Here is a 72089-nt window from a genome sequence, read left to right on the forward strand (position 1 = left end):
AGTGCCTGATTTCTCTTTAAACCTAAAATGTCTCCCTCTATTATGGTATCTCTTATCTTGCTCTCCTCTATTCTTCCCCTGACTCAACCTTCCTGCTTCCTTATGTCCTCCTCACCCCTTCTCTTCTCCCCTTCTCATTCTCCTAGCTCCCTCTCCCCTCTGTCCATGCTCCCAATTTGCTAGGGAGATCTTGTCCCTTTCCCCTTCTCCCGTGAACCATGTATGTTTCTCTTAGAGTCCTCCTTGTTACCTAGCTTCTCTGGCACACACACACTTTTTAAAAGAAGTAACTCTAGATAATGTTTTCTTTTATTTTTGAGATTGTATTTTAATTACAACATTTCTCCCTTCTGTTTCCTCCCTCCTAATCCTCTTATATAACCCTTCCTCCCTCTCTTTCAAATTCATGGCCTCCTTTTTTATTTATTATTATTACATGCATATATATATATATATATATATATATATGAAAATACACAAATATTCCTAAATATAGCAAACTCAGTCTGCATAATGTTATTTGTATGTATATTTTCAGGACTGACCATTTGGTATTGGACAATCAACAGGTGTGCTCTCCCCTGGGGAAGACTATTTCTTCCACACTCAGCATCTCTTAGCTGGCTGTAGTTCTTTGTGTAGGTTGAGACCTCTTGGGTGTTTCCCCATCCACTCTGGTGTATGGTTGTTGTTGTCCTTCTTCCAGCTCCTGATTAGACTTGCTATTTTTGATGGCATAGAGAAATCTAGAGGCATTTATTTTGAGTGAAGTAAGTCAGAGATAGACAAACACTGTATTATCTCATATAAGTGCAGGATCTAAGAGTACTGGGCTCATAAAGCAGAGTAAGTGCATTGAGTTTAGGAGAGCTGGGTTAAATTACACACAATTCCAATTGAGTAGGAAGAATGAACTACAGAGGTCTGTTTTAAAGCATGGCAACTCAAGCTAAGAACAACATTTTAAATTCCCACAAGCTCTGAAAGTGACTATTAGTCTTAGAGAGATGGCTCAGATAAGCTAAGCTCTTGCTGTGCAATCTTGAGGGCTGGAGATTGTCAGATACCAACACTCATTTAGCAAGCTGTGCATCCTGCAACTGTCCACAACGAAAGCTCCAAGGGATCAGACATCCTCTTCTGGCCTCTGTAAGCGCACAGGCATGTACACACACACACACACACACACACACACACACACACACACACACACTAGAGAGAGAGAGAGAGAGAGAGAGAGAGAGAGAGAGAGAGAGAGAGAGAGGCACATACATAGCTTTAATAAGTATTTAAAAATAAAGTGGATATTAAATGTTATCACATTAAAAATAGCATGCAGGATAATAGACATTTTAGTTTGCTCAGGTGAACAGGTGAATTACCATAGTGTGTGTGTGTGTGTGTGTGTGTGTGTGTGTGTGTGTGTGTGTGTGTATTTAAGCATCAGTTGTACGCAATAATTGTACAGAATCTTTATTTATCAATTAAAAATTAAAATAACCTCAAGCCTATACTCATGATTTTCCAGTGTAGAATTGGTAACTAATTTTCCACAAAACTGTAAAAGTAAACTTTGTTTTTCTGGACTACAAAAGAACTTACCTCACTAATTCTTTTTTCTTTTTTCTTTCTTTCTCTGTGGCTTTGGAGGCTGTCCTGGAACTAGCTCTTGTAGACCAGGCTGGTCTCGAACTCACAGAGATCTGCCTGCCTCTGCCTCCCGAGTGCTGGGATTAAAGGCCTGCGCCACCACTGCCTGGCCTCACTAATTCTTAAAAACAAAGGAGGAAACAAAAACAGATGGCCCTACCCTCAACTTCCAAGAGTTCACACCCTAAACAGGTATCGAATACATTTCCTCACAAAGTCCTATATCAGAAGCAATCAGAGGAAAGACAAAATGAGCAGCCATTTTTCATTTGTTCAGAATAATTTTAATAGGATAGTTTTATCTCAGTATCCTCCAGTACTATTTGGTATTCCCACAGGCTAAAACCACAATGGAAGCAAGAACTTGCAAGAATATAGAAGCCCCCCAAACAACAATGGCAGGAATATTCCCAGCTGTCCATGCAGCATCTATTGTTTCAGAGAGAGTCACACTATCAAGTCCGTTTTTGAGAAGAGGCAGAACTGTAAATGAGATGTGGTTTTAAGATTCAACATAGAGAAGGGAGGAGTGTTTAAAGAAGGCCATTGCCTTTGCATTCACCTGGGCAGGAAGCTGGGAAGGAGACAGGCAGACCAAAGACAAGCTGGAACAGACAGGCATAAGCTGCAACCCCCAAATACAACCTGAGCCCTACACTTGTCTCTCATATAATTAAAGTGCAAGAGTGACTTGGCAAAGCTGACATCCTCTGCCACAGGAGAATGTTCTGCTGAGAGGGAAAACACATCTGTGATAGCGTGTCTGGACTGCCACAGCACTCGGAGACACACCAGTTCCAATCTTAGGAACATGAAATCAGCTGCTGGGGCTGGACACTGTGACTCATGCCTGGAATCCCAGAAGCTGAAAGGCTAAGGCCGAATGACCATCATGAGTCTGAGGTCAGTCATCTCTACATGATAAGAGCCTGTACCCGTTCACTAACTGCCTTACTTCCACCTTCCAAATCTTATGGGAATCTTTCCTGTGGACAGATTTAACTTGAGACAAAATTTGATGAGATCCTGGGAGGTATGGAAGTGAAATATAGGGAGTACAAAGCAACCGCAGAACAGCGAGGAACTGAACGCAGTGATGAAAATGCCCCTCACCAGGCACTGGCCCGCAGACACCAAGCCAACATTTTCATTTCTCTCCGCCTATGCTCTCAAAGTTTCTAACAGCTGATGGGTGACATTAAATGTGCAGGCCCCTTAAACCTGCCTCCTGTTGGCCTCCTTCCGGCCTGTACCAGCAGGGTAACTTGGGTGTGTTCCTTCTTTCTACAATCAAAAAAAAATTATTTGAAAAAGTGACCACAGGTGATGATGGCCCCCCCTTCGCCCGGCTCTTCCATTTATGAATTATGAAGGGAAGGGTATCTTAACAGAGAGGTAATTTAATCTGAATGTCTTTTCATCCCTGAGCATCTGTAGACTGCCTGGCTGTCAGAAGAAAGTGTGTTCTTCCAGATGTATGTATGGTCTACAGGGTTTTCATTCATCCACCATGTTTTAATACCTGTTAGTAAATATTAATCTAAAAGGATGGATTTGGGGCACAGATCCCAGTCCTCTTGTCTTTTCTAATTTCCTATCTCTGGGAATTTATTTTTTTCCCTTATAAAGCTCCAAAATAGATCAAAGAAGCCAAGGGGTCCATCTATCTGTTTGCATTGAGAGAAGGCTGTGTGCCTCCCCAGCAGGGTATGTGGTTTCTTCTTGGATCCTTCTTGCAAAGCCCATAATGTGAATTGACCCTCTCCTCCCATAGGCCATGAATTCCAACCTTCACTTGTAACCACCACCTGAATCTTGGTGGAGGACACATCTCCTCTGTGTTCTTTGTTCATAGTAAAACAAAGCTACCCTTTCTTGTGTGTTAACAATGTCTCACAGCTCACATTTTCTCTCAGCACCACAGGGGTGGACCATGACAGAGTCCAGCAAACATTCGCATCTGAATGTCATCCAAATTCAAAGTAATATCTGAGACTAGACTGGTTCCAGGAAAACAAAAAGGGAAAACACATTGCTCAGTAGATTCTAACCAGTGAGCTCAAATCTCATTTGTGTCTTCATCAAGAAGCTCAGAACCCTTGCAGCCTCTGAGAAACCTTGGGCCTTTCTTTCAGGTGGGAAATTTAACTTCAGGGCTGGAAACACATTTGGAAACAGCCTGTCCTATGACTTGGGGGTAGAAACCTGCCATCCACTGTTTCAAAGCTTCCCTGGCCCACCTATTTAGTCTTGAATCTGCATCTGAGAATTCAAAAGCCTTCTTTGCACTACAGCAGACTCTCCTCTCATAGTCACAGTCTTCAGAGGTGATTTTATTTGACCTTTAAGAAGCACCAGCCCAGAGTGCTCCAAACCCCTTACTTGATATGAATTGCAAATGTATGAATTGCATCAAGTCACATTTTACTACCCAAAGATGCACCTCAGAAAGAGGTTCTGGATAAAGAAGTCTAATTTATCCTTTTAAACTTTGAGACCCAAAATTCAATGCTGACTGAACAAATGGACAAAGCACAGATCTTGGCCTGTGAAGGCAGGTATTCCATACCTCTGGATGACTGTGCCAAACCGAACAGGGTAATAGAATTCAGGAACTCAAATACACTGAATTTTAAACAACCCACACATCTACAATTTTACAAGAAATATTCCAAATCCAAGGTAAGTTTAAATCACGTTAAATGCTATGCAAGTTGGCCCGGAGACCCCCTTTGTCATAGTCTTCCTCCAAATACCATGGCAGAAAGTCTGACCCCATACAAGTGACTTACTGTCTGATACGTAGGTTCACTCATTTTTCATATTTTTAATTTTTTTAAATTTATGTGGGTAGGTGTTTTGCCTGCAAGTACATTTGTGCAAGTGTGTGCAGTGCCCAGAGAGGCCAGAGAATAGCAACAGATCCTCTAGAACTGAGTTACAGATGGTAGTGAGCCACCTTGTGGATGCTGGGGACCAAACCCTGGTGCCTCTGCAAGAGCTGCAAGTGCTCCTAACCACTAACCCATCTCTTTAGATCTCACTTTTCCATTTTCATCCACATTTTAAGTCTATTTGAGGAACCAGAAAAGCAGGTAAAGGCTTTAGCCACATTGGATAGAATCCCTCTGTATTCAAAATGAGAAGTAAGTATGACTAAAATTCCTAAAACAGGTCTGATAATCTGAGAAGGTAAGAAAGGGAAAACAGATGTACAAGTGAAAAACCAACAGCAAAGTGGCAGGCTGAATCCAACCATATCAAATAGCATGTTAAATGTAAGTATACTGACAGCTCCTGTTGAGACATAGAGACAGATTAAATAAAAATAAAGCACACCCCTTTAGTCCCAGCAGTCGGAAGGGAGAGGCAGGCAGATCTCTGTGAGTTCCAGACCAGCCTGGTCTACAGAGCAAGTTCCAGGACAGCTAGGGCTGTTACACAGAGAAACCTTGTCTCAAAACAAACAAACAAACAAACAAACAAGCAAAGCTTAAAAATTTAGACCATCCTATGTGCCATCTTCAAGAGAAAAACCTGAAATGTTAATATAGAGGCACATATAGGTTTAAAATAAGAGAACAAAAATGGGCACATCAGACAAACTCAGCCTAGAAAAGTAGACATGGCTTTATCAGGAGGATAGCATTGATTTCAAGATAACCAGAAGGAGGGGAGATGGCTCAATCAGTAAAGTGCTTACCATGTAAGCTTGAGTACCTGGGTAATCTCCAACAGCTCCACTAAATAAAAGCCAGGTTTAGTAACACGAATTTGTAATCCCAGTGCTGAGGGGCAGAGACAGGTGGGTCCCTGGGGTTTCCTAGCCAGCTAGCTTAACCTATGTGGACAGCTCCAGACCAATGAGAAACCTTATCTCAAAACAGGGAAGGGGGTGAATAAAGGTAGACAACACTTGGTGAATGGCACAAAAGACTGTCCTCTCAATTGCACACACACAGGAGCACACACACACACACACACACAGCACCCATACACACAAATATAACACACAACCACACATACAGGTGAGCATACTTCTGTACAAAAAATAATAAAGCGGGACAATTCCTAATGCAAGGTTAATCCATTCATAAGGATGATATCATAACTGTAAATAACTGAGCAGCTAATAACAGAATCTCAAAACACGTGAAACAAAAGCTGAGGAACCAAAGGAAGAAAGAAACAAATTGATGGTCTTAGCTAGAGAGTGTATCATGAAGATAACTCTATTAGTCATGGTTCTCCAGAGGAAAAGAATCAATAATAGAGGGATGGGGTGTTGGCTCACAAAACTGTGGGAGCAGGGACTTCCCACGATCTGTCATTGGTAAGCTAGAGACCCAAGAAAGATGTTGGTATGACTCTAGTATGAACTAGAAGTGTGACAGTTTAAGTCCCTGTCAACATCCAAAGATCCAAGGACCAGATCACCTACATCTGCAAGCAAGATAAATGGATGCCCCAGCTCAAACAGAAATCCTTTGCATTTTTCTTCTGTAAAACTCTCAGTAGATTGGGTCCTGTCCTTCCACAACACTGAGGATGGATCGTTTGTTTTACTTAGTTTATTCATTAAAATGCTTACTTCTTCCAGAAATGCTTACAAAGACACACAGAAACGTTTAACAAGCTCTCTAGTCATCCCTTAGCTCAGCCAAGTTGACATATAAAATTAAGCATCAGAAGTAGAGATTATCAGAACAAAATAGGCGTAGCATCATTTCATTCAGGAATGGCATCCCAAGTATCTAACAGCTGATGAAGCGTAGGTTTTCAAAGTACTCAGATCAGACACTGGACATAATGCTACTGGATTCCCTCACCTTGAGAAATAGTATTGCTTTAGGGACTGGACCATAGCAGAAGGAAGAAGTGAGCTAGTTGTGGGAGTATTAGAGGAATGAACATTTACTGACAAACATGGATGCAGTTCACATCATCAGTCAATGCAGTTCCACAGATACAACTACATGAGACTGTCACTGGCTCTTAGTAAGAAAATCCACCTTTTCAAGACAAGTCTTGTATTATATTGGAAACCTAGAAACAGGGTCTAGGTTTCATGTATCTGTTCTATCCTGGTAGAGGGCCCTTCCCCACAATAGAAGTGTCATAAAGTTAGTTTAAAGCAAGAAAGATTAAGCACCTCCTTTTGTTTTGTTTTTCCTTTTTTCTTGGTTCAGGAGACACATGTTGGCAACATCTTCATTTACATTCAGAAAGACAACACCCGCCATTACACTGGGATTCTTTCATCACAATGGCGAACGCCAAAACTAAGCAAAACATATTGAGATGCCAGCACCTTCTGTTGAACAAGTTGTCTATAAAACGCTGCTGAAAAGCAGCATATGTTTCTGATAACTGGAAAACACATTATATTTAAGGAGCAGGAAGAGATGTAAATGCTGAATATTAATGCGTTTGAAGTCTCATTTACATTGAAAATTGATCATTCAGCTGAGCAAGGTAGTGCATGCCTACAAGCCCAGCTCTTGGCAGGTGGAGGAAGACTTCAAGGTTATTTTCTACCTATAGAGTTCAAGGTCAGCTTGGGCTATATAAGATCCTTACCCAAAAGAGAGAGAGAGAGAGAGAGAGAGAGAGAGAGAGAGAGAAAAGATATATACATACTGATCTTTGATGTGATTCAATTCCTCCCAAAACAAGACAAGCCCTTTAAGAATTTCTTTTAAAGAGGCTATAATAGCAAAAAACTGTCTTTTCTCTTAGTGTCCCTGTAGAAAGATTAAGACACCAACGTTTCCTTTTGAAAGCAATGTGAGGTAGCTATTGCTGGCTGGTCACTCACTCACTGGAAGCCTGGTCTCTCAGTCTGATGCAAAGCAGATGTGTTCAATTGGTTTGTGCATGGAGAATGAGGAAGGGCAACTCCTCAGTGAAATCCATGAATGCAAAAACAAACCAAGGGGGTCTTTATCCACTTGGCTGCCTGTTATCTCCATTTCCCTAGGGGTTGAAGTTGTTCCCATGCAAAGCCAACTATCCAGCAACATTCTGAGATACAGCCACCAGCCTTTCATAGCCACTTGGGAATGTAGAGCCCATGCCCTTCAAGGACAGGTGTCAGACATAGGAGGGAGGTTAATAAAGAATGAGAAAAGATACCACTGGGTCAGTCTTGGACCACGCTCAGTATTCCCCGAGGCCTGCCTGTCCATAGTCTAGCAGAGACAAAACTGCAACAAACAACATCATAGACCTCTGCAACTCCAACCCACAACTCTGATTTACAGAGTGCTGACCTGGAGTCCTAGTAGAGCTAAGATTTGTTTTTAATTTTTTTTATTCATTTTACACACCAACCACAGTTCCCCCTCCTTCCCTTCCCCCCTCCACCCAACCTGCCCTCCCTCACCGCCCCCACATCCACTCCACAGAGAGGGTAAGGCCTCACATGGGGAGTCAACTAATCCTGGCAGGTAAGGCAGAGCCAAGTCCCTCCTCACTACATCAGGGCTGAACAAGGTATCTCTCCATAGGGAATGAGCTCCAAAAAGCCAGTTCATGCACCAGGGATAAATCCTGGTCCCACTGCCAGGTGTCCCACAAACAGACTGAACTCAGACCTTATCATCAGATGAACCTCATTTCTACAACCTATCAGTCATGCAATTTTAGGTAGGCCACTTCATGTCTCTGAGTTAAGTTTTCCCATCTAAACTGGGGTAGCAATTGGTCTAAAGATGCAGCATGCTTATAGAGCATTTGGCCCTAGTCACCCAATCAAACATTAGCACATCCGTGCATCAAAAAAGGCACAGCCAACTCCAGAGGGCTTCACATTACTTAATAAATGATACTTATTAGCAGGTCTCTTCTTAGAAAGCTAAAATCATGAAAACAAAGTCACCACACTCAAAAACAGTACGCCATTACCTATGCACACTCCGAAACATATACATAAGGGGATCTATAGATATGCTCACAAAAGCCTTGTGGCAGCTAGCTGACTGCCTTTTCCTCCAGTGTCACACCTCGGCCTCTAAAGGGCTCCAAAACTCAGCTCGAGGACAAGTTGCCTTCCTTCTTCCACTTTGCAAGGACAAACCTGACAGTCACTTAAGACCCAGGTAGATATTTGAACAGTCTGCATGACACAGAGAGCCTTCAGCCCAGCCATGAAGGATAGACTCTGCCACAACATCCACTATACAGATGAGCCCTCAATTAGTACAGGAGCCATGAGTGCTGGGCTCGGAGGAGAGGCGCGTCCCGGGCTCTGCCTCTGCCACCAGCCACACTATGGGGCATCCATCACAATAAGTAGCTCAAGGAACACCACCTCTGATACCTCTTCATCGGGCGGCCAGCAAATGAGGCACTAGATTAGCTCTGACATGGGCAGAACGAGAGCCGAGTTTGGCCTGGTGTAATTAATTGGAACTCCGCCAGTTTGACAAATTGGAATGATGAATCTATCTTGTATGAATAGGGAAAAAATGCATAATCAGTCAAAGATTTCGTTAAGACAGCTTTTCTCTGACTCCCTGCCACCGTTAAATCCATTAAGGCAAGGAAACATCGCTTGAAAAGAGGCGATGTCCTTCATATGCTCAATTTATGACTTTCTATTCTTGAATTTATGGGCGAAGTCAACTCAGATTTGCTTGACTTTAAGAGGAGAGAAGAGGTTTGTCTTGTAAGTTTAAAATGTAATTTGTCTTCCGTGTGCTTTAGCTCAGTTGGAAATATGAGTAGGCTTGTGGGGGGTTGTATTATTAATTCTTGAAGGTATTTCAATACTAGTCAAACCAAAGGGCCTGCCTAGTCTCTATGGAGATGATAGTCTGCTAAGGGGGAAAAACAAGACCCACAAAAATTTTCTCAGCAGTCTCATCCTTCGCCCTCCTTTCTAGACCCCCCATTTATGGAACATAGTCAATTCTACAGTAAATGGGAAAGGACTTCCTCTTTTAATTGGCAGGGGATAGATACAGTTTCAATCTGTTCTGCATCCAACTTGGATCAACTTGTGACATGAAAACATCAATTAGGTGATTATCTGGCTAATTTGACAAATAATAAAAAAACAAACAAACAAAATAAATCAGCTTTCCTGTTACATTTTTTTTTTGAATTATTGACTAGATTAACAAGCTAGTTAAACCCCCCACGGGGGGGGGGGGGTTTCAAGGAGAAAAAAAGAGAGACGCCTCCCAACCTCTCACTTGCATCCTGCAGGTATCAGTCAGTTCAGCAGCCTTACATTGGTGGGAATTTTGTTGCTGTTGTTGTTGTTGTTTAAATTTCTGGGTCAATAATATTACCTACCCTTTCCACTAATAATGAAGCAATCTGGTTGTGGCTTTGTTAGTTCTTCATGGGAAAACACCAAATCTTTCACAAGCAAGGCTCTGCAGTAATTGATCACACCAATCTATGTTTCAATCGCTGCCTGGATCCTTCTCATTTAATATGGATCCGGGTGCTTGGATTACTCTGCTTAACTTAAAATGGCATTAATGAACCCATGGGCAGATAGTCACAGATACACTGGCTCATTTGAGGCAGACTCCTCAGGTTACCCACTGAGCTCCATGGCCTGTATGTATGAGAAGGTACTGATGGAGATTATTGGGACTGCATTCTTGGGGAAGCACGAAGAGGTTCATCCAGGCACACAGAAAGGGGAATGGAAGGAAAGAGCAAACACCCCAGCTGCGGCACAGCAACATTGTGGCAAGAGGACAGATACAGAGACTCGCTTTTGCTGTGTCTCTGCATCAGTAGGAACATCCTATAAAAGAAGATTTCTGTGAAACTTGTTAAATACCACTTTAGAAATGGACTCTGCCATCCTCTAATTTGAATCACACCTTAACTTCAAGTGGCAAGATGCCTTTCTTCCATACTCGTAAAAACTTTTAATGTTCAGTGGAACTTAGAAAGGAGAAAGGGGAGGAGGGAAATGTCAAAGAGGGCCTTTTATACGGCTTTTTCAAAGGCAGTAGAGACAGCCACAGGCATGCACACTTTTTTTATGAGGGTGCAGGAGAGGAGGGACCCCCAGGGAGGCCACTGAAGTTGCAATTAACAAAGGGGACCATGTTTTGCTGGAGGCATCAGAATTTACGCTTAGGAAGGCAATCACTAAGCAAATTGGAGCCATTTTAAACTGAGATTCTACTTGTTTGTCTGTAGTAGAGTTACTGAAGAATTGCGACCTTCTTATTCTCCCATCATCTCTTCTCTTAAATGTTCGTCTAGACTAGTTTCTTCTTTCCAAATGTGGTGAGATAGGAAAACCTGTCTGTGGAGCAGTGTTTTATATTTTTAATCAGTGTATTATCATGCATTATCTAACCATTCCAGTGGCAAGAAATGAGAATTTAAACAGACTTCATAGAAGTTAAAAGATATACCTCATTTTTGTACTGTAGATATGTAGCTAATGTCCAGAATAAAGGACATTTCCAGATTTCATCTGTAGCGTTCCATAAATGCCATCAGTACAATAATAGAATAATAGAATTTGTACTGGACTCCACAAGCAGATTAATCAGAACCAGCTCTCAATGCCTTGTTAAGTCCTGGCTGTAGATGTGGGACCTTAGACAGACAGTGTCCAGTTGGCATGTCTGTTCATCTTAACTAGGGGTGAGAATGAGTGAGGGCAGCTCCCTCAAAAAGGGTGAATGAACATCTCTCCTTCCACTCTCTACCCAGCTAGCCCATGCTATCATTCAAAGGCAACTGTAACTGTGAGCAAGGTTTACAGGGTGGAGAGGCATCATAAATGGGCCACCAAAGTAGAGTATATTGGGGACACAGGCAGGGCATCAGAGGGGATCCAGAAGTACAAGGCATACTGGATCTGTGACATCAATACTGGTGTACTGGTGAATATATATATATATATATATATATATATATATATATATATATAATATGGTGAAGCTAGACTAGACATCTCAAGTACCATTCATTGACTGTTTGATCTTGGACAAGTTGCATGGCCCCACTAATTTAGAGGATTTACAATCTATTTCTCAGATTATAAACCCTCAAAGGATTCTGCCCAGACACCAAATAAATTCGCCTATTAAATAGATGCTGCAGGCTCTTTCGGTCACCACCATCTCCAACAGTGGTGGAGGCAAGTTCCAAAGCACAAGGAAAGCTAATTTAAAATTAGACAGCTTTCATCTTCTGGAAACCTGATTTTCAGTAAATCAGAAGCAACTACCTGCCCCAGGGGGTTGGACATAGTTTAAATTTTCTATTATAGATTTCACAGAGTGACAATAAGAATCGGTATACTTATTTTCTTATTCTTTCATGCATTCGACCACTCCTCCTTTCACTTTTGCCACCCTACTTCTACAGGAAACAGAATCAGATGGGAAGCTCCACATCTTCTGGCACAGATGAAAATGGGCCAAATTTTGGATTGATGCTGACTTTTGGGGCCACATTATTTAGCTCCTTTTCAAGCGTTTGATGTGGGCCAGTAGGCATTAAGGGCATCCCAGCCTCCCACACCGAGGCCAGTCCTCCCCCCACATCATAGGGACACCAGACTACCACCCTGTGCCACCCAGAGATTTGCAGCTTCCCAAGCCAGGACTCTTAACTCACACAGAAAGGTGGTCATGCGTTGGATCTCAGGTGTGTTCTACATGCTACAACCCCGCCCCCCTAAAAAAGGTTTGACTTATGGTGAATTTAAAGTAAGGAGAGGGCCGGGCGATAGTGGTGCACACCGTTAGTGCCAGCACTCAGGAAGCAGGGGCAGGCAGATCTCTGTGAGTTTGAGGCCAGCCTGGTCTACAGAGAGAGTTCCAGGACAGCCTCCAAAGCTACACAGAGAAATCCTGTCTCAAAAACAAAACAAAACAAATAAAGTAAGTAGAGGGCTCACAATTTTATTTGGTGGGTAAATAGTCTTGCCACCAAGCCTGAAACCTGAGTTCATTTCCAGGGACCCAACTTGGAAGGAAGAAAGAATCAACCCCCACCAAGTTGTCCTTTGGCTTTTATGTGCATGCCGTGGAAGGACATGAATGTGCACAGGTTCATTTATCAATCATTTAAGGTCATTGTTATTCATTAACCGTACCTTGTGCTGTTAGTAGCCACAAGGAAGCCTCCTGGAAATGGAACAAGCACCACAAACTCACCACCCTTAGACACTGGGTGTGGACCAGTAACTGGATAACCACAGCAAGTAGGCTGCGGTGTTATCCAAACAGAAGAACCAGACACTGGAGGGAGGCCCAGAATGGTGGTGTGGGGAAGCACAGACATTGGGGGAGACTGAAGCAGATTTGACTCCTGACCCCACTGAAGTATGATTAGAGTGAGAAACAATTGGCCCTCCAGGTCTGTGGGTTCTACACCCATCAATTTTACCAAATACATACTGAAAATAACCCAGGCACACTGTTGTGAATGTACAGAATGAATGAAGGCCATTTCTGTGTCGTTCTATGTTTAAGTATTCACATAAGTGTTGTACCATATCAGACATTATATTTCATCTAGCGAGGAGTTAGAGTGTGCAGGAAGATGCACATAAGTTATAAGAAAATAAAGTGACTTTATATGAGACTTGACCATCTTTGGATTTGGGTGACCGAGATCCCAAAAACAGTCCCCTAAAGATGATGACTATATTGAATTTCTCTAAAATGCATTTACCTTCAGGATCCATCTTGGTGATGTGCTAGTCGCCTCCTACTCCTGTGTCTTGTCTAGGAAATCCTTTTACGTTCTTCACCTCATATTGTCTCCTGGAAGCGTGTGTGCCAGCAGCCAGATCAAAATGTGCTATCAGGATACAATGGGCTCCTCAGTGAGTACTTTTTGGCTTTTCTATCTTCACTATGTTGAATGAGGTCGAGTGTAATTTCATGTTTCAATATGTTGCTTTGAAATAAAGTGTTGATAAAAGCTTTTACAGGAAATCAATAACCATAAATCAGCAATATTTGTTTAATTGTTAGTCCAATGTTGACTCAATAGGAGCAAATGGAGCTTGCCTGTGCTTCAAAGTCTGCTTCAGTCTTTACCACTCATTTTCAAATAATTATTTTCTTAAACTAATATGGAAAGCAATTGAGAAGAGCAACCCAAAGTCCTTCTCTGGTGCCCACACACATGTGCTCAGTGCTCACTGGGAAGTATCTTCCATGCTAGCTAGCTTTCATAGTACCTTACGTTTATACAGGTTGCTGAGGAAAGAAAATTCACCAATAGCATTTCTTAGGTCTGAACCCTACAAGCTACAATAATGCCCATGGATGCAACAGTGGTGCAACAGTTATAACAGTGGTGCAACTGCTTTCTGATTGTATCACTCCACAAGAAGAAATATAGGCCTGGTACTGTAAATCTGGCTAATAACCCACTTCGAGGAGCTCATAGATCACCCCGCCCCCCGCAGGGTGAGCCTAACTACTGTCATTCTATTGAATGGACATGGTATCAATTGTCCTCTAAATGTGTATCTTCATGCCTATAGATTAATTCAGCTCTCAGACCTCATCAGAAAAGTTTCTTTGTGGAGTGGGTAGCAGTTAACTTAGAAACTCCCACCTATATGAAATGCAGAGAATAAATGTCTGCAGAGTGTTGGGCTTTACACAGGACATATATGTCATATATGCAAACCTGCACAAACACACACACACACACACACACACACACACACACACACACACACACACACACACCACAAAAGCTCAGGGGCCATCATGTAAGACAGTATAGAAAGATTGTAAGATCCAGAGGTCAGGAAGGGTCAGAGCTCTGTGGTCCAGACCACTACACTCATGAACTCATGACAGCTGTGGTTGTCTCTGTAAGAGCTGTACAAAATCAAACCAGTCAGCATTCTAGCATGAAAGGAGGAAGGGTTCAGGAACTGCCCCCCAACTGAGGAGCAACTGACAGTTGGTGGTTTCTGTAAGAGGAAGGGACAGTTTTCTAAAGGGTATGGCCCCTAGTGGGTTAAAAATGCTCAAATGGACTGGCTTACACCCTTGAGAATATGAGCAGCACAAATTGGACTTGGTATATTTTTTTAAAGGGCATAGGACATGAAGTTGGGATGGAGAGTTGATGGTTTGGGGTTGGGGTGGGTGGCAGACCTGGAAGAGTTAGGGGAGGAGTAGTCAGTAAATATGATCAAAATTGTTTTTTGAAGTGCAATAATCACTTTAATAAATAAAATATGAAACAAAAAATAGAATGGCCTAAAGACACTGATATACAACCACACAGAAAATGTGAGGTATTCAAAGTTCACCAAAAAGACTAGAATACAAATAATATATTAGATCAAGTCAAATAATAAATCATGCAAAAATAAAAAACAATTATATTAATGAGTTAGAGATAATTTTTATTAAAATAGATTTTTTTCAAACAATATACTCTGATTATGGTTTACCCTCCCCCAACATCCACATTCTTTCTTTCTCTCTCTAATTAGAAAACAAATAGGCACATGATAATAATAAGAAGAAGATAGAATAAAAACATACATATTTTTTGAAAACAGAAGAACCCTTTCTGATTGTTTATAAAATTGTTCCTTGCAATTTGAACCAGAAGACTGAATTGAAAAGTCTGGGACCTTATGACTATGCAAAGTTGAAAAGGAAACAAATGCACTTTCTCCCTATCTTAGTGAAGGGTCACTGGCCACCAGAAACCGGAAACAGATCCCTTCCCCACCCCGGACTCCAGCTTAAGTCAATGGGAATTCATTGCAAAATGCAGTATGAAGTCATGAGAACCATCCTGGACTCAGCATGGGGCTGAAGCGGCCACTGGCTCATCATGGCTTCACCAGCACCAGGTCCACACAAACAAAACATCAAGTTCTCAACGCAAAGCACATGTGTCCCTGAGGCCCCTGAGATGGAGAACCTCCCTCTCCACACCCAATCATGGCCCATCGTCTTGATACCTGACTTTCACTCATCATAGTTTCTTACAATTAAATTTTACTTTTTATGGAGTGTTTCTTTTACTTAACCCTCACCCATATCATGATAGTCCCTGCCTGGCCTGAAGTGGCATTCCTTATCTAAGCATCCCCTTCTTGCAGCTGCTATCTTCCACTGGCTGGGTTAAGGGTCAGCCCATTCATTCCCTGATAATAACAGGTGGGTTCATTGGTGGCATTCTCTTGCCACAGTAGCTGTGTTCATCAGATAAACAAAATAGAGAAACAAGATGAATAGTCTTTATTGGTGACAGGGTGGAGATATGAAAGTTTAGTAGGAAGCGCTGATAAACTGTAGGGGGAAAGGAATAGAGAAAGCGGATATAATTGTTATCATCTTAGGTAAGTCAAGACTCTGCCTTTCTGTATACCTACCTACTCTGTATTAGTTTGAATATAATTGTCCCCCGTAAGCTCATAGGGAGTGAGACTATTAGGAGGTGTGGCCTTGTTGGAGGAAGTGTGTCACTGTGGAGGCAGGCTTTGAGGTCTTCTATGCTCAAGCTACTTCTAGTACAGCTAACTTCCTGTTGCGTGTGAATCAAAATGTAGAACTCTCAGCTCCTTCTTTAGTACCATGCCTGCCCACACTGCCATATCCCACCAAGATAATAATGAACTAAACCTCTGAACTGTAAGCCAGACCCAATTAAATATTTTCCTTTATAAGAGTTGCCTTGGTCATAGTGTCTCTTCACAGCAATAGAAATTATAACTAAGACATACTCCCTCTCTGGGTCAGCAATGATCATGCCCTTCACGGAAATGGCTTTTCTTTCAGGCATGATCCATCATGTAAACCTGTGGTGGTAGATTACAGCGCTGGCTTCCCTACCCTTCCACCACACCCCAAGTGCCCCTCACTCAGCTCCTAGAGTCCAGAGGAGCCCTTCCTCTGTATTTAATTAACCCTCATCGGCAATCCCTTTGTGAGTCACCAACGCCCGATTGTGGGGCCTAGGCATGTCAAGAGGAAAGATGATAAACAAATTTGATTTTATTCAAAATATACCCCCTGTTTAAAAACAAATGCCACTTGTGCCTCAAGCCATCCGAAGAGCATTTGCTTTCATAGTAATAGGAATCTGTGTGTCAGTTTCTGGGCTTTTAAGTCTTCCCTTCCATTCTTCCCTCCCTGTTCATTCTCCACATCTCCTGCTCCTTGCCCTGCCCCCAGTATTTCCTTCTGAAATATGGCTGAATGGTTAAGGAAATTTTGGAATGCTCTTGCAACAAGTGGAGCTAGGATGCTTGTAGAAGACAGTTCTCCTCCATGAGACAAGAATCGCTCCACAGTAACCCAAGAAGATTCTTTGTCTTTCTTCCCTGCATGCTTCTGAGTCTTTCCTGGAGTTATTGGATTAATCACATCTCCAGGAAGCAATTGGGGCTGCTCACACATTCCACATTCCATGGCAGATGCAGGCATTTATTGACATAGGTCAGTGCTCCTCAGCCCTAGATGCCAAGGTAAACATGCACTGAGATTTAAGTGCTATATCCAGAGAGCCTTGGGAGTGTCCAAACTCTGTGCCATCTTTACCCTGTCTCCTTGACTTGGTGGCTTGATTGGCATGTCTCAAGAACAGTTTTCAAGCCATGGCTTTGCCGTTCTTTGTGATAGTGGCTATTCTTTAAATGTCTGAAGTCTGAAGCCAAGACAATGGTGTCCACCTTCCAATTTTCATCCTTTATTTCATCTGCTACTCATTTGCCTTTGAAAAAAATGACCTAGTGATTCAAACTACCTAATGCATCCATCACTCTCAGCCTTATAGAGCCCCATTGGACTGCCTTTACAAATTGTACCCCCCCAACACGTTCACATGCAAACATGCATACATGCACACACCTGTATATGAACAGGCACACATGTGCACATACACACACACAGAAAGAGAGAGAGAGAGAGAGAGAGAGAGAGAGAGAGAGAGAGACAGAGACAGAGAGAAAGAGAGACAGAGAGAAAGAGAGACAGAGACAGAGACAGAGACAGAGACAGAGGCACAGAGGACCTTGCCTACCTTACGAAGTAATTCCAGAACCTAAAAAAAACGACTGCTGTTGTTACTGTAGGAGCTTCTCCTTTCTATGTCATTAGCTTAGGCTGCACGGGCTACTTCATTCATGGTGGGAAAGTTAATTGTTATCATTGGGGAAATACTGCAAATTCTATCTTTTGTTTCCAGGCATTTATACTTTGCTCAGATCAATAAAGCAGAAAAAGAGGGGAAAAAATGACTATGGAAACAAAAGAAAGTGTTCAAATATACAGAAGGCTCCCAAATTTAATTTTTCTCCATGGCAATGCAAAATCAGACATTCAAGCATCAGACAAAGGACACTTAAATGATTTGGTTGAGATGTTAAGCCCACAAGTTCATATCTTGGTTTGGTTTTAACTGCAAACAACTCCATTGTGACTCTAGAGGTGATGGCTCTTTGGCTAAATAATACATCAGGACAATGCTTAAAGGATAATAGAAAAAATTAAAACAAATGCCCACCAATGCCACTTCCCTCTCTCTGTTCACCTTCACTCAACCTCCAAATAGCAAACTCTGTCTTCTATATGTTCTCTCAGTCTTCCTGTGTGCCAGGGCCATCTCCTACCTATGACAGAAATGGTTTCATACAATTTAGTAACCATGCTTCTACCACCCTGAATACACAGATCTCCAATGTCCCACAAGTTCAAAACTAATCATAAGCATTTTACCTTCATTATTATACAACTTGATGTGGTACCAAATGAAATCAGAAGTAAATATGTCTCAATTGTTCACTTGAGTGAAGTCAAACATGGCTTCAGTGAACTCTAAGCCTCAGTTTTCCCATCCCTAACCTTAGGTGGACAATGACTACTTCAGTGGCCTCTAGTGGGTTCAAATCTAGCATTACTTTTCCTGCAACATTTTAAGGACATTTTAATAAACATCAATACATTCAGGCCACAGACCTCCCCCTTCCTTTGCAAATACTTCATTCTTTGCAAAGGTAGCCAAGTATATGACACAGTCAAGCCATGACCTTGTTGTAAATGAAACATTGAATACGACTGATTACAGTTATATGGGGCTCCCATGAGTCCACCATGTCCTTTTCCACTTGGGAGGACTCCCTAGCTTGATTACTTTAAGTAAAAGAACACTCAGAACATCTTGCTTTAGCTCAATACAAAACAAACAGCAAAGATTTCAATGTCTGCACATCCCAAGAGAAAACCCAGCCAACCTAAGGTAACTGCTTGAGTCCTTTCTACATGATTTAGCATCTGATGGCTTGCAATGTCTAGCCAGGCATGGTGCTGTGTTTTATTACTGGCCATTGAAAATAATTAGTTGGTGACCCAGAAAACTGATATATAAAATCCTTTTAATCACTAATATGGCTTTCAATTACACAGCATAAACTTATTAACCTTTTTACTGCAGAGATTTGATTTATGGAATTTATCTACATTATCATTATGAGAAGAGATAAAAAGTATATTATCCAAGGTGTTGGCACTAACAATAAAGAATCGCTTTTTCCTCTCATGGACACTTAAGTAGCCACGGCAGCCTCTTGCTAAGTCTCTATAGAATGGTTTGATTCTGGCAACCATTCATTAATGGTTAGCTGAAGACCTACTGTGTGTGTGTGTGTGCAAGTTTGTACCAGGTGAAGGTCAAATCCTGCAGTGTGGACAATTTGAATTCAACCCTTACCCGGTGCTTTCAGTTTCCTCGCCTGAACTCAGCTTGCAGGTGACTGAAATGAATGTCAAAGTCATATGCTCTTTAAAAGGCAATACGGGGAGAGCACAGGCCTGATAAGGGTGTGGGTGGGGATGGGCACTGTGGAAGCGCTTTCTCTGAGGAAGTCATTTGGAGGCTGCAAGCTACAAAGTTTATGCAGGTGAATGGTGAATCTGTATAGCTGGAATTGGAAAAAATTAGGGGATTTTGTTTGTTTTTTGTAATTTTGGTTGTGTTTGTGTGTGTGTGTGTGTGTGTGTGTGTGTGTGAGAGAGAGAGAGAGAGAGAGAGAGAGAGAGAGAGAGAGAGAATCAAACCTAGCAAGTGCTCTAATACTGAGCTATGCCACCAGGGAACTTTTCATTGGTTTATCAGTTGAATAATAATTTCTTTATTCCACTTTACCACTTTAGTCCACTTTACCAAACCAATAAAGAAGTGACTCACAGAAGTATGTTAAACAATAATTCTATGCTTTGGAAATAAGAGAGACATGAGACTGAAAAAATGACTCAGCAGTAAGAGCACTTGCTGCTCTTACAATGGATACAGGTTTGGTCTCCAGTATCTTCTACACAGAAGCTTACAATTGTCCTTACCTCCAGTTTCAGATCTAGTATCTTCTTCAGGCCTGTATAGGCTTGAGGGTATTGCACTTACATATATACAGCCAAAACATTCATATACATAACATAAAAATAATAAATATTTAAGAAGAAAAGAAAGAAAGGGGAAGGAAGGAAAGAAGGAAGGAAGCAGGGTGTTCATGGTGCACGCCTTCAATCTTAGCACTTGGTAGGCAGAGGCAGGTGGATCTCTGTGAGTTCAAGGCCAGCCTGGTCTCCAGAGCGAGTTCCAGGACAGACTCCAAAACAATACAGAGAAAACCTGTCTCGAAAAGCCAAAAAAAAAAAAAGAAAAAAGAAAGAAAGAAAGAAGAGGAGGAAGAAGGGAGAGAGGGAGGGGAGGGAGGGAGGGAGGGAGGGAGGGAGGGAGGGAAGGAGAAATAGAAAGAGGAATGAAATGGTGGGAAGACAAAATGAGGTTTATCCTAAACACAAGCCTTGCCTTTGACTTGGGTAAGCCATCCATCTGCAGTCTTATAGCAAAAGGAAACTGATCAATGACTCAGTTCCCAGTGCTCAAGGAATCCTGATCACCAATGGCTCTGGGTAGGCTCTATGTTCAGAAACAGTGCTGCGTTGTACACTTTCAGTCACTATTACAAACAACTGCCATCATCAACTTGCTGAAGACAAGGTTTTTCTGGCTCACAGTTTTGGAGTTTTAGCTCATGGATACTTGACCATCCATGTTGGCCTGTGTCAAGAAATCTGGGGTGGAGCAATCTACTTACCTCGAGGTCAGAACTCAAGAAATGTGATAGAGATGGAAGGAGAGAGGAGGGTACACAATCTACCTAGAAGGCATCCTCCCAATGAGTTGAAACTTCCCATGAAAGCTTTAAGCTCTACCCCTTAAAGTCTCATCCATTCAAGATAGAGACTGATTTATGATGAGCACATATGGCAAATATGTAGCCATGGTGACCTGAGGAGGGAGATCCATAGGTTTTCTAGCCTTTTAATGAGCCATCTAACAAGGCTTCAGGAAATCTGGGCCAGACCTCTGAGAACTTTCCACATAACAAAGGGGAGAGTCAGCACCTACTTTCAAGCAGAGATTATGTTTTCATCTGTTGTGTATATAAGATCCTGCAACCTGTTTCTTTTGAGGAAAGACTTACCATGCAAATCTAAATGGACTTCATTAATCTCAGTCCATTGAGTTTGCAGATGAGACAAGCCAAGGCCATGGGTTGGTGAGTGCCTGCTCTTAAGCATCTCTTCCTGTGTAAATGCACAAAACTTTGGAATGAGGGGTGTGGACTGATGAGTTCAGCCTCAGCTCTGTTGGCCTTGTGGGCAACACAAGTGTTGACTACCCACTGATGGCTAGTGAAACTGCTTCTGTACATATACAGTGCAAGCACCTGATTTAGTTCCCCATGACTCACTTCACACATTCACTGTGTGTCTCTGTTCCATACTTTGCCCTTAGATACCAGCTGTTGCCCATCTTCCTTAAGCTAAAGAGAGTTAAGCTCTCTCTTTGTTTTCCTTCATCTCTTTTTAGTTCTTTGAGAACATCTTATGAATGTGATCAGATGCAACCCCTTCCACCAACTCTTTCAAAATAGAGAGTTGCCTCCTTTATTTTAAAAATCCATCAGATACCATTGGTGCTGCCAATATACTCTTGGATGCATGGTCATCCTCTGGAGTGTGGTTGACATAACAGGGGCCACAGCTTTAAGAGGGGTGACTGTTCCTCTTCCAGCGGCTATCAGTTGCCAAGAGCCCCTTAACTAGAGGTAGTGCTTTGTGTCCACCTCCCACCCTCTGGGACTTTGTCTGGCGTGAGCTTGTACAGGTCTTTGTGACTGCTGTCACATCTGTTGTTCATGTTTGCGATTGTCCTGAGTTTGGAAAGCACTTTGTCCTTGTAACCATCCACTGCTGCTGGATCTTACACTCTTTCCATCCCCCTTCTTCTGAATGATCCCTGCAGCTTTGGGAGGGGGACGTGGGATATATAGACTGAACACCTCTCAGTCTCTTATTCTCTGTACATTTACCAGTTGTTGATTAATTATTATCTACGGCAAAACAGTTACCTATGTTATTTGTCTTCTACCGCAAAACCAAGATTTTATGAAGGTTGCCATAAGCATTCATCTGTGACTATAACCATTAATCATTAGGAGTCTGCTTGAGCTGGGTGGTGGTGGTGAACACCTTTATCCCAGCACTGAGGAGGCAGAGGACAGTAGAACTCTGAGTTCGAGGACAGCCTGATCTACAGAATGAGTTCCAGGGAAGCCAGCGATACACAGACAGACCCTGACTCAGAAAAAAAGTCAGCTTAATACTGTGCCCATTTAGGAAAGTAATAGTAGTATATTCTCCCCTGAGGGCCATGACCTATTCAGCCACATATTTTTGGCCATAATAATGTTGTCAGTTGTAGACTTCAATTTGTGAGCAGGCCTTAAATCTAAGAGTGCTTGGTTACTCCCATGACATCCATCCACTACCACACCAGTGTCCTGCCAGGCCAATTGTTACTATAGGTAAAAGAGTTCTCTGTTAGGTAAGACGAGTGATTTCTTTTCTTTTTTGGTAGCATGTGTAGCACCTACCAGCATTATAAAAGCTAGCCATTAGAGATGAAGCTTCCAGGTGACTACCATCCTGATCTCTTCATGTTCTCTGACATAAGTGTTGCTGTCTTCAACAATAGGGGTTACATAAAAGTCAGGAGGGTCACCAAGATGCAATAACCTCCAGTGCTTGGGGATCAATGCGACCTCTCTTGCCAATAACTCCAGATGAGGTAACACATTCCTGACCCTGGCACTGAATGTTTTATTTATTATCCTGTGGTGTTTTGTAGAAGTATTGTTGCTGCATTATAGGGTAACTGTGATTAAAATCTTGTTATGTATTTGTGTTTAAGGAAAATTCTACTGTACTACATTTCCATATAAAACTTGTGAAATGTCTTCAGTTTTATGCACCCCCATTCCCTCCCCTGTCCTGCCCTCCCCTCTCATCACTCACCCCATTTAACCCTTCTTGTTCCATTACTCCCTTTATACCCCTCTGCTTTATCTCCCATTGCTTGAAATTCCCCCTCCCTTTCCTAATCTGCTGACCTTTAGGGTGATACCAAATAGAACATGCATAACTAAAAGTTTGAAGCTAACATGCATAAATGAGAGAAAATATGGCATTTGCATCTCTGAGTATGGATTACTTCTCAGTGAAGCTCTCTTCATGAAATTTCAACTCACCGTGAGTCTATCCTACTTATGATAAAGAAACATGGGAGTTCTTACCATGCAGGGATCCATTTTTCCTCAACTGCTTACAGAGAATTCTGTACCTGTTACCCATCAACTTGCTATCTGGTTTTATGGCTCAAAGCACAGACTTTGAAGCCTAAAGCCAATCTAATATGAATTTAAGCTCAGCTCCACCTCTGTCTAGCTATCAGAGACTCATTGCAATTCCTAAGTTCCTGATTCTCAAGCAACCTAACTAGCATTTAGGTGGGAACTGGAACTATCATGTTCCATTGGGATACTAACCGTAAACCATTTAATAGTGTGATTAATATATAGTGAGCACTCCATGAATTCGTTTTTTGCTATCACTGTCACTACCCAAGTCTCCTTGTCACAACTCCACTGCCATTAAGAGTGGCATCAGTGGTGAGGCATCAAGTGGTTTTAGAAGAGAGCCATCCTTGGTGTCACTGGGAAATGGATGCCCACACATCTTTCAGGTAACCAAATCTTAGGATACTCAACTGCTTTGCATAGAACCTAGATAAATTCACTTATAAACTTTATCACTAAATTACAACAGTTAACCTATGAAAAACTGTGTGAGTAGTTGTGCTAGATTGTTCCAGGGATGAGGACAAGGAAGAAAGTCTGGATGTGATAAGTACACGAGCAATTTTTAAAAGCACTTTGAATCCCTGGCTGGCAGATGCTGAACCCATCAATACAGAGGACCAGCTGTATTTTGTGAAACCAGAGCATTAAAAAAATCAATGGTACCACATAATCCAGTCAATGTCTTACTCCATTCACAAATCATCATTTGTTCAGCTGGAGTAATTATGAACTGTCTGGAAATAATACAGTAAAGACCATCAATGACAATTAAAACATAAAGAGTCTAGTATAGACTCGGTGATGAATTTTGGATCCTCCATCCTCCTAAAACCTATTTATTACAGAAAACTCTGGAACCACTTTGCCGTAAGTAGACATCATTTAGTGCTCAATTACAATGAAATTCCACTGGTAGTATATATTAAATGCAGAACATCTACATTAATACCCGGAGAATATGGTGAGATTGATGTTATTGCAATGAGTGCCAGATGAATAGTAAGTACCTCTCCTAACCCTTCCACATTCCTGTGCTCAGGCATGCCTATTCCTTTGCTTCTATGATCTCTGTTTCAGAAAGGTTTTTTTAATGGAGATAAGAATTATGCTCCAAGTCCATTTTTATTTACTTTTAATCTGGTGCAGAGCTAGATGGCCCTCAAACACTGATTCATCAGGACACATTATATAATGTTATTAAGAGCACGAACATACCACCACCACCACCACCACCACCAAATCCCATTCATTTTTGAAGGGCTATAGATCTATGTAATGAGGAAATTTGTAAAAAAGGGTCTGATTTCAGACCAAGTGCTGAGAGGACATTTTAATAGCCCCAACATGGATTGAACTTAGTGGAGCAAAGAAATTTCAGCTAATGAATTAGGATCTTCCCTGTTCAAAACTCGGGGTGTTAATGGCTCAAGGGTGGGTTGTGAGGTTTCCATTTCAATACAGATTATATGAGCTGGTAATGAACTTTTCTGGGGTCATTTTAATGCTAATCAAGAGAAATTAAGCTCTTGCTATGTATTAATATGAGCAAATATGGGGTCCAATTCCCACTATAAAATTTGGGGTCATAAAAATATAAATGGAAGCCATGGTTTTCTTGCCATTCATCACACCAGTTACCTACCAAGGTATCTGTATCACAGCTCAACCATAAACCAAGTATAAAGTATTTCTCTTGTTAAAATGGTGACAACGAACTGGTTAAATTGGCATGTGGATTAAATGAGATGCAAACCTGAAAGCTGTCGAGTGGGAATCACCCTCAAAGAGGGAACATCCCAGTTGCCTGACTTCACAGATTCTAGTAGCAGATGTCTACTGCTGCTCTAATGTAAGCACAGAAATTCTTCCAGAACCACCTCTCATCTTGGGCTTGTGACCTTCCCATTTGTCCCAGACGTATTAGACCCATTGTTTGAGTGCTGAGTGTGAACCATCATTGCCCTCAGCTTGACCTTGGTGAGAGATGCCTAGAAAAAAAGGATGAAGCTCGCTTCTGGGTGTGTCTGGGTGAGTGTTTCCTGAGAAGAGTAAAGCACCACACTAAGTGAGAGGGAGCCACCCTGAATGTCGGTGGTGCCACTCAATAAGCTCTGTGCCCAGTGGGCTGATAAAGCAGAATAGGGAAATCTGCCTGTGCCCAAGAACAACCCATCTGTGATTATCTGAATGTGCAATGTCACCTACAGGCTAATGTGCCTGAGACTTGGTCCACAGTGGTAGTGCTGTTTTAATGGGTTAAGAAACCTTTGGGACATGAGACCAAGTGGAGAGCATAGGCCATTAGCACCAGGCTTTGAAAGAGTCTCCCTTCCAAGGTCATACCCTTCTGTTCCAAGCTAGCTTCCTATTTCCTGGTCTGCTTACCACATGAGAAACTTCTACCACATGAGAAACTTCCACCATCCTCCATGTCTTTTCTACCTTAATGGACGTCATCGCCTCCAAAACCCTAAGCCAAAACAACCCCTCTTCCTCAAAGTTGCTTCTACCAGTTGTTGTCTCACAGTGGCAAGAAAGGTGACCGATGCACTCTGGAGCAGTATATGTTTGGCAGCTGTTGTTACCTCTGGACATCAGAGTCCAGATTCTTCTGCCTCTGGAACTAGATCTGCACCAGCTACTGTTCAGATACCTTCCAAGTCTGAAGCCTCAGTGGGACTATGTCTTTACTCCCTCTAATCTGACAGTTCCAGCTTCTTGAACTAATCAACTGCTAGTTTCTCCAGATCTGCAGCTTATATACAGCCATTGAGGAAACTACCCTGTCTGATTATATAAGCCAATCCATAAACCCTTTCTCATATATATATATATATATATATATATAGAGAGAGAGAGAGAGAGAGAGAGAGAGAGAAAGAGAGAGAGAGAGAGAGAATCCCAACCAATATGCTACACTCTTTACAGTTATGCCCACTTATTATTGACCCAAGATATCCCTAAACTTTACCACAAAGACCTAAACAGGGACTTGGAACCTGACTGCACTAGAAGATGGGCAACCATCTATCTTCTTGGGGAAAATGACTGGTAGATTTGTTTAGTCAAGTTTGTAGAGTGGCAAGCCCTAATTCTCACTCACAGAGTGGTTAATTTCATCTATATAAAACCTTCATTTTTTATGTCTGTGTATGTGTGTGTGTACACACATGTGTGCTCACATATGTGTATGTGGAGGTCAAAGGTCACTTTGCCACTTTGTTCTGGTTTGTTTGTTTGCTGGTTGGTTGGTTTTGAGACAGGGTCTCTCCCTGAACCTGGAGATGGCGATTTTGACTAGACAAGGCTGTCCAGTGAGCCTCCAGGACCTCTCTGTCTCTGCTCCTCCAGCACTATGGTTACAGACATATATCGCCATGCTAGACTTTCACATGGGTGCTGAGGATCCAAATTCAAAAGCTCACACTTGTGCAACAAGCTATATCATGATATCGTAAACTATATCACAAGTATATATATATAATATATATATATATATATCACTGAGCCATCTCCCTAACCCAAAGCATCTATTTTGAAACAAGAAAATTCAAGAAAATTTCATGTTTTACAATTCTTGACTTGAGGTTTGTCTCATAAAGCTAGAAGATCTGATACCCACAGACCACAGCCTTGTGGAGCTCAGACGAAGCTACCTTTTAGAGCACACCATGACCCATGGGTCCCACACTCCTGATTCTCTCCATTTGTGGAAAACTTCATCTACTTAGTTTATGTCAATTGCTGGCTGGCTCTGTAGTTTCTGACTTCCAACCCACAATTACACTTGACAATAATTAGTGTTTTCAGTCAAGGAATCCTCGGTCATCTGGGAAAGGGGTGGAATCATGGCCTCATATCTGGAGAACAGTTGTCCTCAATGTGGTCCCAGGTTCAGCAGCACCAGGCCCTACCCAAGTCCTGCTGAATCAGGAGACCTGAAAGTGGCTCGAAGCAGCATCTTCTCATGGTAATTTAATACATTCTTACATTGACTAAAGAGAAACCATGGCACACCGAACACAGACCACTTTCCTGCAAGGACATATTCACTTGGACCAGATCTACTTGAGTGCTCCAAGGGTGTTCTCAGGGGGTTTAAGAGGCTGGCCACTTGGTTGGCTGGCAAGCTCTGCATAATCCTCATAGCACAATGAAGCAAAATGAAGCTACATCCACAGAAACGTGACAAGGGAAAAGCACAGCACTGGAAAATGAAATATGTGTCAAGTCCCCAAAGAAGTTCATTACCTGAAGGACACATTATCCCCTTCCCTTCCCATGAGTCAGCACAGTGAGTAGTCATTCTTAATTGGTTTACGGCCTAGTATGAAATATTAGGATGCCACGGTATGTGATGACACAGCTGTATTCCTGAGGGGCTGGCTGAGATGAATCTGTATACAGCAGAGACAGGTGGAGACAAAGGGAGCAGGTGGAAATGGGTTGTAAATACACTGTAACTTAAAAAATAATGGGGTGTTTTCTCCCTGAAGGTTTCTGGTGCTTCATCACTAATTAAATACTGAAACTACAAAAGGAGAAATAAAGTTTTCTGGCTGTTTGAATTTGGGGCATAACTGTAAATATTTTGCACCATTAACAGCAATTTCACTTGAAAGCATACATGCCTGGTCTTGGAGCACTGACGCATAAACCTAAGAACTGAGAAGAGGACAGATTTAAAGAAAAAAATATTAGCAGCTAATGTCGATGTCCGTCTTGCTTTGGACTGTAAAGGATGCTGTAGTGCACTCCAGTGGAATATTCTTCAAGATTGGAGAATTGGCTAGCCTTTTAAACAAAATAGTAAATTCCCTGTGATAAGGTTTGTAGTCAAAATCACAAGACAGCAGACAGTGAGCCTACTGCCAAGTGCAGAAAATCAATAAACAAATCTCTTGGAATTCTTGAGTAACTCATATTATGTATAGTCTCCATTCTCCGGGCTTTGAATGGTGAGGCATGGATCCTGATCTTAGCTTTAGTGTAAGATGATCCATAACTCCAAAAAAAGATCTTGAGCCATGGAAGTACAGGTATTTAGACCACAAAATAAAGGTTGATCAACTTACAATCCCATGATTTGCTGTGCTCAGCCTCTCTATTTCCCTAGCTCCGCTTTCTCTCCAGGCTTGAAGATAGGTTAGCATTAGGAGTACTGGAAATGTATTTGTTCTAGCTACTTTTTCCTTGTTGTAATAAAATACCCTGACAAGGAGGAACATGTATCTATTACCGTTCCAACAAGATGCAGTCCATTGGGGCAGGCAATACATGGCCACAGGCAGGGGAGACATGGTGGCAGGAACAGGAATCTGGCTAACTACCCTGTATTCAGACTCAGGAAGCAGAGGATGATTAGGAAATAGGGCCATGCAATAAAGCCTCAAGTTATGCCCCTTTGACCCATGTCCTCCAGCTAAGCTCCACCCCCTAGAAGTTCCACAACCTTCCCAAAGAGAAGCACCAGCTTGGGCCCAAGCGTTTAAACACACGAGCCTATGGGGGTATTTCACATCAAACAACGGGATTCCTCTGCAGAGCCAATGGGTAAACTCAAGACTCTATTCTACAAGCAGGACAATACAAGAAAGTGTCTTCTTTTTATTTCCATGTGGCAGTATGGAGACTGAACTTGATGAAGTCCTTGAGACTGGCTTCTGGTCCAATTTTCTCATTCACAGCTTAAGAACCATAACTTTCTTATCTGCAAAATCTTCTCCAAGACTCCTTCCCAAGGGTTTGGTGATGCAAGTAAGATCATCTAAAGGAACATTTTGTCACCTGGTGGGAACCTGAGCTCCTAAGCAATGCAGTGTCTTGCTATTGGATCTATAATGTGTGACCTGAGGGAAGCCACCTGAGATAGCCATCACAGTTCTCAGTAGATGTTTTGTGAAAAATAATGGGACAATGTGAAGGATGTCCAGCATGCATTCACACTAGATGAATGGCATTAAACCTTCCCTTTGCCAAGGGTCTGAAATTCTATTGAGAATAAAAAATTCAAACTAGTGTCATGTGAGTTAAAAATCCCCATGAGTTTATAATCCTGTTTTTTAATATTTAATACTCATAAACATCCATTTATGGACCAAAAAGAATCATTTCAATTCCTTTCAGGTAATGATCCTATGATCTAGTTCCCATGTTTTAAATATTCAAAATAAATCCCTTCAGCCAAAAGATTAGCTGTTAGATCTCAATAAGTCTGTATGCAGCGGATTATTTTCCAATGAAGATATATCAGGTCCTACTTTAACCAGTTTATAGAGAAATCATTCTTCTACATCCTCCCTAATTTACATTTTTACTTTTATTTTTTTCCTTCCCACATAGTTGAAATACTATATACTTTTTAATGCCCATGACTGAATAAAGTGGGGAGTCTTTCTATATGTTTCTTCACTATTTTTGTTTCCTTGCCTACAAAAAGCGTAGTTTCATAAAAAAAAAAAAAAAAAAAAAAAAAAAAAAAAAAAAAAAAAGCACATGGAACCTTCATTTGCTCCCAAAAAGCAATCACTTGGAGAGTCACCTTTCTCCCACCCCTTGCCTCTGTCTGGGCAGTCAGCCACAGCACTTCCCCTCCCTTCTCTTTAGAACACAGTGATTAGCACAGTAAGAAGCAATGCAACCAGAGAAACCCATGCCCATCCTCTGCATGCCAAGTATCACTCCTATCCTTGGTGCTTTTCCTTGAGAAGGGATAAGGACATATTGAAGAAAGCACTCTTGGTGCTGTGCTATATGATGATGTCAACAACCATCTGGATACACACAAGAAAAGTACCTCCAAAGAAAAGAACAAAAGCAGAGCCAGAGGCTAGAGGTGGAGAAGGACCTGAGGGCAGAACCTGAGCTCCTGGATCTCGCTGTGCCTGATGACAGATTTGACTTCCCAGGAAAACAAGCCAATGAATTTCATCAGTTGCTTAACATTCTTTGAGTTTGTATTTCTATCATTTGTCACTAACACAAAAGTTCTTTTAGGATGGGGGTGGTGGTAGGGGGAGAAACACTTTAATAGTCCATTCTTTTTCAACCAGGCATGGTGATCCACACCTGAAATCTCAGCAGTAGCAAGGCACATGCAGGGGGATAGTGAGTTTGAGGTCAGCCCAGCCTACACCAGAAGTTCAAATCCAGCCTATGTGCATAGAGAAACCCCATTTGAAAAAAATTAAAATACCTTCCCATATTTTGGATTGAGGCACAAGTTAAATGTTGCCATGAAGATTGCAACTACAACCAACACTTCCATAGTATTTCACAGGTGCTCGTTTTTTTTATTTTTACTTTCACTTACATGTATGTATGTGTGGCTACTGTGTGTGGAACACATGTGTAGGTGCCTGTGGAAGCCAGAAACGAGTGTCAGATCTCCTTGAACTGGGGTTAGAAGTGGCTGGGAGCTACTACGTGGGTGCTGGGAACCGAACTCTGTCCTCTTCGGGAGCTTAACTGCTAAGTTGATTGCCAGCCCCTTTCCTGTGAGGTTTTCCCTCCAAAGCCATCTACCTGAAAACTATAAAATGTTTGGCTCATGTTTAAACAAATAAGTGAAACGTGATTTCAGTATTCCTTGCATCTGCTTGGGAAAATGAACTTCAAAGGATGTTCCACTGTCACTGGTGTCAAGAGGACTATGTGCTTGCACATTCTAGGGTCATGGTTAGTGCTTAATAACTGAACCAATGATTGTCAACTCTAGGCTGATACAGTGGTGGAAAACAAAAGCATAAAAGTAGATAACAGTCCTCAGAAGCTAGGATGGCAGCCATCATTTGGAAGGGGAGGAGTCCATATTAAATTGCAGGGACCTATACAGCTCTAGAGGAGATAAACGAATAATTACCTTGGAGTGAGCAGCCCTGAGAAACATTGCTGATAGAAATTGGGAGGCATCTGTGTAATCAATATTTTAAAGTGTTTGATCAAAGAAGCTGTGTTCTAAAGCAGAGGAAAAGAGCATGAACAAACAAGATACATAGACCAAACCAGAATGGGATTCGGTTTACTTAGCTAAGCTAGGGTAGAATGTCAGTAACTTGCTTCACAAGGGTCTGCTTGTAATGTATGTGTGCAGCTGCACATGTCATTGTTAGTTTAGCTCCTAAGTACTTTGTGTTCATTTTCACCTTTGAATTGTTTTACTAGCACATATCCCTTGTGCTAATATCAATGGGATTCTCTGTGATATTCCCACACTCGTGTTCAATGTTCATTTATTTACCCACCTATCTTGCTCCTTCACCCTAAACCCACAACTACCCTGGAACTTTCCCCAATCCTTAGTAACCACTATTCTGCTTCCAAATTAAAACTTCAAAAATCTTTGATGAATCATTTACGTCCAAGTTAAATATTCCCTTCAGCTTTGTCTAATTAAAACCCTGAGCCCAGAAATGCTAAGTAATGCCACTGCGGTATTCTGATAACCAGAGGAACTGGCCAGGTGGCACCAGTCCCTCTATTGCTTTGTGCAAGCATGTTCCTGGCTTACCTTCCAAAGTGTCCACAAAGACAAACATGGAAACCACTCAACTTCCAGTGCAGTTAGTGGTGACTATTCCAAGGGATTAGTTAACCCAAACTCACCAGACTGTTTATGCTCATGCCAGGAAACCTCCCAAAGATGTTCCATTGAAGAATCTCATTTTATTGCATGTTTGTGTGTGTATACATATATACACATACATATGTGTGTGTGTGTGTGTGTGTGAGAGAGAGAGAGAGAGAGAGAGAGAGAGTGTGTGTGTGTGTGTGTGTGTGTGTGTGTGTGTGTGTTTGAGTGAGTGAAAGCTTTTAAACATGTGAAGGAAGCTTCAAGATACTTATAGTGGTCATTTCATTTCCTCATTCTTATTTGTTAATCCAATTCCCCCCTCTGTTAACCCTCAGAAAACTACAGTTCCCATCCACCTTCACTGAAGTGTGGTCAAGTGACTCATTTGAGGTCAATAATGGAATTGTGAGTTTTCTTCCCTCCTAGTGCTGTATTGGCACAATGTCATGTGATGGACCAGGAAGGGTGCATTGCAGTGAGATGAGATGAGATGTATATGTATATATAACAGCTTCCACCTTGGAATAGGAGAGTGAGGGCTGCAACTCAAGAATGCAGAAGAGAGCTGAGAGTAAGGGTGGTTTAACCCCCATGTGACTTCCCGGAATCTCTGCTTTGCTCCTCTGAGCATTGTGGCATAAGACTGAAATAAACCTCCAACTTTAAAGGTTTCAAATATTGGAAGCTTAAAGTAACCATGATTCGTTCAAAGGATTGAAAGTGTGTACCAGGATAAAGAAAGGGCAGGTTTTGTTTTGGTTTGGTTTGGTTTGGTTTGGTTTGTTTCGTTTTTTGAGACCAAGATTGACTAGGTAGCTCTGGCTGTCCTCGAACTCACTATATAGACCAGGCTGGCCTTAAACTCACAGAGATCCACCTGCCTCTGCCTCCTGATTGCTAGAATTAAAGCAATTCTAGATTGGCTGGCTAGAATTGAATTTTGAAATGAGCTACATTTGGGTTGGAGAGCTGGTTCAGTGCTTAAGAGCACTACTACCCTTAAGAACCCTCCCCTCCCAGTGGCCCCTTAGTTTGGTGCCCAGCACCAACATGGCTAATGACCATCTGTAACTCCAGTTCCAGAGGGTTCCAAAAGCCTCCTCTGGATTCCTTGAGCACCAGGCACCCAAGTGTTACACAAGCATACATGTAGGCCAAGCAGCCATGCACATAAAATAAAAATAAATAAATAAATCTTGATGAGTGATGCCTCCCTAGGATGCTCTAGCCATCTGTCTTGTCTTAGCCAGCAATTTCCATAGGCACTAAAGCCCAACTGCCATTTCTAAGGTTGCTAATCTCTCTCCATTTCCGTGGTTCCAAAGGAAACAGAAGACGCACAGCTAGTAATTTACCATCCCTTGCTGTCAGTGTCCATACAGCTTCCTGAGGTCTTACTGTCAATTCATTCATCTTCAGCTATCACAGGAATACTTAAGTCTTTAGCCCCAGAAATCAGTCTCATCCATGAAAATGAATATTTCACACCTCCTAATATATACATTAGACTCATTATACAGATATAGTAAACAAATTACTGTGGTGCCAGCAAAAACTAGGTGTAGACTAGTGGGAGGACTAATGATCCAGCCTAGAAATACACCTCCTCACGAGTGACCAAATGGTCATCATAAAGATGCTAAAACCATTCAAAGAGGAGGGAAAGTCATGTTATCAAGGGTTACATACTAAGCCTGCAAAAAATAAAAAAATAAATTGAACACTGGCCTTATCCTACACACAAACTTGATTTAATTGATCAAAGACATAATCATAAAAGCTAGGAAAGAGTGTGTAGAAAATCTTCATAGCATTGAATCTGATGATGAGTTCTTATACAAGATATCAAAGACACAGGCAACAACAAGAAAAATATATATAAAATTCATTGTCATCAAAATTTAAAATATCTATTCACCAAACACCAGAAACAGCTTGAAAAGATAAAACACAGAATAGGAGAAAATATTTTCAAAGTACATGTATGATAAGGGATACATATCCATAATACATAAAGAATTCTCATTAAAAAAAAAAACAACTTCAGAAACCTGCCTTTAAAAATGAACACAGAACTAGGACAGAAGTGTGTTCAATGGTAGACAATGTTGGATTCACCAGCAGTTACAGAAATGTGTGTCCAAACTATAATGAGATGCCACCTCATACCCATTAGACTATTATTGAAAAACAGAAAGTGAGTTTTAGGGATGACAACTCCAAATCCACAGATAAAATAAAATACCCAAGTGACCCAGCAATTCCACTTCAGGATGGAGAGGTGATGGCACCGTTCTACCCAGCCAAAGTACGGAACTTCTGTTGAGCCCCTGTGTCATTCATTTTACCCTATAGCTATCACACATCTGGATAAAATGGGACTGAGAGGAGAGCTGCTGTCTCCAAGTCTCTACCGTGGTGTCGCACAGACGTAGTGTAGTATGAGTGTGGGGATGTACATGTACCACTCATGTGGCTGTCAGAAGACCAACCTCGGGGTTCAAATCTCTCCTTCCATCACAGGTTCCAGAGATCAGACTCACGTAAGCAAGTTCATGCAGCAATCTCATGAGCCATCTCACAGCCTGGTCATTTTGGGGATTATATCTTATACATTGGCATCTCAGATACATTCTTTATACTGTCAGTTCTTTTCTCCATGTCCTTAAACAAAAATTCTTTAAAAGTATATTGTTAAATTCTATATGCAGACATCAGTTAGATCAGCACCATTTGTGGAAGAGGCTTTCTTTTCTCCACTCTGTATTTCTGGATTCTTTATCAAAAATCAGGTGTGGATTTATTTCTGGGTCTTCAATTCTATTGCATTGATCAACATGTCTTTTCATGCCAATAACCTGCTGTTTTTATTACCAAAGCTCTGTAGTAGAGCTGAAATTGGGGTGGTGATACCTATGGAAGAATTTTTATTATTCAGGATTATTTCAGCTATCCTGGGCTTTTTGTTTGTTTGTTTGTTTGTTTGTTTTCATATGAAGTTGAGTATTGTCTTTCAATTTCTATGAAGAATTGTGTTGGAATTTTGATGGGGATTGCATTAAGTCTGTATTTGGCAGGAAGGCCATGCTGTGTTCAGTTGATATCACTGGAAGGTCTGCTCTTTTCTAAAGGGAAATGGAGGAGCAGTGAATCTGGGGAAAAGAGGAGGTGGAGAGGGAAACTGGGAGGAGGGGAAAATGGGGAGGCTGTAGTCGGATGTATTGCATGAGAGAAAATTTTAAAAAATACCGTTGACTAGTTTCTATATCTGGAGCACTCTAAACATGTTCTCTTTAGCTGCTTTTCTGTTGGTTTTCACACGTGTAGTCCATGCTTGGACATGTCTGGTAATTTCTGCCTTGGTGAATGTCGTTTCTAAAACTTTTGGCAAACTTAGATGATGTTGCTTTCCTGCATGAAGCATATTTCCCTCCTTCCTTCAGATGATAGTCATAGCTGATCTCCTTAATCAATCAGAAAAACTTCTGCATTCAATTTATCTTGCAGTGAGACAATACTTAACCTATTGTCATTTTGCTTTTGTTGTTGTTGTTGTTGTTGTTGTTTTGGCACAGCATTCCCAGGTTTTCATCTGAAAGTATGGTGTATTCCTTGCTCACCCCTAGCACACACACACACACACACACACACACACAGAGAGAGAGAGAGAGAGAGAGAGAGAGAGAGAGAGAGAGAGAGACGGAGAGACAGAGACAGAGACAGAGACAAAGACAGAGACACAGGGGGAGGTCTGAACTCTAACCATCTAGGGGCTTTGCCTTTGATTCCAAGATGTACAGATTTTGACTGCCCTAAGGAGAAATCCGGCAGCCTGGTTGAAATCTTTCTTCTCTTTTTGTGAAGTTCTACTGTTTTTTTTTTCTTCTCCCTATCTAGAAGCCTATCACTAATTTGAATCCAGGTTGTTCAGTATCAGAGACAGCATCAACTACATCCAAAGGAAACTGTAGAATTCAGCTCATAGTTTAGTCTTTGCCACTGTCATCTGCTTCAAAGTTTCTGTCATTCTCAGATAAATGATGTCAGTAATGTGTTTGTGTGTATGACTGGTGCCTAAGCACTGATGCACCACAGTGCACATGTTGAAGTCACAGGACAATATTCTTGAATGAGTTCTCTCTTTCCACCCTGGAGATCAAATTCAGGTCACCAGGCTTACACAGCAAGCACCTCTACCTTCTGGGCCATTTTGCCCAGTCTGATTACTATTTTTTACTTGGCACTATGTTCTGAATGCCTTTGTCCTCCTGGTTACACAAATGACAGTATAAGAACTTGGACTCTTATTACCAAAGTGGTGGTACTAAAAGATGGAGGTTCTGGGGGCAATTAGGTCATGGCCATAAGTGCTAGTAATGGCCCCATAAAAAACCCAGAGACTCAAATACCCCTTCCACTGCGTACGAACTAATGAAAAGGCACTGCTGTGAGAAAGCAGGTCCCATCTGCCCTGGACCTAAGGGAACTTGACTTTCCCATCCTCCAGAAATATGTTTTAATGCTACCCACTTCTGTTTTGTGTTTCTCTTGTTACAGCACAGCATCCCAAATGGACTGTTTGGTTTTCTAAGTTGTCCCTTTGCTTCAGACTCCCAAGCAATTCCCACTACCACTTCCCACTCCGAGCACATCCCCACACAGGCTTGCCCTTACACGGAAACCAAACTGAGGTGATTTCCATCCCTCACTCATGCCTGCGGAGACATGTGTTTCTCTCCCTTACTGCCCGGAAAGGCTTCCTGAAGGAGTCTGGCATGGCAGCAACAACCTTCAATCTGGTCCCTTGGTGTAATCAAAGGAAGGTGAAGGTTCATTTGTGTCCCAGGTGCACATGACCTCAGGAAACACATTGATCTCTCTGAGCCTCCATGGCTTTCTCTTCAAAATGAGAGAGACAAGATGGTCGAAGCTTTTGTGAATACTACACTAGGTAGTGATTGTCTAAATACCCCAGTATTTACATTCTTTCTGCCCTTCCTTTATTCAAAAGCAAACAAGCCAGGAGGAGCATCCTCTGCACCCAAGAGCTTCTCTTTGGTTTCTAAGGCAATGTTCTCCTCCTCTTTCTCCTGCTTCAACAGAGTGAGGCCCCGGCAGTCAGACATTGTGTGGCACACACATTCCTGACTTCACATGCACTGTGCCCACACTTGCGGGCGGGAAGACACCCATGTTGCACGCTGCCCTTTCCTATGGAAAGAAGAGAGCTCCTCAGACACAAGTATGTCTTGTATTTTTTTTCAACGTTCCTAATCCTTGACTAACTGTGATATGCTTCTAATTGCTTTTCCCTCTCATGTTTTATGTCCACTGTGCAGTTCATTTCTTCAGACATCACTTCAAATGAAATCACGCCAGCAAAAAGCTATAGCATCTTTGGATCCTTCCAGTCCAGTTGTGAACTTTATACTTAATCCTTTAGGGCACTCTTGTCTGATAAGTTTTAATTTATATTAAATTTTCTAAAAAGAGGAGGCAGCATGGTCGTCAAAGAGAGAGAGGGAGACAGACAAGAGTCAGCCATTCATAAATTAGTAAGCTCCACCAGCCGCCTGCCTTGACCCTTTAAACTCTGTGAAATTAATATAAGTAGACATCTAAGGGTCTGCCTGGCCCCGTCAGAGCCCTGCAAGTTCACTTAAGCAACCCAACTTTCCTTAAAGTTTTATAAGCCAGCTTTTAGAGCAAGCCCTTTGTACTTATTGCTGGTGACAGTGAGCATTGCCACGGCCAATGAACCTTACTGACTTGCGACCCCAATATGGTCGAGCACTGCTATCAAGGGAAATATCAGAATCAATGCTTGTATATTACATTGAGGTCCTGACTTCTCCAAAAGCCCCCTACAGACCCTTCAGAATCTGTCAGTGAAATAAACAGCTAACACTCCAAGACGCTCTACTGACACTGCTCTCATAGTACTGTTTATTTAACCACTTCCCAATCACCCTGACCTTCCAGAGGGCGTGGGATGCTTCAGAAGAAAATAAAAGTGGGGGCACCTTCATGTTTCTAATCCCTCTGTTGTGGTACCATATTCATGCCCATGTTCTGAAAGGGCAAGATGGGTGATTTTGCCATAAGGAGTAGGGAATGCATGCATTCTTCTCTCACAATGATTGGGTTTATGTTATTGAACCACTCCCGATAGAAGGGACTGAGAGTACAAAGCCTTCTGTCACATGGGTACCATGTGGACACCTTGAGTGCCCTTGAACTGGAAAAAGGCTGTCCCCACACCACCTTTTTTAAAAAAGGCGAGAGAGAGAGAGAGAGAGAGAGAGAGAGAGAGAGAAAGAGAACGTGTATATGGGTGCCTTCAGAGATGAGAAGAAGGTACCGGATCCTCTGAAGCTAGAGTTCCAGGTAGTTGTGAGTCACCTGGCGTGGATGCTGGGAATTGAACTCAGGTCCACTACAAGAGCAGCCAGAGCTCTCAGTGGCTGTGCCATCTCTCTAACCTCCCAACAGCTACTCCTTCACTTACTGAGATTCCTCAAGCCTCTGCTTCAGTGGTTCCTCTCAGATTCACAAACATCAACTCTGTGCACTGGCTTCCCAGGTAACTTTTCAAACTTTCCATTTGTAACAAGCTTAAGTGGTTTTTTTATTAGATATTTTGCCAGACATAGGAAGATAATCTATAATTACTGTGTTTATCTAAACTTACCTTTTAGGACTGTGAGATTTTTCTTTTTCATCTGTATGGTCAAAGAATTTTTTTAAAATCTTATGATATCAAAACTGGATGTATATGGGGAAAGCATACCTCCTCCCTTCCAGGCAATAATCTGTTATCCTCGATGCCTAGGGATTTCTGTACTGTCATTTTTCACCTTTCCCCCTGCAATTGTTGTTCACTTAACCATTCAAACAGTTCTGCCTGGTAGGATGCCAGTTCCTAAAGCTTGGCATTCTAGAAGAATACCACGTCTAACCTTCAGCCCCTGGGCATTGCACTAAAAACTGTAAGAGAGACTGCCCAGAACTCAGTCTGGCAGTCAGAATCGCCTGGGGTACTCATCCTAGAATCAAAAAGTCCAGCTTCCCTCTTTGCAAGACTAGTAGTCATTTTTGTGGCAAAAAAGTAATTCACATCGATTTAACTTTTTTATTGGAGAACAGGTACCATTTGATGCTCCTCAAACAAACTTGCTTCAACCAATTCGATGGCTGCATTGCCTTAGGCTTTGTTGAAAGTAATGATGCCTTTGGGTGCTGGGGGTCACACAGGACTGGAAGACCTATCTGCCAACGGGGTTGTGAAGGACATGATGTCCTACTTAAAGTGTCCAAGTGTAACAGCCTAAGAAGATGAGTCCTCAGGGCAACCCCAAGGGTCAAAGCTGGGGTCTTCAGTGTCCAAGGATAAGATTGCTTTAGAACTACCAGAGACACGGACAGACCAAGAGCAAAAAAACAGCTCTGTGTAGCTGCCAAAGGCAAGATTCAAAGGCACATAAATTATTCTTATTAATAGCTCCCTCTGAGTTGTAAAGCTTACACTGACTGAAGATAGAGAATCAGCTCAAGTGAACCTGAGCACTGAGTAGAAAACATAGCCGGCACTCCATCTCTGCAGGTTCTGCATCTATGGATTCAACCAACATGTCTAGGAGATGCCCAAGGGTGGAGGGAAACAGTAAGTTAACAGTACAACAATAAAAGGACTATACATTTAAAAAATACAACAGAAGCTATATACCTACTGTTTTCGTTGTGTTAAATAACAAGAAATGTAGAGATGACTTACAGGAGGGGATATGCAAGAGGCTCTAGGCAAACATTGTGCCACCTCTTACAAAGCGACTTGAGCATCAGTAGGTATTGGTATTCGCAAGAGTCCGACACGGTGTGGAGGATGGCTGCTAAAAGCATCCTTTTAGTGTTGAAAGTGTTTTCTGGGAAGGAAGAACTTACATTTTCAGCAGCAGACTTATCTCCACAAAGAAAACACTGTATCACTGTGATGGCTAAATTTGACTGTCAACCTGACTGGATCTTGAATCGCCTAGTGTGGTGGTTTAAATAAGAATGAGCCCCAAAGGCTTCTATATCTTAGTACTTTGTCATCAGGGGGTAGCACTAGTTGAGAAGGATTAGGAGGTGTGGCCTCACTGGAGTAGGTGTGGCTTTGTTGGTGGAAATGTGTCACTAGGGGCAGACTTTGAGTTAGCCCAAGTTAGACCTAGTATGTCTCTCTTCCTGCTGCCTACAGATCCAGATGTAGAACTCTCAGCTATTTCTCCAGCACCATATCTATCTGGGTGCCCCGTGCTACCTGGACTAAATCTCTGAAACTATAAGCCAGGCCCAGTTAAATGCTTTCTTTTACAATAGTTGCCTTGGTCATGGTGTCTCTTCCCACCAATAGAACACTGACTAAGACACCTAGGAGACACTCCTGTGAGGCATTATCTTATCTAGGTTAATTGAGATGGAAACACCTACCCTAAAAGTGAGTAGCACCATGCCCTGGACTTGGATCCTGGATTACATAGAAAGGAGGAAGCATCAGCTCCCCTGGCTTCTTGACTGTGTATACAATGTGAATAGATGCCGCTAGCTCCTGCTGCCTTGACTTCTGGAGCCATGAACCAAAATAAATCCTCCCTTCCTTAAGTTGCTTTTAACGTGTAATTAGTCTTACTAACTAATATGGTCACCAAGTCCAAGGTCACTCTAAACCATAACACAGGCAATGCTTTGAATCCATGAGACTTTGATTAGAAAATGTGGCTCTGCATTAAGATTGTCTGGTGCTTCTGGATAGAGGGGACTTCTAAAGAAAACTGGGACATCACTCAAACCATATACAAGTGTAATACAGCCACCATTCCTTTTAGTCTTCCAGGAGATTCTAATGTGCAGCCAAGGCTGAAAAAACACTAGCTTAACAGGGTCCTGATTTAAAGGGAGAGGGAGGCAATTCCAGGTCAAATCCATTAAAGTCACATAAAGCACACCAATGCTATGCCACCCACATCTGCCTGGCACATGCCTGAAACCTTTTGGTTCAGCTTATATCCAACCTGCTTGATTTCCATCAGGGGAAAAACTGCATTTGTGAAATCAAACCCACTCTGAACAATTGCAGTTCGTGTGCACTCAGCACACCCTCCTGAGGATAGCTACTAAAATAACTTGGACCAAATCATCTTTTTTAATTTATTGAAGCATCCTCAGGGGGAGTTTGCATTTTGCTACATCCCTACCCCACGGAAAGAAAGAAAGAAAGAAAGAAAGAAAGAAAGAAAGAAAGAAAAGGAGGAGGAGGGAGGGAGGGAGGGAGGGAGGGAAATCAAAGAGGGAGAGAGTTAAGCCCTTTTTTATTTCTGTAGGGAGTTTTCTCTCCTTGCTTTCATTTGTGGTTATTCCGGTCAGCCTCTTAACCTGCTTCATCCCTTCTCTGTACCCCTCCCCCCTTTCTCTGATTGAGAATTTCCTCCATCTTTCCACAGGGATAATAAACAATAGGCAGCAGTGTGGTGTTACAGGGCACATCCTTGGATGTGTTGTTATGTGCACACAGCTCCAAGTCAGGCCTTTTCCAAACACCATGTCATTGAAAGCTCACAGTGAATCTGTGGCTTCTTTTGCCCATTGGAAGATGTGGATAAAATCCCAGTTCATAGAACCAGGACACAGTGAAGCAGAAAAGCAGATGCAGGGAGCCACTTTCCAGGCTGAACTTCTGATGTTAAATACCTTTTAGAAGAGTCAATGATCACATCTTTGTAGTACCTCCTCCTCCCCTACACCTGCTATCAATAGCTAAGGAATGTTCATTCATTTCCTGTTTATTTCAACGGCAGCCCACCATGTGGGCATGATATTTTAGTCATCTTTGATTTCTCTGAAGCCAGTGTGGAGTCCAGCACATAATCTCAGTATCATCTCCAGGAAACTGAGTGAATGTCATAGAATTCATTCATCGGGTCGGGAGGTGGTGGTGCATGCCTTTAATCCCAGCACTCAGGAGGCAGACACAGGCAGATCTCTGTGAGTTCGAGACCAGCCTGGTCTACAAGAGCTAGTTCCAGGACAGCCTCCAAAGCCACAGAGAAATTCTGTCTTAAAAAACAACAGAGAGAGAGAGAGAGAGAGAGAGAGAGAGAGAGAGAGAGAGAGAGAGAATTCACTCATCAGAAGGGCTCTTTCACTATGAGAGCCTAACCCTCTTCATTACAGGAGCCCAGGCTCATCCTACACTTTCCCTTCACCTTTTCCTCATTTTGATGGAATTTTTAAAATGATACTTATTTTCACAAAATTCCCCACCACTCACTTGCACTTTTTTCTGCTTTGAAATGAGAGTGGGTGTGTGCAGAAGGCTCAGAGTGGTCAAGGCACTTAGAGGAAAGGGTGCTGCAGCCCCCTGAAGGGAGCCCCCACTACCAGATGTCTGTGCCACTATCTTTCCTAAGGAAGTAAACCGCTGGCTCCCTCTCCCTTCTACTTTCCAGGAGAAGGAGGGAAACACTATGAAGCCAGCTCTTAAAGAGCAAGTGCTTCCACTGCAGTTCATACCCTGCCAGTTCAGTTTAACCTGTGAGGTCAGTGTTAGCATGCACAGGAAATACCCTGTGAGCTCAGTGTTAGCATGCACAGGAAATACCCTGTGAGGTCAGGGTTAGCATGCACAGGAAATACCCTGTGAGCTCAGTGTTAGCATGCACAGGAAAGGACATTGTGAGCCTATTAGATCTCAGTTCCCAATTTTCTTAACATCCTAAAACAAAAAGAACCACCAAGGAAAATTTTGAGAACTAACATCTGAAGCATTGAAATTACCAGAAAATGAAATCATCAGTACCCTCTGAAACCAACTTGGTTCTACATTGAATCCTGCCTACTTCCACAGTTACAAGCAAGCAATGAAGGCCCCAGCTTACTTTATAAGACACAGAATAAACTAATAGACACTTCCTCTGGGTAATTGTTATTAGACACATTCTGTAGATGGCAAAAGAATCCAAAGTCATATTCACAGAGCCCAGAGAAAAGGCTTGTTGGCACAGGGGTTTTATTTAAACTCCAGTGTGTCTTTAAAAGCTAAGTCTTAATTTATAAACCTAAACATCACAAATATGGTGCAGAGGAAGATGATTGCCTAAGATTGAAGCATCTCTTTCATGATGTGATAAAAGAAACTTTCATTGCTTTGTTGCAGGAAGGTCAGTAGCTCTGAAAGTAATCATAAAAATTTTATACCTATTTGTTGTATCCCATGCATCATAAACATTTTTGTATTCCTTAAGAGCGTCTTGTGGTTTTTGTTTGTTTTGTTGTTGTTGCTTGGTTTTTCGAGACAGGGTTTCTCTGTGCAACAACCTGGCTGTCCTGGAACTCACTCTGTAGAACCAGACTGGCTTCAAACTCACAGAGATCTATCTGCCTGCCCCTACCTCCTGAGTTGTGAGATTAAAGGCGTGGGCCACCACTTCCCAGCAATCCTGTTATTTTTGAAAGAATGCCACAGTATCCTACACAGCTTCTGTTCTTCTGGGTTTAAAGCAGTCCGATGTGAGTTCAAATGCACTCCTTCTGTAACTCAACAGAAATGTGTGTTAAATGGTGGAGGGCTTGGGATATAGCTTGGTGGCAGGATGCTCACCCAAAACATATGAAGTCCTGAATTTGACACACACACACACACACACACACACACCATGCTGATACAATGTTTTAAATAAACAAAAGAAAGGAAGCCTGGGAACAATATGTGTCTGTATAACTAGACAGCTTTTGTGCGTTACTGTGGAGGTTTGCCTCACTAGCATTCGGCAATTCATCAAGTGAGGTTTAGAAGAGGTGAGAAGTGTACACACATGGATTACTTAAGCAGAAGGGTTTTCAGAAAGCCGGAAGGTGAAGGTTTGGGAATGGATTCCTCAAATCTTTGCTTCTGTGTGAAACTCTATTGCATATTATTCTCATTCAGCTGCCAGAAACATACTCGTCTTTATCACGTGGATCAAGCTTTTGTACTTCCCATTAAGTCTGCCAAAAACAGGCTTTTCCCACTCATACTGCCAGCAAATTCACAGTCATCTTTGGGGACATGATTGCACGTCCCCAGAGTCGCAGTTAGTTGCCTCCCTTTTCTGCTACTCTCCAAGCTGCTTTCACACATCTCCACTGTAGCACTTGTCTCACACCGGGGTGGCTCGCTCTTTGGAATCTGTATTTCCCTACATGATGTTAACTGGCAAGAGTACCCCCTGCCTAGCACAGTGGCTGTACTGCAGTAAGTGACCAATGATAAAAATCTGTGACACTGATTCAGACACTTAGCAGTGGTTCTGGCTATTAGTGGTGATGCCTTAGACAACAGTGAAAATAGACATAGTATTTTTTTTCTTGGTCCTGTGTAATGTGAACAGAAGACAGACACAATGATGACTCGAAGACACTTTTCCAGGACCCTAACTAAGTGGTGGCACTATTTCTGGCAAGGGCTATGATTAAAGGAAGAAAGGGACAAAATCAAGGGCAGAATTTGAAACATAGTATGGTTGACACACCTATAGACATCAGGCAGAGCTGGTTGGCCTATTGGCCACAGTAGCATGGTCAAACTTGGAAATAAGAATGAATGGGTGACATAAAGTCACAGATAGAGAAACTGACACGGGATGGTTCCTGGGAATGCCCATGCTATTACCAAAGGTATCTGTCGGTAACAAAGAAGGGAAGCATCCAGCAACTAATGTATATAACATTTTCTCAATTGAAGCTACGAGAAGTTTTTAGCTTTTAATTTTTTCCTTTCCTTTTATTATTATTTAACGTTTTCCTCAAATTACAACATCAGTGGCTTTCACAATATATTTCGCAGAAAAGGAACACTTTGACTCCAGTAAACATCATTTCTCTTATTTATTGTCATAATTTAACCACAAAAGCAGCTTTGCTCATGTAAATATACCAGATTCATTGACAGGAAGAAGCAGTTATGTGATTTTCCAGTGCCACCTGTGAACATTCATTATTAAGTCCCCGCTTTGCCTTCTGCGGCGTTCACATTCTCACTCACAAACAGCCGCATCAAATAGCCCCACTCCACCTCTTCTGGTTGTTGTTGCTTGATAATTGTTATGACCTGCATGTACACTTCAGCTTGAATAGCAAAATCTTGCCAGTGGAGTATGTTTCCATTTTCCCCTTGTCCATGGAGATCACATAGACTCCAGGAGTGCTGGATGGAAATCCCCTCAGCAGTGCTCAGTGAAGTCACTCTCAGACCCTGGCTCGAATCCTCAGACCAGGTGGATAAGTGTCTGCACTTGGCTCCAGAGACTGGGGGCTTCCACTGATAACATTTCACCTTACACTTGGGAATGGATGTTTTAGCCTTTCGAAGGTAATGAATTCATCCTGAGAAGATCCTGCTTTTGTCTTCCTGCCTCAGACTTATCATTTGAGAGATTTAAATATTTTTCTTGAGTTTGCATAGCACAGATCCCTGAGCTAGTTAGCCATGAGCATTCATTCCCTTAGGATGGGTGAGAATCTCTGGGCTGAAATCAGCACCTTTTGTCACTTTGTTGGTCTCTTACAACTATTCGCATCTCCTAGCAGCAGCTGGGTAATAGTCTCTAAATACTTATCTGAAATGAGAATGGAAAGGGAGACTTTTTGGTGGGGGAGGGAGGTAAACACAGAAGAAGGCGGGAGGGGGTAAAGGAGAATGCAGTATACACACGACATGACAGAGGAAATGGGAAAGGGGGGGCCTCTTTGGGGTAGCAGAAAGTAAATACAGAAGGAGGGAGGTGGGTAAAATAGCAATAATGGTTTCTGAAAAAGCCCCACGGAGCCGGGCGTTGGTGGCGCACGCCTTTAATCCCAGCACTCAGGAGGCAGAGGCAGGCGGATCTCTGTGAGTTCAAGGCCAACTTGGTCTCCAGATCCAGTGCCAGGATAGGCTCCAAAGCTACACAGAGAAACCCTGTCTCGAAACAAACAAACAAACAAACAAGAAAGCACAAGGAATCATGGTATTAACGATTTGCCTTTAAAAACCCTACAATAGATTTAATTCCATTTATAAATATGCACTTATAGTTTCAATAAACTTTTCTCATGTGAGTTGATAGTGCTCCCTCCAAGAGTCAAAAACTATCAAACTAATAGGTTTTGTGTACCTTGATAATAGGTTTCTTCCCTGATGACACAGTAAACCAGATCAAGCCAGACTGAAAAAGTAAAAGAATGGGTTTGGTTTTTTGTTTAGTTGGGTTTTTTTTTTTAATATTTTTCCTCCATTTTTTTTTTGAGACAGGGTTTCTCTGTATTGTTTTGGAGCCTGTCCTGGAACTCACTCTGTAGACCAGATTGGCCTCAAACTCACAGAGATCCTCCTGCCTCTGCCTCCCAAGTGCTGGGATTAAAGGCATGTGCCACCAATACCAGGCATCCTCCATTTTTTATTTAAATTAGAAACAAGATTGTTTTACATGTCAGTCCCAATTCCCTCTTCCTCCCCTCCTCCCCTGCCCCCCAACTAAAACCCTTCCTATTCCATACCATTTCTGCTCCCCAGGGAGGGTGAGGCCTTCCATAGGGGGTCTTCAGAGTCTGTCATATCCTTTGGGATAGTGCCTAGGCCCATCCCCATGTGTCTAGGCTCAGGGAATATCCCTCTATGAGGAATGGGCTCCCAAAGTCTATTCCTATGCTAAGGATAAGTACTAATCTACTACAAGAGGCCCCATAGATTTTGCAGGCCTCCTCATTGACACCCACGTTCATGGGGTCTGGATCAGTCCCATGCTGGTTTCCCAGCTATCAGTCTGGAGACCAAGAGCTCCCCCTTGTTCAGGTCAGCTGTTTCTGTGGGTTTCACCAGCCTGGTCTTGACCCCTTTGTTCATCACTCCTTCTCTGCAACTGGATTTCAGTTCAGTGTTTAGCTGTAGGTGTCTGCTTCTACTTCCATCAGCTGCTGAAGGCTCTAGGTTGGCATATAAGTTAGTCATCAATCTCATTATCAGGGGAGGGCATTTAAAGTAGCCTCTCCTCTGTTGTTTAGATTGTTAGTTGATGTCATCCTTGTAGATTGCCAGACATTTCCCTAGTGCCCGATTTCTCTCTAATCCTAAAATGTCTCCCTCTATTATGGTATTTCTTATCTTGCTCTCCTCTATTCTTCACCCAACTCAACCTTCCTGCTCCCTCATGTCCTCCCCACCCCTCCTCTTCTCCCCTTCTCATTCTCCTAGTTCCCTCTCCCCTCCCCACAGGCTCCCAATTTGCTCAGGAGATCTTGTCCCTTTCCCCTTCTCCAGGGGACCATGTATGTCTCTCTTAGAGTCCTCCTTGTTTCCTAGCTTCTCTGGCAGTGTGGTCTGTTAGCTGGTAATCCTTTGCTCTATGTCTAAAATCCATATATGAGTGAGTATATACCATGTTTGTCTTTTTGTGACTGGGTTACCTAGCTCAGAATGGTTTCTTTTAGTTCCTGATCTCCAAAATTTACAAAGAACTCAAGAAGCTAGTTTCCAAAACACCAAACAATCCAATTAAAAAGTGGGGTACAGAACTAAATAGACAATTCTCAATAGAGGAATCTAAAATGGCTGAAAGACACATAAGAAAGTGCTCAACATCCTTAGCCATCAGGAAATGCAAATCAAAACAACTCTGAGATACCATCTCACTCCTGTCAGAATGGCTAAAATCAAAAACACCAATGACAGTTTATGCTAGAGAGGATGTGGAGAAAGAGGAACACTCCTCCACTGCTGGTGGGAGTGCCAATTCCTACAGCTTCTTTGGAAATGAGTATTTCCTCAGGAAAATGGGAATCAGTCTACCACAAGATCCATTAATTCCACTCTTAGGTATATACCCAAAAGAAGCACATTCATACAACAAGGATATCTGTTCAATGATGTTCATAGCAGCATTATTTGCAGTAGCCAGAACCCAGAAACAACCTAGATGCCCCTCAACTAAAGAATAGATAGATAAAATGTGGTGCATTTACAGAACGGGTTTGTTTTGAGCAAAGCAAAGAGGTGTGTTCTCCAGCCTCCAGAGATCGAGGTGGGAGAAGAAGCAGAAGCCACATGCAGGGACTAAAGCAGGGGTGGGGGGTAAATTACCTATAGGGGGGCAATGATTTGTCCTCCATAAGCTGGGTTTGTGCCCAAGTATGGTAGCTTTTAGGTGGGGTACTGGGTTGCTGGCAACTTTAGGGGAGCAGCCACCTTAGCGGCCAAGAATGCTGAACTGGGCTTTTGGCAGCTCTTCTCGGTTGGAGATTCTTTGAGAGGGTAGGGTTTGGAGAGAGACAGAGACAGACAGACAGAGATGGAGAGACAGAGACAGAGACAGAGAAACAGAGAGGCTTTTGCAGGAGCGAGCTGGAGGTTCCAGCCGAACACAAACAAAAGCCTCAATTGGAGACATGAAAAATCCTCTTTTGTGTTATTGGTCAGGGCTGTCCAAGAGATTTCCAAAACATACAACTTTTTGCTGATGCCCTTGGTTGCCCCACTACCAGAGGTGGAGGGAGGATAAGTCCCTATTGTTGAAGATACTATGCACTTCAGAAACAGGGTCCATGAGGTGGAACTGACTAAATGTCCCTTCCCTGAGGGCTAGCATTCATGGTAATAGAAGGCACCATGCAAGCTTCCAAAGGAGGGAAGCAATCAACAGTCCTTCCCAACTATGGCACCTATGAACCACATGAACACAGTAACCCTAAGGGTGCAGCAGGGACACGCACACCTTGGTGGTAACCCACAGCTCTCTAATTGGACTTAAAACTAGCTCAACAAGAGGGAAACCATACCTAGTACTGAAAACATAGCTAAGTACTCAGTGCTAGTGAAGTTATGGCTGGGGAGTGGAGAGACTCTATAGTCACTAATTTTCTAATCAGCATCATCTCTAACAACAGTCTATAAACAGTTGTCTTTATACCCACAGGTAACTGTAGTCTTCACCTGTCATCGAGGAAATTTCTCTTTGCAACAGAGATCACTATAGAAAACCAATCGATACACAGTGTGGAGACCAGTTCCAATGGATACATTTACAAAACACCCCTGTATCTGGGCCTCAGGGAACATAGTGGAAGGGGGCCAGGAAACTTAAGAGTCAGAGGACCAATGACTTCATTGTGAGATGTGTTTCCTCATAACATTAGAAGTTACACCCATACAATCTCACCAAGCATGAGCTGATCAATGATGACACCAATCGATGTGCCAAAGTGGTCAGGAAAAAAACCAGTGGCCTCAGCCTACACAAAAAAAAAAAGCTATAGGAAATTAAGGAAAGCTAGGAACAAGAGAGGTGGACTTCTCTGGGGAAGAGCATACCAAATGGTCATCCCTGAAAACATACATACAAGAAACATTAGACATGTCTATATGCATGCATTAATATGTGTGTATAGATTATGGAGACGATTTCCTTGGTATACACAGGCTAGACTCATCGTGTCATGTTCTTTAAATGTATGCAATTTATACTAAGTTAAGTAATATTCAAGAAGCTATATAAAGTTTTCAGCAACAATCATGAAGACCATCATCCCTATAGTAATGAGGGGAAAAAAATCCACCAAGGCTCTACAAAAGAGTAGCTCTCCTTGAACTGATCATAAGTCTGTGGTCACTAGGCTACAAAAAAACCACTTTCCATAAATATGAGTCTTTTCAGAGAGAGACAAGAGTCACCATTCACATTTGGCAGGGCCTGGAAAGATGAGGTTGGCACCATACAAGACTGCAGATGCAAATCAGAGATGTTTTAGTGAATTCTTTAAAGCCTGGTTAGGTTTCTATGTTGCTGTGAAAAAAAAAAAAACAGACCATTCAAAATAGGAAAGAACTTGACAAACAATCCAAATATATATGGTGGAATAAAGAGAACATCTTCAACAAATGGTGCTGGCATAACTGGATGCAAACATGTAGAAGACTACAGATAGACCCAAGCCTTTCGCCCTGCACAAAACTTAAGTCAAAATGGATCAAAGGCCTCAACATAAACCCAGCCACACTGAACCTATTAGAAGATAAAGTGGGAAATACCCTTCAATTAATTGGTACAGGAGACTGCTTCCTGAACATAACACCAGTAGCACAGACACTGAGATCAACAATTAATAAATGGGACCTCCTGAAACTGAGAAGCTTCTGTAAGGCAAAGGACACAGTCAGCAAAACAAAATGAAAGCCCACAGACTGGGAAAAGATACTCACCAACCCCACATCTGACAGAGGGCTGATCTCCAAAATATACAAAGAACTCAAGAAGCTAGTCTCCAAAACACCAAACAATCCAATTAAAAAGTGGGGTACAGAACTAAATAGACAATTCTCAATAGAGGAATCTAAAATGGCTGAAAGACACATAAGAAAGTGTTCAACATCCTTAGCCATCAGGGAAATGCAAATCAAAACAACTCTGAGATACCATCTCACTCCTGTCAGAATAGCTAAAATCAAAAATACCAATGATAGTTTATGCTGGAGAGGATGCAGAGAAAGAGGAACACTCCTCCACTGCTGGTGGGAGTACCAACCTGTACAGCCACTTTGGAAATCAGTATGGCGACTCCTCAGGAAAATGGGAATGAGTCTACCACAAGATCCAGCAATTCCACTCCTAGGCATATACCCAAAAGTAGTACATTCATACAACAAAGACATCTGTTCAACCATGTTCATAGCAGCATTACTTGTAATAGCCAGAAACTGGAAGAAGCCTAGATGCCCCTCAACCGAAGAATGGATAGAGAAAATGTGATACATTTACACAATGGAGTACTACTTAGCAGAAAAAAAAAAACAATGGAATCTTGAAATTTGCAGGAAAATGCATGGAACTCGAAGAAACCATTCTGAGCGAGGTAACCCAATCACAAAAAGACAAACATGATATGTACTCACTCATATGTGGACCTGCTTTATGATACATAGTAGTGACCATGCTTGATCAGAGTTGTTTTTAATGATGTTTCTCAGAATGGTTTCCTTCCAGGTGATGATTGAGAAGCTAATTTAAAAAAAATGGTGCTAGGTACCACAAGAGTAACAGAACTGTGCTGTTTTCTGGGGTTTTGTTTTTTACTTTTTTTTTTAAATGGATAGTGCTGGATGTCTCTACAATTTTGTTCAAATGACTGCAGAACCTGGAAAAGCTATTGCTGCTATTGATGCATAACATACTGCCATTATTGGTCTTTTTATATAAATATAAATATAAATATAAATATATACATATATAATTAGAATTTTTGGAAACTTTAGATGTGGTGTCAACTTTGGAAAAAAGTACCCCAGTTTACCCTGTTAAGTTGGCATTGTACAAAAATTAACAGCCATCTTGGTCTAGAAATGTTGAGCTTAATTTTTTTCCATTTGTACAGGGGTAACACACTGTATTAAATATGTAAGATCTTAAAAAAAAGAAGGGATTTTGGGAGCCCATCCCTTGTGAAGGGATGCTCTCTTGACCTGGACACATGGGGAAGGGCCTAGGCCTGGCCCAGGATGATGTGGTAGACTTTGGGGAGCCCCTTTTGAGGGCATTACCCTGCCTGGGGAGTGGAGGGGGAATGACTAGGGGCAGGTGGGATGTTGGAGGGGAGGGGAGGGAGAGGGAGAAGGGATTGACATGTGAAACAAGCTTGTTCCTAATTTGAACTAATAAAAGAATAAAAAAACAGTGGGGTACAGAACTAAATAGACAATTCTCAATAGAGGAATCTAAAATGGCTGAAAAACACATAAGAAAGTGTTCAACATCCTTAGCCATCAGGGAAATGCAAATCAAAACAACTCTGAGATACCATCTTACTCCTGTCAGAATGGCTAAAATCAAAAACGCCAATGATAGTTTATGCTGGAGAGGATGCAGAGAAAGAGGAACGAACACTCCTCCACTGCTGGTGGGAGTACCAACTTGTACAGCCACTTTGGAAATCAGTATGGCGACTCCTCAAGAAAATGGGAATCAGGGTTTTTGTGCAGAGCAATCAGAGAAACCTTCAGCATCTTGGTGTCTGGCGCCCCTTGAAGTCACTGTCTATCCCTGCTGGCATCTGGAGACCTGTTGGCAGTGTTCATATCAGATAAGAGCTTCAGATATAACCCTGCCTAGCCTGGATTTCATAGATTATGATCTGGATTCCAATGAGGATATATATATATATATATATATATATATATATATATATATATATATCAAGTCATTATTTAAGTCTGTAGTTTCTGAGACAGCTCCACTCTGAAAATCAGGGTGGTCATGAACTCCAGGAAATTCTGGGAGTAGTTAAGTGTGACTCATTCATATGCTTTGGCTGTGCTATCTCTCTCTCTCTCTCTCTCTCTCTCTCTCTCTCTCTGTCTCTCTGTCTCTCTCTCTGTCTCTCTCTGTCTCTCTGTCTCTGTCTCTCTCTCTGTCTCTCTCTCTGTCTCTCTCTCTCTCTCTCTCTCTCTCTCTCTCTCTCTCTCTCTCTCTCTCAGTTATTCCTTAAGAGACAGGGTTTTTCTGTAGCGCTGGCTGTCCTGGAACTGTCTCTGTAGACCAGTGGTCTTGAACTCATAGAAATTGTCTCCTGGTGCTAGGATTAAAGGCGTGTGCCACCAACTCCCAGCTTCTGTTGATCTTTGTGTTTCTTTTCTTTATTTATTTTTTGACAAGGTTTCTCTGTGCAGCTTTGTAGCTTGTTCTGGAACTCTCTCTGTAGACCAGGCTGGTCACGATCTCACAGATGTCAGCCTGCCTCTGCCTCCTGAGTGCTGGGATTAAAGTGTGCCACCAAGCCCAGTGAAACCAGGCATAATTGTGTTCTCCTTTAATCCCAGCACTTAGAAGGCAGAGTCAGGCTCTCTGTGTTCAAGGCTGGCATGGTCTGCAGAGTGAGTTTCTGGACAGTCAGGGCTGAGATCAAGAACAAGAAGTTCTTTTTCTCTTCCGGTTGAGTCATGGTCCCATCATGGAGACCAGGATGTTCTGAATCTTGCAGGAAACAGCTTGCTTCCCTTGTCTCAGTGTTCACATTAGTGTGACCAATCATTTTACTCTCAATTTGAAATTTCATGTTTTTTGTAGACCTCAGGTAGTATGTTCTCCAACTCTTGAAGTAACCAACCATGACACTGAACTAGTGAGTTTCCTGACTGTAACATAAATTATCATCCTCATCCAATAGCCTTGTCCTTCCAGATGCTTTACTATCAGTTACAGACCGTGGGCAACGGCTGCTGAAGCTTCACTGACTCTATTTAGTGTTTCTTCCCCACCCTGTCCAGCTCTGTAGCACAGAGAGTACAAGCTTGCCCCCTCCTGCCTCTTTCCCTGGAACATCAGTACAGGTGACAGACAATCCAAGTCAATAACTGATGATGCCCAATTCACAGATTCTCTCAATTGTTCCAGGCAGCATCAACTAGGTTGATGGAGACTGGGAAGATTAGACACTGGGAGTTTCCTTTACTTTATTTGAGCATGGAGAAGCTACCAAATGGACTGAGTCTTCAGGTTTGCTGGTGACCCCTTCTCAGTGGGGATGGACTCACCTGAAATGTGGTAGGATGTGGACAGGGTGTTTAAGAAAGAGCATGCTTTTGACAGGCTTCACTCTGCAGATGGGCTTTAAAACCTTTAAATGTGGTTCAAATGTGAAAACTGAGACCCCCACCATGGCCACAGCAGTCATCGTGCCCCAAGAGGTCCTCCAGTGGGAAGAAGAAAGGCTTCCTAAATTTTCTGAATGGTGTCTCTGCTCTGCTCCCAAGTTTCCTCAGGATCATTATCCCTGAAAACCTGTCAGAATGGGAGCCCGGGCCCCACCCACACTTGTGCAACTGGCACTAGAGAGGCTGCTGAGGGAGGAGTCCTTGATCATCTTTGCTCTAGAGGACCTGCCCATAGAGATGTTTCCGGAGATATTTAAGAAAGCTTTCAATGACAGACTTTCAAACATTCTGAGGGCCATGGTGCCTGCCTGGCCTTTCCCATGCCTTCCTGCAGGAAGCCTGCTTTACAACCCCCACCTGGAGACTCTGAAATCTCTGCTTGATGGACCAGATGTGTTGATTAAAGAGAAGGTTCATCCCAGGTCAAAACTCAGAGTGCTCGATTTGATAAATAAGAACCTTGACTTCTGGAGACTGAAAGCTGGAAGCCATGAAGGTGACTGCCCACCACAATCCATGAGGAAGCAGAGACAGTAGATATGTGTCCTAACTCTGGGCAGAAGCCTTTCACAGTAGTAACTGAACTTAAGGTCACGAGATCCAGTTTCAATGCATGTGTCATACACTTGTTGCAGTGGGCCAACCTGCGAAAAGCTTCCATTCATCTATGCTGTAGAAAGCTGCATGTTTGGGATACACCTGTCTTCTCTTCCACACAGCTTTCCAACATAGTAGATGACTGTATACAGGAGCTTCGATTGCATCAGAGGTGGCTTCAATACATGGCACACATTTATCCTTACTTGGGACAGATGAGAGATCTCCACACCCTCATCCTAGAACGAATTTACAGGCCCTTCTGGGATAATGCTGCTGCTGCCGAGCAAGAATGCATAAGCCTGTTTCTTTCTCAGTTCTCCAAACTCCCCTGCCTCAGGAACCTCTGTATAAATGAAGTCTACTTTTTAACAGGCTGCCTTGAGGAGTGGCTCAGGTGCCTGAACAACCCTTTGGTAACCCTGTCAATCACCTACTGCCGGTTCTCACAGTCAGACCTGGATTACCTGAGCCAGTGCCTGATCATCTGTGAGCTCGAGCATCTGAACCTGAGTGGTGTAGATCTATCTGATTAATGCCCTAAGCTTCTTGCTGTTCTGCTTGAGAGAATCAAAAGTACCCTGCAAACCCTGGAATTGGAGGAGTGCAACTTGATGGATCCTCATGTCAATGCTATCTTGCCTGCCCTGAACCAATGCTCCCAGCTTACCAAAATCAATTTGTATCATAATGATATCTCTCTGCTTGTCCTAAAGAACCTTCTACATCACACAGCCAAGATGAGAAGGCTGACTGAGGAGTTCTATCACATCCCTCTGGAATGCTATGACTACTCTACAATACTTACAGAAAAATTTATACAACTATGTTCTGAGCTGAAGGAAATACTCAGGGAAGAAGGGCATTCCATGAATGTTGTCTTTGCAATAAGAGCCTGTTATTTCTGTTGTACGTGCTGTTTCTACAGCCAGAAGGCCAAACTTTGCTTTTGTTTAGATTCAGGATAAGGTTGCTTCCTAGAATGCAAGCCCAGTATGGGGAGTGTATATACATTGTGTACATCCTGGATTGCAAATAATAAATGTGTTGAGGTTTTTGGGTTAAAAAAAAAAGAAAATGGGAATCAGTCTACCACAAGATCCAGCAATTCCACTCCTAAGCATATACCCAAAAGAAGCACATTCATACATCAAAGACATCTGTTTAACGATTTCATAGCAGCACTATTTGTAATAGCCAGAAACTGGAAGCAGCCTAGATGCCCCTCAACCAAAGAATGGATAGAGAAAATGTGGTACATTTACACAATGGAGTACTACTCAGCAGAAAAAAAAATGGAATCTTGAAATTTGCAGGAAAATGGATGGAACTTGAAGAAACCATCGTGAGCGAGGTAACTCAATCACAAAAAGACAAACATGATATGTACTCACTCATATGTGGATTTTAGACATAGAGTAAGGAATTACCAGCCTACAAGCCACACTGCCAGAGAAACTAGTAAACAAGGAGGACCCTAAAAGAGACAAACTTTGTCCCCTAGAGAAGGGGAAAGGGCCACCATCCCCTGAGCAAATTGAGAACATGGGAAGAGGGGGGAGGAAATTACAAGAATGATAAGGGGAGAAAAGGAAGGATGCAGAGGTCATGAGGGAGCAGAAAGACTGAGTCAGGTGTAGATTAGAAGAAAGGATATGTGATAGGTAGGGTTTTAGTTGGGGGGGTGGTAGGGGAGGAAGGGAGGGAGTAGGGAACTGGGATTGTCATGTAATTCAATCTTGTTTGTAATCAAATAAAAAATAATAAATAAAAAAGAAGATAGCTGAAAAACAAACAAAAACAAAATAGGAAAGAACAAGTTTACTTGGCTCACATATCTGATCACACTCCATCATTAAGGGAAGTCAGTTCATGAACCTGGGGTCAGGAAGGGATGCAGAGGCCATGGAGGAACACTGTTTACTGGCCTGCTCCCCATGACTTGCCCAGCCTGCTTTCTTATACAACCCAGAACCACTTGACCAGGGCAGGCACCATCCACAATGGCTGGGCCCTTCCACACCAGTCATCAGTCATCAAAATGCCCCCATATGCATGCCCACAAGCCAATCTAGTGGAGACAACTTCCTCACTTGAGGATACTTCCTCTCACACATGTCTATGTCACATTGACAACTAACCAGCTCAGGAGGTATGTATTTGCAGGTCAGTGTGAACTGTGTGAGCGCTCCAGTCAATGGGAAAGTTTGCTACTGTGCATGGCTCTTCTCCAACTGCTTTCAGTGACTTCTTGTGACGGGGGGGGGGGGGGGAAGAGGACAATAGATTGGGTCAAAGCTTCCTTCAAATAACAGACATGCAAGTGTAAGAAGATGTTTCCATTGGGTAGAACTGACCTTTTAACAATATTGAGCCCCCCTATTCCATGAACATTGGATGACTTTCAGTGTCTTGTGCCCTCTTCAATTTCATCAGTGTTTTATATTTTTCATAGTAGGCCTCTTTTACCTCATTTGTTGAAGTTATCCCTGTGTAATTCTTATAGGTACTGTAAATCAGATTGCCATCCTGATTTCTATCTCAGATATTTCAGTACCGATACATAGCAATGCTATTGGATTTTGTATGTTGATTTTGTACCTTCTACCTTTACTAAATTCATTTGTTAGCCCCAATAATTTCTGAGTTGGGAGAGTTTGGGGTCTTCAGTGAATGCTCATTTCGCCTTCAAAGAGAGTCTTTTCTGCTTTAGATGCCTTTTATTCTTTTTTTCTCTGGCTTCACTGTTCCATCTATGACTTCCAACATTATGTTACAGGAAAGTGATGAGAGTGGGCACCCTGGTTTTGCTCCAGATATCCAAGAGATAGCTTTCAGGGCTTCCCTTTCCAGAATAACATTTGCTACCCATTTATTAGGAAATAATTTTCATTATGGTTAGATACCCTCCCTCTCTACTCAATTTGGTCAATGTTTTGTCATGAGGGCATATTGAACTTTTTTGAGCACCCTTTTTTCATCTATTGAACAGCTTAAATAGCTCTGAGTTTTCATTTGGTTCATGACTACTGATTTGCATACGTTGAACCATCCTTGCATTCCTGATGTCCACAGCATGTGTTACCACAGAGGGCCACAGGAACCATACACATTGAAATCCAAGGGCCATGCTAAGCCAGACCTGCCCCTCACTAGCCCTGGGATAGCTGGCCCTGCCCCACAACTGACACTGCAGCAGGAGAGCTGCCCCCACCCCTCATGGGAGAGTTAGACCCACTCCCCACACTCAGAAGAGATGATTCCCCTACACCTCACCATGGGCTTAGGAGAACTGGCTCTACCCCTCACCAGAAAGGGGTGGCCCCAGCTGCCAGCTCAGCTATCACCCAGGCCCACAACTTGGGCTTTCAATTGGCCCACCCTACCATCTACCCCATCTATGACCTGCTGGAGTGAGTGAAGGGACTGGTCCTACAGAACAATAGAAACAGGATCTCCATGACTGTGGCAACATCAGGATATCTTAGAGGAGTTTCAGTGAGGGTTTAGTGATGACAGTGTTCCAAAGGCCTTGAACCAGACCAATGACTCATTGCAATGAACATTGCGGTTGGGGTATGCTATGAGACACACCACAGCACCAGTGTCACCAGGACAAATGAATAAGTGTTGGAGAGGAGGGAAAGACAGAGGAGCAAGGTGTTTTGTTGTTGTTGCTGTTTGTTTTGTTTTTAATTAATTTTGGGAGGGTTTATTTGGAAGAGGACACTTCAGGTGTGAGGGGCAGATATAGAGGGACAGGGAAGTGACTGGGATTGGGGTGCATGATGTGACATTCAAAAAAATCAATAAAGAATTATGTTTTTCAGGGTGTTTTATCATAGCAACCAGAAAACCAGTTGCACATGCAAAGGAAAATGGAGAACAATCACCTAATTATTTAAAGCACTTTGTTCCAAAACACTAATATGTTTCCCAACATTTTCATTTGGAAATGAGCATTAATAGAGCGACTCGCAGTAGCAAGCAGTTGCTCAACCTTCTCTAGAGATTGCCATAATTAAAAAATTGCTTCCAAACGAGCTAGAGGACGACCTCCTCTTGGTAATAGGATGGCCTCTGTGTCTCTCATAACTATTTTGTAATTATCATCATGCTAGATTATTATAGTTTATCATAGAATAACAACAAAAATAAGGCCAGAAATTAGAAGTGAAGGGAGCAAACACACACATGCACAAGCACACACTCACATCATGGGCAGCTTTCTCCATGATACTTTCTGATGCTTCCAACATGTGAACAACTGCTAGGCTTGACACTTTCTCTTGGAGACATCCTAAACACTTGACAGATGTACATGTGTGTTTGCTAACATGAGTGGGTATCAAAATGACAGAACAAGTAGCCAATTAGTTTAACAGGAAAACCTAGAAATATTAATTCCTAGAATTCACTAAGAGTTGCAGAGTCTCTAGTGCATGACGGTAGATTCTCTACCTATGAGACAGTCTGGTTTGCTAGAATCACACACACTCATTAAATGCCAGCTGAGCATTCTGGGCAAGACCTTCCTCCTCTTTCTCGACCCAGTGCCTTGTGGCTCCAGAGGCAGCTTACAAGGATGGAAGACAGAGGTGGTGCTGGAAGGAAGCAGATATGCTCCCCTTCTCCCGTTCCTTCTCTTTCCTTCTCCCAACTTTCTTCTGTAGTCATCTGGGGGAAGAAGAAGAAGAAGAAAGAGCCACCTGATTGGTGGAGAACAAAGCTGGACTCTGGAGTCTTGCTGGAGAGGCATCCTGTGAGACTCTTAGAGCAGCATCCTTCCTACCCAAGGGAACAAACCTAGCCCTGCTATATATCACTGCATCTTTCTGTTAGTTCACCTTTGATGGAGTCTTCTGTTCTCAGCCTCACGCCAAAGTCTCATAAAATTGGATTTATATTCTTAGAGCATTACAATCCATCACTGATTATGAAACTTCACTAGACTTACCTATTCTAGTCTATTTAACTTAACAAGCCACATATTTTCATGAGAAAAAGCAGGCAATATATTTACATCACTGTAGAGAACACTGTGTTAGAAATAAAGAAATTTAAGAAAAACTAAGATAGAAGAGCTATAGCTGGTTTTCAATTTCCCATTTGGAATTTGCTTTGCACTGACATGGAATATATATATATTCATAAACTTTAAAATCATATATATATATGATTTTAAAGTTTATGAAAAACTTAAATATATACTAACATTCTAGTTTACAACTGGGAAGTAAAACAGAACCAAGGAAAGCATATAGTGCTTGTAGCTGTGTGCTAACCCTACCATGTTCAGACACAGGCTAATCATGGTCTCTCCAAAAGTCTGAACTTTTACAACAGCAGGGCCTCTGGGAACAGTGTTTCTCTTTCTTTGTAGACTGCTGTGGTGTCTTCATGGTTTGAATACAGCATGTGTCCCACAGACTTCTGTGTTAAATGCTTGGTGTCCAACTGACACTATCTTGGGAGGGTGTAGAAGCTGAAGAGATGAGGTCCTACTAGAGGAAGCAGGTCACTAGGGGTGTGTCTTGGAAGGTTATACCTAAACTCTGCCTCCTGCCTCATTCCTTGCATCCTCTTCTCAGGGGATGAAGAAATGTCATACACTTGCATCAACACTACCTTCTGCCCCCAGGCATGGAGTCCAACAACCATGAGTAGAACCTCTGAAACTGTGATCGGAATAAATTCTTCCTTGGGTTGTTTCCACTGAGTCTGTTGGTCACAGCTACAGAAGGAACTCATTCAGAGCACATACCTGCTCTAGCTCTAGCAGTCACCTTGCTAAGACATTCTGGATTAAATCATTGCTTCTTGGAGTTGTTGTCTTCTTGTCTATAAAGCACAGAAACTGTTTTAGATACCACAGCACTGTGAGGTGGGGGTGTAAAAGAAATGCCACAATTCGGAGCCAGTGGCACAGCTGCTGGCATCCTGCAGAAACTCCTTCCATGGTTATTAATGACCCTGCCCTGTATAAATGGGGATGGTAGGAACACACACCCTCGCTGTGTCCCAATCTTAGCTCTGATGGCAGCTGAGAGTTTTTCTTAGTTAACTGGATTGCTGCTTGATGTGGGAGCCAACATCTCCCTTCTGAACAAGACAATGTGAGAGTAAAATGAAATACTGTCAGCACTTCATAAACTGTTGGTTATTCTACTTTAGCTAGTGCCATTCATTAAATCCCAGACAGCAAAGGAGCAACACAAAAGAAAAACATATAGGACTACATGAGAAAGCAATGGCTGAAGAGGCAGTCTCAACAACAAAAAATGAAACTACTTTCCACTAGGTAGCATATACCGTCTATCTGTGAATAGAACCTTCCCTTGGAATACGGTGATACATTCACCATAAATATATTCACTATCCAAGATTATTGTAATTTTCAAAAGTCGAAGTAACTTTTTACCCACGTTCCTCTAAAGAATATGTTTTGAAGCACACTCAGAATTTTCAGTTTTCAGATACCCAACCTCCCTTCCATAATTGAAAGTCAGTGGGAAATCAGCCTGCGCATGTCTCTGCTGAGAAAAGAATGATCTAGTGGGCCCATGTGTGATTCTCAGACCACATAAGCTCTCTCCTTGTCAGGGTTCCTCTGCAGTTGCAGTTACATCATAGAACAACACTCAGGCTTACCTACATGTAGGACCTCGGCTCTTTCTGTTCTGTTCACCCCGTTGAAATTTTACTTTCAAATCTATATATGTGCCCCTTCTTGGATAGTTTGGCAGAAAGAGCTTCTCTTCCCTTACAAAAGGGAAAAAAGTCTTTGATGTTCCCATTTCCATCTGTGATTCAGAAGCCTCCCTGTCCACTGAAAGTAATTTGAAATTCAAAGAGAAGCCTGTCTGATGGGGCTATGCCTGCTTGTGTGTGTGTGTGTGTGTGTCTTGCAAGGAGGGAGAAACTTTAAAAATAATGATCAAATATATATATATTACATATCCACTGTAATTAGCTAATTCAGTTTCACACTGTTCAAGTGGTACTTGCTTTGAGTTTTAAGCCCATCGTAAGACCTCCATGACTTTATAAAATTACCCATTTTCACTCAGATATGCTGCCTTGGTAGCTATTTATGCATTTTTAGTGAACTGAGTTATGCTGCCGTCTGCTGTTAGTGTAGTTATGAATTGTAAAGTGTGCTAATTGGCAACTACAGTCCAGAAATTTGTAGCCCACTTAAAGAAAGTAGGGAATGGTGAAGGAATAGCACACCCCTTGTCAACCCTGGAGAACAAGGAGGAAGTGCAGGAGGGGCAGCAACCTGGTATCTCCATAGAAACACAAGCTTCCATGCTTCTGCTGAACTTGTCAGGGGAGATGTGTCCTTCCAGGAAAGGAACAGGGTGTGTCTAAGTCTACACAAAAGCCCTCCAAGCAAAGCCCTAACCTCAGGCTGCCCAAGCCATGCACAGGGGCCAAAGAACAGGCATATCCCGACAGGCACATTAATAAATGTCCTGTGTCAGGAGAAGGAGCCACAGAAATTCCTCAAGCTGTAGACCAGTAGTACAGAACTATAGACAGAGAAACCACTGCTCTCTCCCACCAAGCAAGAACAGCAGGTTCTATTCAAGCTCAGAACCAACAACAGGATGACTGGAAGATGATGGTGAAGGCAACTCAGAATAGGACAGGACACACTGGGAACCCTGTGGGGACTGCAACTCCAGAGGAACACCCAGGTGTTGCTTAGCAATGGGTGGCCAGCACTGTCCCCCTGTTACATGAGAGGGTTTAGTCTAGTTATATGCAGAAAGTTCTAAATGGCTCTGAGTATTGACCACGGTGTGTCTTTGGACTATCAGACAACAGCCTCTGCATTTCATAGTCCTCAAAGAAGATTCCCTTTCACAAGGAGTATTTAAAGTTAAGACCCAGCAATGACAGGATATTCTAGACGAGGCCTAGTGCAGGGTTAGCACCGATAGTGTAGTAGAAACCAGAAGCCTTGATCCAGACCAATGACCTTCCAGCAGCAAGCCTTGAATGCATGGGCCTTGTGGGTCACATATGATCCACACACTCCAAAGTTCATATGGGGCTTGCACTTGTAATGAACACTTGCAAGTAAAGATATATGGGCAAAGGGATTTACTGCATGACTCACTGTGTCATGCTGCGGTTTCCATGATGAATTTTTTCCCCTTCTTTTCTTTTTTCCTTTTTTTCTCCTAAATTTTGTTTTATGTTTTGGGGGATATAGGGGTAGAAGGCAGAAGTGAAAGGATGGAGAAACGAATGGGATCAACATACATGATGTAAAAGACACATAGAATAAATAAAAAGAAAGTAAAAATAAAATAGAATAAAGTTAAGAGCCGGTACTTAGGGTGTTAAATTTCACTTCCACACCCAATAAAGTTTCTGCCACATTCATACTGGTGGGAGACTCATGCTATTTGGACCTATTTTGCTTCTACCAAGACTCAGTCAAGAAATTATCTTTCTCTTAAATTCTTTGGGGAAAGGACAGTGTAGAAAATGTACAGTGGGATAAATGTTTTGTGTCTCCAAAATTCAAATGTCCTAATCCCCAAGACCATGGTATTAGAAGATGGTGCTTCAGAAAGCATCAGGGCATGGCAACAAAGGCCATCAAACAGGGGGCTGGTACCCTTATGAAAGAGACCACAAAGAGCTCCTCAACCCCATGAAAGAAATCTATAAGCCTGGTTGGAGAGAACTCTTCCCAGAACATGACCACAGAACAGAGCACCTTGATCTCAGGCCTTGGGCTTCCATAACTCTGGGAAATAGAAGTATGTTGTTTGTAAGACAATCTGCAATTAGACTCAGTGTAAAGACTGCCCCACTCAGCAGGGAACAGTCCTGAAGATCAGTGCACAAGCCCCATATGAACTTTGGAGTGTGTGGATCGTATGTGACCCACAAGGCCCATGCGTTCAAGGCTTGCTGCTAGAAGGTGGTGTAGAGGTGGAAGCCAGTAGGACATCCTTAGGACCATAAGGTGTGCTCTTGAAGCTGTCCCTCCCTTTCCCCTCCCCAGCATTTAGCCATCAGTTTTGTTCTACTTCGTGACTCTGCAATAATGTGATGGCTGCCCAATTAGAGGGGTTAAACAACCATGAACCGAGGGCTCTGAAACTGTGAAATACAATAAAGGCTTTTCTCTGTCTAAGTTGCTGTATCAGCTATGTGTTACAGCAATAGAACACAGAAGCAATGATGAGGACTTCTTCAGTATCTGTATCCCCAAAGATGATAGCAGGGGGATACCTGGCAAGTAAAGGGTTATAATGAGGAGGAGCCAAGGGAGGTTCCAGCAAGACCCAACATGTACTCTTGAATGGATGAATCTAGGTCATCAGACATTCTACATAAATAGCCACAGGAATCTATTAATTTTACAATCTCCAGCAAGGGAAGTGAAGCAGCAGAGGGGTGAGCCACAACAGCATAGAGCTGAGAGGGAGCTACTGTGTCAGAGGATCAGTCACAGATACAACACAAATGCGAAAATGGGCTGTTATGATCACACATACCCACATGTAGCAGGTGGGTATATGCTGACACCTCATCAGAGTGTGAAAAGAGACATAGTCACAAAATGGCAGCAAGATGAAGTGGGATTCCCAAAGGTGTGCAAAGCTGAAAGAGTGAGTGACCAGGAAATCTAAACCAGAGCCCTCACTGGCTTCAGCAGGAGGCAAAACTCTACAGCCTCCCTCCTCCCAAAACTCTCGCTCCTCCCAAACCCAGGAAGGCACCTCCTTCAGCTTCTGCTTTGTCACTTCCTGCCTCCCTCTATGGTCTGGAAGCTTCTGCACAAGACAGTCAACCATCTATTGTGCATCACAGCATGACCTTCCTTATTTCTGGGCCTTTAACTCTATATATAATCTATATATAACCTATCCATCATATCTCTCTCATACACACACACAGAGCCTTCCTTAGTTCTGGGCCTTTAAACTTATTCTCTCTCTCTCTCTCTCTCTCTCTCTCTCTCTCTCTCTCTCTCTCTCTCTCACACACACACACACACACACACACACACACACACAGCCTTCCTTAGTTCTGAGCCTTTAAATATTATATTCTGTCTGTCTGTCTATCTGTCTGTCTGAGAACATTCAGCTCCCCTTGCTGCCAGCCCTCCTCCGTCGGCAAGCACCTACATAGGCTGCAGGACTTGTCTGAAATGCTCCTTCTTGTAGGACTTTCATCCTCACTAATTCAGGCATGAGCCCATGTCCCATAGTCCTCCCATTGTATCATCAAATCCTTTGATCCCATCACTGCCCCCAAGCCCTCCTTTCTTAGCAGCATCACTGCGGTTGTTCCATTTTGGGTCTCAGTCATCATACTGTACACTGCATACAGGCAAGAGCCAGGTCTGCCTTGCCCAATTCTCAACACACCTCATCTCTCAGGACTCAGGCAGTAATGAATAGAAAGTGAAATGATATCCAGTATAATACAAATGACAAAGAAAACAAGGAGATTTTGAGACAGATTAAATAATGATCTGATGACAAAGAAGACAACAGGCTTTCCCTTCTTGTGTCAGGCCATATACCTACATGGCTGTCACATAAGATGACAGTCAACTAAAAGCCACATCCTCCTGGGAACTGAGCACACATATCATATAAAAGAGACAAAGCAAGCATGGGCTCCTGACACAAACACCTGAGGAACTCAGAGAACAAGAGAGATGTGGAGAGGTGACAACATGGAATCTTCTACAAGACCCTGTTGCTGGAGGTATTCAACCCCACTCTTTCAGTCACCTACAAACAGTGGCTGAGTTGACTTAACTATGAAATACTTTCTTTCTCTTCCATGGAGGGATCATGAGTCTCCACCTCCATGCTTCTTTGTTTCATTGGCTTAGAAGAAAAGCACCCTTGACAAAGTTCTCAGAGCTTCCACCTGTGATAGTCAATGAGAGCTGACCACTCAAGACCCTCCCCTCATTTAAACACTTGTTGAAGTGTTATCTTTGTGCCTGGTTCCTGAGGAATGACATTTCAGAAGAATGGACTATGGCAATCCATGCTTGCAACCAGAAAAGTGTCTATGCACAGAGTATGACTGCATGGGCCACCTCTTGGCCCATGAGGACCGGATGGGAGAGAGCATCCTTATGACACTGTATGGATGTGTCCCCCAGGGTGTGTAAGTGAGAACAGTGTACCAGATGCTGATAAGACAGACTCTGTTTGGAAATCACAGGTGTGCTCCATGTCCCTTCTCTCCTCACTTTTGCACAAAAAGCTCAAGCTCCAGACATAGCATTTTCCTATGAGACCCACACTCCCTATTCATTGCCAGCACACTTCTCTCCCCAAACACCATTTAAACCCTGGCAATTTTCTTGTCCCTGTCCCTCTGAGCAATGTCCTTGTCCCAGAGCTAGTCTACAGAAGACTCTGTGCCCTGACAGTGTATTGCTCTTAGCCTCCTCTCTCTCCCTGAAGTATTAAAAAGGTATGTTGTCCTCTAACATCCATTTCTGCCTCCCCAACCTCCTCCAGGTCCTCTCATCCCCATTTGTAGCAGCCTGTAATATGCACCTCCATTCAATTCTCCTTACCAAGCTTAAAATGGCTTCATTCTAATTACCGTTTCCGTTTTCTTACATTTTTCCCTGGAGATGTCTCAATTAGTGTACTTTTTCATGCCGCCTGTCACCTCTGAGACATAAGGTGGGTCTAACTCCATCCAAAACCACGCAAAAAAATAAATGAGGAGCCATTCTGGGCAGCCAGGCTGAAGGTGGGGTTACTTTACAAACTAGCACACCTTTAATTGATGATAAATGGACAGGAAAGTAGCCTTACTAATACAACAGACCTGATGTGGCTGCCTTGCTGTGTCCCCTCATTACTCAAAGGCGCAGAAGCAGCAGTCATGCGCAGCTCAGTCCTGGGTGAGGAACTTCCAGGGAGGGAGGGGGCAGACAAAGAAAGAGAGAGAGAGCTAATTAACAAAGTAGTTCTGGTCAAAGTCAGAAATTAACTGGCTCTTTAAGACCATGCCTGAAAACGCCATTTGTCTTCCCTGTAATTACATTTATAGGTAATTACACCCACGAATTTAGCAAGTTAAATGCAGGCAGGACTTTCTCCCCTATTGCATAACTCTTCCATTCCCGTCCTGTCAAAAGACTAAACAAAAATAAAGGTGTCTGCCACCATATATTTCTTCCATTAATGAGTGTCTTGTCTTAAGGCTGCTCTGGAATGCTGTGTGCTGTTCATCTCTCTGCTCCCTCCGGAACCCTGAGTCCTTTATCTGAAAGTCTCAGAGCCTAGAGATATGCAGAAGGTGCATTGGAGTTAGAAGTGATTCCCAACCATTAGGATCTCCTTTGGTTTATGAAGGCAAGCTGTCAAGGTCAAAGAGCAGAATCATAATCCCCCATTCTTCTTGGCAATGCAATATCTGATCTAACTCTCTCTCCCCATCAAATGGAATAAATACATTGAACAGCCTCTTCAGATCTCCTTGCCTCTCTTGCCACTATCTTTCTAAGGACCACTGGGAGCCAAAGCAAGAATGTGCACACATAGAAGTGGCCTTTAACTCTGCTCCAGCTGGCAAGGTGCATGTGCCCCTTGGGTCTCAGACACAACCATCACCTCAGCAGCAGCAGCCTGGCACAGGCACAGGGAAGAAGCCAGGAGAACACCTTTAGATTTCAACCACTCATTCAGAATAATAAATTAGTCCCTCAGTAAGCCCCAGGGGGTATAGTGAGGGATGAATTCTTTGGAGATGAGAAGACTGCTAACTCACACTTGGGCTTTCCATCTGTTCTGGTCCATTTCCTTCACTGCTTCTCCTACTCTTACCTTCTCCTTGGTATCAGCCCATCAGAATTTTTTTCTCCAGTCCACCCATACCTTTTAGTCTGACCCAGCTTCTGACCTCTCTCTTACCTTTCCAAGTTCTGCCAGATGACAGTGACATTTTCGCTGATATCTACTAGGACTGTTCACAACGCCCACCTGCCTTGGTTTGTTAACATTGCAAAACCACACCACAGCCTCCAAGGGACACTCCTCTTACCAGGCATAGCCTATGTCCACTCACTCCTGTCTCCCGAAGAGCTCTACTGGGGAGAGCATCCCAATTAAAAAAAATAAACATCTCTAGTTGCTCATTCACAGGGTAATTATTTGTGCAGCTCTCAAGTGAAGCAATTTGGCAACTTGTATGAAGGCTAATAAAAATATTGATTTCACTGCTTTCATGAGGAAATAGCCTTAAGTTTGGAAGAATATTTAATATGGTGTGATAATGTTATACCAGACAGCATAAATGTACACAATGCATTTATATCATATCCATGCCCCAAAGGGAAAGTAACCCAAACAATGAAGATTGGAGAAGGTTCAGGTTTGTAAGTGGGTAATTGGCCCATCCATTCAGTGGATATTTTTGTATGTGTGTGTATACATGTATGCAAGTGTGTAAGTATATATGTATATAGGTGTGTGTGTATATATATGTGTGAAAGCCTGAAGTCAGTGTCAGGTTATTTTAGCACCTTTTTTCGTTTTGTTTTGTTTTGGTTTTTGGTTTTTGGGTTTTTTTGTTTTGTTTTTTTGTTTTTTTGTTTTTTGTTTTTTTTTTTTTAAGTCCCTCCCTGAACCTGGAGATCACCGATTCAGCTAGAATGGGTGATCAGAAATTCCCCGGGGCTTCTCCTGACTCTACCTCCCCAACACTGGGGTTATAGGCATATACTCTGTACTGGCTGGTTTGGAGTGACAACTTGACACAAGCTAAAGGCATCAGAGAGGAAGGTGTCTCAGCTGAGGAAATGCTTCCATGAGATCCAGCTGTAAGGCATTTTCTCATTTAGTGAGTAATGGGGGAGGGCCCAGTCTATGGTGGGCAGTGCCATCTCTGGGCTGGTGGTCCTGGGATCTATAAGAAAGCAGGATGAGCAAGCCACAGGAAGTAAGCCTGTAAGCAGCTCCCCTGTATGGCCTCTACATCAGCTCTTGCTTCCAGGATCCTGTCATTTGAGTTCCTGTCCTGACTTCCTTCAGTGATGAACAGCAATGCAGAAGTGTAAACCAAATAAACCCTTTCCTCACCAACTTGTTTTTGGGTCACTGTGTTCATCACAGCAATAGGAACCCCAAGGCACACCCACACCCAGCTTTTTATGAGTGCTGAGATCCACATTGAGTCCCTCATGCTCATGCAACAAGTACTTCACCAACTGAACCACCTCACCTGATGAACTTTTACATGACCCCGGGATGGTTGAGTACACTGAAACCCCGGGCCAATTGGTTACGGTATTAGAGGTTTAAAAAAAATCAGAAAGTAAACCAGAAAAATTACCAGTACCACATAAAATACTATTAGTAATAAGGTTAAAAGAGGAGGGAATATGGTTATCTTTTCCTTTCTCCTATTTCCCAAATTTCCCCCAGGGCATTTATTCTCCTAATGAAAACAAGATGTGTATATTAATGTAAAAATAATGTAGTTTAAGGGATTGAGCCTCCATCATGCATGCTGGGCAAGGTATACCTGAACCCCTGATAGGTTTTAAATGCATAACCTTATAGATGTTATGCTGAAGGAAGCTGTATGTAAAGACTTGTTTTAAATGTCTACTTGGCACAATCTGGAGTCCCCTGAGAAGGGCTCCTGAGAATGCCTATGAGGAATTGCTTTGATTGACTTGAATGATTCGGGAAGTCCTGATCACTGTAGGCAGCACCAATCCCTGGGCTTGGGGATCCTGAACTGCACAGGCGTAGAGGAGGGACTAAACATTAGCACGCAGGTGCATGTGTGTATATATGTATGAAAGCCTGAAGTCAGTGTCAGGTCATTTTAGCACCTCTTTTTGTTTTGGTTTGGTTTGGTGTGGTTTTGGGGGTTTTTGCTTTGTTTTGTTTTGTTTTCAGTCCCTCCCTGAACCTGGAGATCACTGATTCAGCTAGAATGGGTGATCAGAAATTCCCCGGGCTTCTCCTGACTCTACCTCCCCAACACTGGGGTTATAGGCATGTACACTGTACTGGCTGGTTTGGGGTGACAACTTGACACAGCTAAAGTCATCAGAGAGGAAGGCGCCTCAGCTGAGGAAATGCTTCCATGAGATCCAGCTGTAAGGTATTTTCTCATTTAGTGATTAATGGGAGAGGGCCCAGTCTATGGTATGTCGCTAATGTGTTGCTCCTCTCTGCTCTTGACTGGACGTGAGACCAGCAACCTCAAGTCTTTCCTACATTGACTTCTCTGTAATAGTGGACTGCAGCTCAGGGTAGTGAGCCAATAAACTTCCCTCCCTTAAATCACTTTATTCTGGTATTTCATCAGAGCAGTGGGAAATAGAAGGAAGACTCTGTAAAATGAGTCTAAGCAAAATGGCTTTGTTAACAGATCTGCCCTAAACAGAACATGGCCAGTGCTATCTGTCCATGCTTCTGATCTGCCATTGACTAGCTAGGAGACTCACTGGGAACTTTTTAACTCTTGATTTCCTTATGAAAAATAAATAAGTGTTTTGTCGGTGGCTGTCACTATTATTTCATCAGTATCCATCATATGAGTTCCCTTTGATTTTCCTTGAGTTCCACATCCACCCATCTATCCAAGTGACCTTCATGGAATTTCTTTCCCTCTTAATCACGAGACTGGGAAACTCCAGGATTCCATTCTTTGCTTCCTGGCATGCTTCTCACATTCAGGGCCTCACCCACTTGCCACTCAGGACTCACTCCGACAGTGACTTTGTTTCTGCCTTCCACATCCTCAAACCTGAATTGCTAGATGCTGTCTAGCCTTCTTCCTTCAGCATCCTCAGAATCTAACTGGTACTTTCACTCATTCACATCCAGGTATGACACTCAGTTTTTTACCTCAGGGCAGGATGGACCACCATTCCTCTATCACACCATAGGTTTGATGCTGTAATCTCTACCTGGTGACAGGTATTTGTGCTTCTTGGGGACAATAGAAAAGTCGGCATCTATGGTTAAGCTGAGGCTGAAATATCAGCTGTGGGTAACGCCACTAAGGTGAAATCTTCAGGACTCACTGGCACAATAGGAAAGTGATTTCTTGGGGTCAGTACACAGAAGCTGATACAAAGGTCAGGCTGCATATCAATCTGGAAGCCAAACTTAGAAATGTGTATGCATCATCCATGTGGTACAGGTTTTGAAGACATAAGAGATGCAAGACTGAGGAATTCGTGAAGAGTATATAAGGCCTGACAGCATGTGGTTGTCAGAATCTCTGTAGAGAGGCCATTAATGAAGGTATTGCCTTAGCTGCAATGGAGCACCCAGGACATTAGAATACACCAAGAGGACCACAGGATGTATGCCAAGAAGAACAACAGGTGTAAAGTGGAGCCAGCCTAAGTCTACAGGACAGACCATGTGTGCTGTGGATGGCAGAGATGGTGATTGCCCAAGCCTTTTAGATTGGGAAGACTATCTAATGACTGACTCTCAGATGTCAGACATCGAGCTAAAAAATTTGGATTTATACTCTTGGACTTTTTTTGTTGGATCTGATTGTTCCTATGGCCCAGTTCTTCCCTTTTGGAACAGGGAATTTGATTCTGTGCTACTATTTATTAGAAATGCATATCTTATGTTTTATTTTAATTTTAATTCAACTTTAAGGAGACTTTGGACTTTCAAAGTATTGGGATTTTTTTAGAGGATAAGGAACTTTTAAAAGGTAGACTGGGGACTAGAGAGATGCTGTAGCAGTTAAAAGCTCTGGCTTCTCTTGCTGAGGACCCAAGGACAGCTCCAGGTACACATGCTGAACAGCTCTCAAGCATTTATAACTCCAATTCCAGGAAATCTAAAACCCTCTTCTGGACTCCACAGGCACCCACACACGTGTAGTACACATACACACACATACACACACACACACACACACACACACACACACACACACACACACACAGGTATACACATATAAACACAAATAAAATAAATAAATCTTAAAGTGTTATTAATGTGAGTTTTGGGGGACAAGGAATGAAAGATTACAGTTTAAAAGCTACCTTTCTGTGTGCCAAGTTGACAAGGAGTGCTGTGTTCTGGTTAGCTTCACCTGTCCATATCACCCACCCTAAGAGTCACCTGGAGGGCAGCCTCAATAGAGGAATTGTCTCAGTTAAGGAAGGAACCTAAAGGTGAGCTGGCTTGCTATTTCATGGCATTACCTCTGACCAAGAAACTAGAATAGGAACCATGACTGTAGGGGATTGTCTTGTTTGTTAATAGATGTAGGAGGGCAGCACCCACAGTCCAGATCAGGGTTCAGTGTGGCCTTCAGCACCTGGATCCTACAGTCCATGTGATCCAATAAAGTCAGGTAGGGGGCAGGGCAGGAGCTCCTGGTGACTCTTCCTGGGCTTGGCTGTGGAAATTAAGGATGCTGTGGGAAGGAGATGATCCCCAAGAATCGAAGCAAGTATAGCAGCACCCAGGATGAGGTGAGCACTTTAGGAGGATCCCCTCCAGGTATTGTAAGGAGGAGGTGTGGTAGTTATCTAAGGGACTGCTAAATTTGCTCCCAGCAGGAACAAAGAATTATTTGACCTGAGGAGACACACCACCAGAGAAAGGGAACCTAAACAGTTTTATTCCTTTAGAGTAGGAAAGGCCTAATGCTGAGAGTCCATTAAACAGAGCTGGCTTGGGTGTTTTCTAGGGCCCTTGAGTCCTCCCCTTTCCCATTTTGGTTCTGTCTAGATACTTGCCCCTGTGTGTTCCCACCATTTCTACTCACAGAGTCTTCTGGGAACAGCAGCATTTCACTCCATTGCATTTTACCAACATTCTCACTCGGCTTCTTCTGATTTAAAAGTGATTTTGGTGATATTGCTGTTTTGTTTG

The sequence above is a fragment of the Cricetulus griseus genome, chromosome 3 (assembly GCF_003668045.3).
Source record: "Cricetulus griseus strain 17A/GY chromosome 3, alternate assembly CriGri-PICRH-1.0, whole genome shotgun sequence".
Classification (NCBI taxonomy): Eukaryota; Metazoa; Chordata; class Mammalia; order Rodentia; family Cricetidae; genus Cricetulus; species Cricetulus griseus.